The following is a 72,089-nucleotide window of genomic DNA, read 5'->3' on the forward strand; positions in this document are numbered from 1 at the left end:
ACTCTTCCCAAATATCTCAAAAGCTTAAAAATGAAAACTTATACAGTACAAGGATGGAAATAAGTTATACTTTGCACTGAACAATATTCCAGTTCAGTGGTTTGTTGTCATCTTTGCTGTGTGAAATGGTAACTATAACATTTTTACCATGGTTTTACAATATTCATTCTATGCTCCATTACTATTACGTTTCACATTGATGGTACAGTAAATCTGGTATTTTCATATTAATTATTATTAATAACTTAATAATAACTTTTTAATTGAATTGAATTATTATTTAATAATTACACGTATATAGCACTTTTCTGGACACTCCACTGTAATGAGGTAATGAGGACTCCCCTCCACCACACCAGTGTGCAGCATCCACCTGGATGGCAGCCATAGTGTGCCAGAACACTCACCAGCTATCAGCTCATCAGCTATCAGTGGGGAGGAGAGGAGAGCAGAGTAACGAAGCCAAATCATAAATGGGGATTTATTAGCAGGCCATGATTGGTGAGGTCCAATGGGAAATTTGGCTGGGACGCTGAGGTTACACCCCTACAACTTTTGAGAAACACCCTGGGATTTTTAATGACCAAAGAGAGTCAAGTCCTCAGTTTTACATCTCATCCTGCACCTGCTTACAGTTTAATATCCCTGTCACTATACTGGGGCATTAGAACCCACATGGACTGGAGGGTGAGCGCCCCCTGCTGGCCCCACTAACACCTCTTCCAGCAGCAACCAGTTTTTCCAGGAGGTCTCCCATCCAGTTACTGACCAGGCTCACATCTGCTTAGCTTCAGTGGGATGCCAGTTGTGAGTTTCAGAGTGATATGGCTGCTGGCTATATACAGAATCAAGTGTAATAAGCACTTTTTTGAGTCCTGTTTGAGTCCTTAAGTCAATGTTCTCTTAATTTCTAGAACAACATGGAAATACTTTGTTGCAGCTAATGAAAAGATGCATCCATCATCTTTAATGAAAGTCTTATTTTCACACATTGTCTGTGAACCATTAAGAGGCAATCAGTTTTTCATATCTGAACATGTAAATTACAGTATAAAAAATAATGTATTCAGCCTTCCTCAGTGTAAATTTTGATGTAATCCGTCTCTGTGAAATTTATTATTTGATATACCAATGAAGGGAATTTAATATCCATTAAATAACACACACCAGTAGATGGTACTCTTACATTTCATTGGTTTTCAACCAGTAAAATGCAAGGTTACCTTCTACTTATGTAGAACTCAGACTCAATTTTTTATTTAATATTTTACGTACTTTTAATTACATAATTGTTTATTTGCCATTGCTCTGGTACTAGAATTCTATAGATGAAATAGATTTTTCTTCTTTGTACGAGCTGTAATTTATTCAATTGCACTCTTCTATTTTTTAACCAATCCTTAGGAGAACTTATGCTAATTATAACATTAAACATGATTTACATTATTCTTAAACCATCTAAAGCTAAAAATAAGTAACCTAGAAGTGTTCTATTTTAATTAACCACACTGGGGCCCACTGTATCATTGTTAAATATTTAAATATTTTAACTGTCACCCTTCATAGATAAACATATGCTTTTCCTCATAGCTGCCTGTGAGGTCTTTATCCAAAAGAAATGCAAAAACACAGGCTCTATTTACAGAAAAGCTGAAGGATTGAAGATCTTTAGTGTAAAGATATGCAATATTCTGTTAATTTAAACAGACTTACTGTATGTACTGTCCAATGAACTGTAATTAATAACAGACATTTTAAATGGTCTTCAATATTTCACACAATACATGAAGGTGTGAAAATGTTATGGCCACCAATCGTTACATCCCTGATTACATACAGTAATAAAGTAATACAGTGATAAAGATCTCCTAGCTTGCCCAAAGGTTCATCTGTTTTGTTATTTATAGAAGTATTGTTTTGTGGAAAGAATATCTAGAAATTTGAGATTCTGATAAGTGTTTAGCAAAAACAGTTCTTACTAAAATTCCACAAGGTAAATCAAGTAACGTGGATCTACAGAAGCTAATATCACCATAGCTTCAAATGTTTAAATATGCACAATGGATATTCTAATTATGATTTTGAGAGACTTGTGGAATATAAGAACCATAATGTGTCTTATGCTTTTTTTACCCCACTCATAAAATGTGTTGGGACAGAAGAACATGTTTTCCTCAGTATGAAGGACTAAAGCACATCTCAGAGGTACTGGCTATTGGAATTATTCCACAGTATGTGAAGAAAACCTGAACAAGTAAAGACACCAGTTCTGTTCTCCAAAGATCAGTGGTTCAATTCTGGGCTATACTTTTACTTGACAGTGACCAAGATTCTCCCAGCAATCAGTCAAGCACTGCAGATTGAGTGGGGTCATAGTCAGCAATACGCTTCTCATCTTTCCAGGAAAAAGCAATCACTATTATTCGCTAGGCACCTGTGAGCCTGCAGTGCTGTTCCTGCATTAGTACTTCCTGTAAAGTTAAACAGTTTTAGAGTTATAAAATCTCGAAAGCCTCCATTATGTTACTGGGGACTATAAGCTTGACAATTTGAAAAAGTGTATGCTGTCTATCTATGGCTCTCACTGCCTGTTACAGTATCAGAATTTTACTGAAGTAATGAGGTGACTTAATTCTGAACAAGTATTTCCAAGCTGGAATATCAAGAAAAAAATAAAAATAAATAGTTGACTAAAAGCTAAAAAACGAACTTCATAAAAGCAAATGCAAAAGACACATTTAAGTATTTGCAGGGACTAGATTGTCATAGTATGTGTCACAACCCAGATCTCATTACAATACATGACACAAACAATGTGGAGCACTACGTCTTTAAGTTTTTTTATTGAATCAGACTGCAGTTTACAAGGCTGGCTTCAGGCTTTTAAATTTAGAGCACACTGAAGCTAGCTTTGAAACCAATTGGCAGAACCATTACATTTCTTTCAAGTATAAAAATGCTGTTACAAAAAAATACAATGAGCTGAGCTGCTGCTTATTGAAAAGAACACTCATATTGCTTAAATTGACTTCTTACATACAAAGCACATGTTACCTTTAAAAGATCTAACAAAGAGGCAATAAAATAAAGATTGTGATTGATTTCTATACTTAAGTAGATTATCTGGAAAACTGATTTATCTTTAAAAACATGAATAGATCAAAGTACTGTCTTGAATAAAGCGTTGTAGTTAAACTTAAAACATTATTTTCCCTTCAATACAGCAAGGATTAATTGAAATACATTTTCACTTTTAAAATACAGCACAGATGAATCATAAATTGCATAGAAAAAATTATGATAATTTCATCTAACCATGTTAACACCAATATTTTTTTTTATTATATCTTGCCAATGCATTACAATGAATCTTCTGACTGTGAAGATAATATAAGAAAATATAAGGTTCTCCTTGTAGGGTAAACAGTTTCACATTAAATATATTTCTAATTTCTGGGTTTTTTTTTCTCTCAGCTCTCCTATTCATATCACGGGATGCTTTTTCTGACTCCTGTGCCTGTGAGCGGGCTGCGGCCTGGCTTTCCTCGGGTTTTCTTTCCGGCATCCGTGATTGAATGTTGAGCTGGCCCTCCTATCCTCATTGCTGGATATCACTCCGGTCATCCATGCCTGTGAGCGGGGCCGTGTGCCTGGCTTTCCTCGGGTTGTCCACTCCGATATCAGCGATAGGGTGGTGAGCCTTTTTTCCTCTCCCTTTCTAATTGCTGGATATCACCTTCCTGACATTCGTGCCTGTGAGTGGGCTGCGGCCTGGCTTTCCTCGGGTTGTCTTCTGCCGATATCAGCGTTAGTTTGGTGAGCCTTTTTTGCCGTTCCTCCATTCTTATTGCTGGATATCACTCCAGACATCCGTGCCTGTGAGCAGACTGTGGCCTGGCTTTCCTCGGGTTGTCCACTCCAATATCAGTGATAGAATGTGAACGTGCCTATTGCCCAGTCTGAGGTATTTTTCCAAGGTTTTTGTGTTTTTATTCTTATTTTTTGCTTAGTGTTTTGATTTTTCACTTCCCCTTCTCTCTTGTCACCCTGACCCCTGTGTTGTGAAACTCTTGGTTCCTACTGTATCTGTTTATTGTGGTTTGTTACCCTGGTCTCCCAGGTTTATTTCTATCGTTGTTTGCTTGTGTACTTGTCTTTTTTTTGTTTTAAGTCTCTGGAGCTCTACCTGACCCCCCTCCTTTCTCTACCCAATAAAGCTTTTTACCCTGGAGGAGAGGGCAGCTCTCAGCCGTGGACTCCCAGAGGTTTCCTTTCAGTTAAATGAGTTTTTCCCTCCCCCCAGTGCTGTGCAGCTCACTTATTTGTATGGGCGTCAGGAGCTGCCCATGAAGTGGGGGATACTGTCATGTCCTCTGCAGCCAGAGGGCGCTCCTACTCTGTTCTGTCCCTAGTTTCCTGTGCTTTGCTGTCCTTCCGGGGTCTCTCTCTCTGGGGCTATATATTTCCGGGTCACCTTCGCTCAGCAATGACGTTCGGATGTCCTGAGACCCGCCTAGCATCCAGGTTGCCACACGTCCGCTGCCTGAGGGCATTAGTTTCTATACGACTCCTGAACTGCTGAGCCTGGGCTAATCCCCTGTTCTGCCGCTATGCATATGGGTCTTTTTCCGCTCTGCTGCCTCTCCACGGTTCGTCCCTTCTGACATCCGTGACAATGTATATGCCCTGGTATAATTACACTCTATGTTGCTGTCTCCAGTGTCACAGATGAACTGTATTTTACATCTTTTTAAAAAAGCCAGCTCTTAGATCTTGTTATAACTTACTTCCTAAAACACTGTTCTGAAGTCAATTACCCTCAACTGAGGCAGTTCCCTCAGTGCCTAAAGGGATATTTACTTTTACAGTTCAAGGCATACGTCATCTTTTCTGATTGAAAAGTCTAATATCACAGAAATATGTGAGGGTGTTCTGGTATTACATTAAATTAATCTTCCTGAGTGAGTGTAATGTTATTTTTTTGTTATTCTTAATATATATGTTATTAATTGTATTAACCATCTCATAATCATGTAGGTCAGAGAAAGGGAGCAAGAAAACATGAAGACCACCAAACTAGTCTGCCTGTTGCTACTTTATTTATTTATTCACTTTCAGTCCACTTACCCTAATAAGAGTTATTTCAGTTGGTGAGAGATATGTGCAGTACTCACTGAGGACTATAGAAGAAATACAATCAGAATTCCATAAATCATCTGTTGATGAAAGACATGCAATCTTTAATGCAAAACTGGTGGTATGAAACTCCAGATGGAAGACATTGTTTTGGAAGTTGTATATAAGGAATGGTTGATACGTGATATCTGTTCTGTAGGATTGTTATTTTATTATCTGGTTATTGTCAGACTAACCATGAGGATCTTAATTTATATTTTCCACAACATCTGTGTTGCATTTAAAGATTGAGCAGCAATACTGTGATTCTTCAGAGAAGAAGCTTGTCTGGAGTGTTAACAGGTAATCAAAACACATCACCCTCATCTTTTACGTAGTACAAAAACTCTTTGATTTCTTCTTCTGTATATTTCAGAACTGTTCCTTTTGAGATCTACTAGTTTATCTTTGGGATGACACATCATTAACAAAGCCCTATTATTTTTTCTATAAACATTTTTTAATTTTAGATGAACACCTACTGTGAATCAGATTTTAGTATTTCATACTTCTCAGCTCAAAATGAAAATAAACATCCAGACCACTATGTTGTAGACAACTTATTAACCATTCTTTTTAAGAAGGCAGAACTAGAGTTAAACATGACCAGAACCTTCCTCTAGAATGTAATTAAGATACCTCTTGTAACAACTGAATTACAATAGACACATAAAAAATACACTAGAACACTGAGTTAGGAAACAGATAATCTTCCCATAATATTGAGCTTCTCTTAGCACAATGGAAGTTTGTCACTTACAAAAATGCTCTTCTTCCAATTAAAATTCTAATTCTATTAAAGTTTGCTAATAGAAAAGAATAACTGTTGCTCCAATATTTTCTGATCACTGATGTATGTAATTACATTCTCACTCTACCAGTATCAGCAAGCAATCACATTTGAGGATTAATCAAGTCTTATTTACAAAATTTGTGGAACCTATTATACAGGTCTAAATCGAGAAAAAGTGGTGGAACACTTCTTTGATTTTAATGAAACTTGCAATAGTTTAGCTATCCGATGTACTGTATATTCCTTTTCAAAAGTGGGAATGAGTTTATTAAGATGTCACCATTGTATTTCTTTATAAAGTACATCAAAAGATGTTTCATCAGGACATTAGTTTTACTTTTTTATTATTAGGAAGCAAATCTAAAAAAATATTACTATTAATAAAATATTGCCAGAAAGTCAAGAGTAGCATGAAAAATGGTGAACATCAGTAACAAATGCATATTATGACAGAAGTACGTTCTTGTGCCACTTCATATTTAAGTGGTCGTTTCCAAATCTGCAGGAAATATATCATCAAATTTTAATTTTGTGGAAGTATCTTTGTATTTCAAACAAGGTTTGAAAATAATATTATAACAAAGACAATAAGTCATATACAGTGGTGTGAAAAAGTGTTTGCCCCCTTCCTGATTTCTTATTTTTTTGCATGTTTGTCACACTGAAATGTTTCAGGTCATCAAAAAAATTGAAATATTAGACAAAGATAACACAAGTAAACACAAAATGTAGTTTTTAAATGAAGGTTTTTATTATTAAGGGAAAAAAAAAATCCAAACCTACATGGCCCTGTGTGAAAAAATGATTACCCCCTAAACCTAATAACTGGTTGGACCAGTCTTAGCAGCAACAACTGCAATCAAGGGTTTGCGATAACTGGCAATGAGTCTTTTACAGTGCTGTGGAGGAATTCTGGCACACTCATCTTTGCAGAATTGTTGTAATTCAGCCACATTGGAGGGTTTTCAAGCCTTAACCGCTTTTTTAAGGTCATGCCACAACATCTCAATCGGATTCAGGTCAGGTGAGGCCACTCCAAAGTCTTCATTTTGTTTTTCTTAAGCCATTCAGAGGTGGAATTGCTGGTGTGTTTTGGATCATTGTCCTGCTGCAGAACCCGAGTGCGCTTCAGCTTGAGGTCACGAACAGATGGCTGGACATTCTTCTTCAGGATTTTTTGGTAGACAGCAGAATTCATGGTACCATTTACCACAGCAAGTCTTCCAGGTCCTGAAGCAGCAAAACAGCCCCAGACCATCACACTACCACCACTATATTTTACTGTTGGTATGATGTTCCTTTTCTGAAATGCTGTGTTACTTTTAAGCCAGATGTAATGGGACACACACCTTCCAAAAAGTTCAACTTTTGTCTCGTCAGTCCACAGAGTATTTTCCCAAAAGTCTTGGGGATCATGAAGATGTTTTCTGGCAAAACTGAGACGAGCCTTTATGTTCTTTTTGCTCAGCAGTGGTTTTCGTCTTGGAACTCTGCCATGCAGGCCATTTTAGCCCAGTCTCTTTCTTATGGTGGAGTCATGAACACTGACCTTAACTGAGGCAAGTGAAGCCTGCAGTTCTTTGGTTGTTGTTGTGGGTTTTTTTCTGACCTCTTGGATGAGTCGTCGCTGCGCTCTTGGGGTAATTTTGGTCGGCCGGCCACTCCTGGGAAGGTTCACCACTGTTCCATGTTTTCGCCATTTGTGGATAATGGCTCTCACTGTGGTTCACTGGAGTCCCAAAGCTTTAGAAATGGCTTTATAACCTTTTCCAGACTGATAAATCTCAATTACTTTGTTTCTCATTTGTTCCTGAATTTCTTTGGATCGCAGCATGATGTCTAGCTTTTGAGGATCTTTTGGTCTACTTCACTTTGTCAGGCAGGTCCTATTTAAGTGATTTCTTGATTGAGACCAGGTGTGGCAGTAATCAGGCCTGGGTGTGGCTAGAGAAATTGAACTCAGCTTTCCAAAGATGTGATAAATCACAGTTGATTTATATTTTAACAGGGGGGGGGGCAATCACTTTTTCACACAGGGCCATGTAGGTTTGGATTTTTTTTCCCTTAATAATAAAAACCTTCATTTAAAAACTGCATTTTGTGTTTACTTGTGTTATCTTTGTCTAATATTTCAATTTGTTTGATGATCTGAAACATTTCAGTGTGACAAACATGCAAAAAAATAAGAAATCAGGAAGGGGGCAAACACTTTTTCACACCACTGTATATATATATAAGGTGTGTAAAAAAGCACATAATCTAAATCTTTTGAAAGTTGTTTTCTAACCAAGTACATACATATATATACACAATGTATCATAGATAGGTTGAGTGAAGTTTTATTCAAATTATAAAGTCAATATTTTGGCTTTTTTCCTTGGCTTGGGGACCGTGATAATTCAGGGGAAAAGACGGAGTCTCCATAGCAACTCCAACAGTGCCTTTTCCAGCACTTAAAATTATCGACCTCTCCTTTGTGGTTTGCATAGCATTTTGACGCGCTATATATATATAATCATAGGTTGTCAACAACATTATTAAACCTGTCATTAAGAAAAGACTAAAAAATTCACCACTCCCTCGCCCCCTCTCTCTCGTTCTACTTGAATTTCCCACGCCTGTTTGATGTCATATCCTGTTTCAGAACCGTGGCTAGCTCCTGCTTTCTCAATTTTTTCCTCTTGCTTCTCTGTCAGCCCCCCTTTCCGAAGCAAACTTTTGGCAATAGAAGAATAATCATTTCGTGCTCCATTGAATTATCTTCTTTGCAAATGTCTAGCATACGGAGAAGCAGCCATTAAAGAGGAAGAAAAAGATACTCACACAGAGAAACTGGGATACAATAAATATGCAAAGTGACGGCTTCGCGAGCCAGAATTCTTGCTTTCCTTTATTTTGGTGCTGAAGGCTGCACAGAAGACTGCAACAAGAAACAGTGTCTGTCGAAAGGAGAAGAAAATAGTGTGGGGAAAAGAAAGATCTGCATGTGAAAGCGCTGGTCCTGGCATCGGATGCAAGAAATGCAGACCGCAAGCAAGCTTTTGAGTCTTATCCTTCTCATCTTGATGGGCACAGAACTCACCCAAGTAGGTTCACAAACGCCATTTTCCACCATTTAAAGCTATACAAACCTTGATTAGCTTAATATACGAAAGCTAAATCCGTCTAACGCTAAACCACTGGGAAGAATTAGTTTTATTTTGCACTAAAGCAGATGAATCTACTAGGATTATATCCCGACAATGTGCACATTACAGTCTGCAGACCGGAGGACGACGGGATGGTAGTATTGTCGCTACGATAGCACTTGCCTTTACAAAGATAGGCAAATAATTTTTTTTCAAAAGATACAATTTTTTATTTATCTGTTGAAGGGGGTGCTCGTAGGATAGTGGGTGGAAGTTGAATCGAACCAAGCAGCAACCATGTTAGACCTTCTGAAGTTTGAAGAAGGTCAAAATAAAAAGGGTACAATTATACTTAATAGGTAAGAATGGCAGCTCATATAATGGGTCGTTAAGGCTATTTATATGGTTAATTTTAAATAATCTTTGATGGGTGTAAAAACTCTCAGAGAATGATCAATGTTTTGTTTTTACAACAAATGTATGGTTATAGCTTGTTATAAAAGCCAGGTCTTGCATGAAATAGGTATTTAGAAAGCAATTGTATACAAATCAATAGTATTCGTTGCTGTTTCAGTATGTGTATATGCATTTATTATACGAAATATTATTGTACGTATTAAATTTGAGTTATTATTCATGTAATTACTTGAAGCATTGAGAATGGTAGTTAGTATCCTAACATAGCGTGAATTATTTTAGTACACGGCAGACCAAGTACTGTGGACTATATAATGATTCGTCTGCCATTGTGTTCTGAATTTTATAACAAATGTTTTATCTTTCCTGTGTATACCCCTGCTTATGTCGTTCAGCTTTAAATAGAGCCAAACGTTTCTACCAGATTGGATCTATGGTATTGCTTAATTGCTTACCTTATTTACAAGAAGAATGCGTAGCTTTTACCTTATTCATTTTCGGTACATTCTGTAAAAAAGATGAGCAAAGACCAAATTCTTACCTTAAGGTTGCCGTAGCTAATACTTCTTCTCCGCCCCTCTTTGAATTGCTTTAAATATGCATACCATGAGTTGACGGGGAAAAAAATATTGCTTTCGTCCGTAATGGAGCGATTTAGTTAACATGCAAAGTGAGGGTGCTGTTCAGCAAGGACTCAGGTTCAGCTGGCATTTGACATGTACTGTATGGTATTGTAAGTGACACTTGTCAAAAAAACCTGCTCGGCAGCATGCTGGATTAAACAAAGGTTATCCGTTTTTGTGTGGAATTACCGTAGAAAATTGAGCGCAAGCAACTCCGCAATACTGGAACTGCTGTGCAGCTTTTAGGTAAACTGTATTTGTCAAATAAGAAAAATAATGGAATTACTACATATTTGTAGTCTTGCGTAACGTTCTCTAACTGAAAACATGCAAAACTACTGTATGTTACAAGTCAGTGAATTATAAAAATCAGGCTTCAGTCCTTGTCAAAAGGAGCCACCAATTTAAAAGTCTAGTTCAGGAACTTGTGTAGTTTTAGCCCGACTGATTTTGTTACAGCAGCCTACTGTACCTAAGGGTTTGAATGTACTGTAGCAACCGCAGAGCGGGCAGTAACCGGGAAAGAACCGAGAAAGAAACAGATATCGTGTAAAAACACTGAAACTTGACTTTCCTGATTAAACGTTCAGAATAAAACAGTTTCTGTATTTCTGTAAGTTTCTTTACACTTGTAATTAGTTCATTTAATTGAAATTGGAAACTAATACTTTATAGTTACTATAAAATAAATGGTCCTGTAAATTTGGGATTACAGAGCGAATCTTGTGACGGCGGCATCAGTAATTTTCAGTATTTTTCATACATGGACAAAATAATTACCTTATAATTTGCCCGAATACAGTCACAAAAATATCACTTTATTTTTATTTAATTGAATGTTTTTTGTCTCTTTCAACCCTAGTATAGTTTCACACATTTACTCCTTTCAATGTGTCAAATACTGCACTAATTGAAGATAAAAACGGTCCAGTAGCGGATTCAGAGAATAGACATTACATAATCCTATGTAACCAAAACAGCAACACTTCAGATAAAAGAAATCAAAGAATGCCAGTGAATTATTTAAATTAATTAATAATTACTTAGGCTCATTATTTACGTCACCATATCACAAGTCTCGGTGCACTGAAATGCCCTAGGGTGCAATGCAAAATGCATCTGAATATAATCAGCAGCCACCTCACATTCTGTTTTTATCTATTATAAAGAATATTTTAGAATTTAATCTTATTGTATCTAAGAAATAGATTGTTGATATATTGTTACATTTTAAAGGAATGAAGAACTTCTAAATATTTAATTTTGTCTCAACATCTCAACAATCTTGACAGCACATTCATATTGCTTTCATTAAATTAAAAGCTCTTCATGAGGCTGTATTCACATGTATTTGTGAATCTAGGTTATTTAAAACTTTCCATACAAACATCCTTCAGTAGTACAAATGTTAGGATATTTTGCTTTTTTCAAAATGATTTAAAGCTACACAAGAATATGAAGCCATTACATGTAATTTGTTGTTGATTAGATGTATTTCAAATCATAACAAGCAGTTCTTTATGTATAATACTCAATAAAAACTGCAATCTATCCTTCCACACAATACACAGATAAAACTGGTGGCATTTAAATTGCCCTTGTGGTACAGCTGTATATTGACATTGAAATGTATAGATATCCGCAGGCTTGTGGAGTTTCCAATAAGCTGGGTTATACAGAAAAACTCATTTCCTAATGGGAATTTTTTAGAGTTATAGAGATCTGCTGTCAAATACCCCTACAGTAACAGTTCTTATCTTTAATGCAAGTATTTCAGATGGCTGAAAAATATACCATTGTTGTGAATACAAATAGATTCTGTATCATGTAATTTTTCCAGTATAAAAGTTTATTTCATTGGTCATAGAATAAAACAAAAAATGGCCACTTATATAAAGTTGTCATACAGTACATCTTACTTGGTAACCTCTGAATGAATAAGCCTATGTACATTGCTGAGTTAATTCCAAATATATGTGTTCAAAGAAAAGTTACTGTATAAAATGTCACAGACGTACAGTATACAGTATATTTGGTTTATAGGTAAAACAGTCTACAACATAGTGTCTCAACACTAGATATTTACAACATATAATAATAATAATTGCTTACACTTATATAGAGCTTTTCTGGACACTCCACTCAAAGCGCTTTACAGGTAATGGGGATCCCCTCCAGCACCACCAATGTGCAGCCCCCCCTGGATGATGCCACGGCAGCCATAGTGCGCCAGAACGCTCACCACACACCAGCTCTCAGTGGGGAGGAGAGCAGAGTGATGAAGCCAATTCATAGATGGGGATTATTAGGAGGCCATGATTGGTAAGGGCCAATGGGAAACTTGGCCAGGACGCCGGGGTTACACCCCTACTCTTTTCAAGAAACGCCCTGGGATTTTTAACGACTACAGAGAGTCAGGACCTCGGTTTTACGTCTCACCCGAAGGACGGCGCCTATTTACAGTATAGTGTCCCCATCACTATACTGGGGCATTAGGACCCACATGGACCGCAGGGTGAGTGCCCCCTGCTGGCCCCACTAACACCTCTTCCAGCAGCAACCTTAGTTTTTCCCAGGAGGTCTCCAATCCAGGTACTGACCAGGCTCACACCTGTTTAGCTTCAGGGGGTTGCCAGTTGTGAGCTGCAGAGTGATATGGCTGCTGGCCATATCTTTTTGAAAGAATGTGCTGTTTCTGTTTTTTTAATCAAATTGAAAAGTATTTAATCCAAAATCTATAGTGTTTTTTATCTCCTCCCAAAGAGTGAATTAACTACAAGAATACATTGTTTTGTAACATTCACATTTCACTGTAAAGTAGTGTTGTGCAACAACTCTGTATTATTACACTATAAACCTTAAAATGGCTGTGTTGATACTAGCATTTAGGCATTTATTTGACTTCGATCAAAAAAAAACACTCTGTCCTTATCTGTTGATTAACTTGCATTTAGTCACGGTAACCCCTGTAACCCCTGAGAAGGGCATGCATTATTTGACTTAATCTCAATTACAATGTGTAAACTGAAAGCAGCAATATTAAGCATATACTGTATACTGTAACTAACAGAACTGATATACTGAATTTTTGCATGTATAGTAGACAAATTACACTGTGGATTAGATGTTTGGTTGCGAATAAGTATCATCATCGTCTAAAAAAAAATCTATATCTTCTTAATTAATTCCTAGCCAGTCTGCTTCACAGTTTACTTAAGTTTAATTCTTACAACATAACTTTACTGCTTAAAGTACTTTGGTTGACCAGGGTTTGTGTTTTTAGATATTAACTCAAAAGTCAAAATAAATAGTATAGCATGTTTTTAATAGACTATATTGGTATCAAAATATTCAAATAGATTAATTTAGAGATGATTAAAAAAACATGAATGTGTAAGACTAATTAGAACTGTACATTTCTTTACATGTATATTACTGGACACCCATAGCAAATTGTTGCCCTAAATGATATGGTTTATATTTTTGCAAATTCATTAATTCATTGAACATTGTTTCAAAACAACTGCCAAACTAAAAAAAACAGAAAATAATTTAAAGAATTTAATGCAGAAGTAAGGCAGAGACATGACTTTCTTCTCCCAGTAGACCACATTAAAGTTAAGGATTTAAAAGGAGGGATCAATCTTAGACATCCTCATTAAAGGACAGTTGAAAATAATAGGAGTAATATGTGGAATTTGTAATTTTTTTCAGCCACCCATTTATTTCTTGTTTGAAACGTTTCATTTAGCTGACCTACTTAAAACAGAAAATTGTGAAAGCAGATTTACCTAACATTGATGGAAACAGTACTGCATCATAATTAGAGTTAATATGAATTAATATTAATTTAAGTGAAAAATAAAGTATTTTTTGCTGTACTGTTGTAAAATTGAAAACTCCTGTAAGTGGCTACATAAATCTTCACAGGAAAAAATGCATTTACAGTTTTCTTTGACACCATTGTTTTACTGAAGAAATACTTTTTACAAGCCCCAGAATATTTTGAAATATTCTTTTCTCCTCTGCTAAACCTTTTGTTATTTGGTGGCTTTGAGACTGTCGGATTCTGATAGATTTACTGCTGATTCACATTACAATTAGCAGTAAATCTGTCAGAATCTGAAGTACTGGCACCCATTATTTGGTGTCTTAATAGTAACTGCATTATACTCACTGCTTATAATGAAACTTAAGCTCTTTGTGCTTTTTATATCAGATTTAATGAGCCACCCTTTTTAGGGGAAGGCCAAAAAACTTTCATGAACATGAATATGTACAGTATATGTTCATTACGTGGTACTGAATACACAATTAGTTCATATTAGTGTTACTCTTAAAATACTCTCAATATATTTAAAAAGATGTAAAAACCTTTCAGTGGTGCAATGATGCCATTTCTTTCAAATTAATTCCTCAGTCTGAAATCCTGATGGATTTCCATAAAAGTACTGTAGCGCACCGGGGTTCACATGGGTATGCGCCCTCGCTGCTGCCACCTCAGGTCGGCCCCCCACCGTCAGGGACTCAGCGAAGGGCTATCCCACCCCACTTCTTACACCAATGTAATGCTCCGGGGTTCACGTGGGTATGCGCCCTCGCTGCTGCCGCCTCAGGTCGGCCCCCCATTGTCGGGGACTCAAACCCGGGCCTCTGGCGTCACTCAACAGGGACCCAGCCACTTGAGCTAAAGGGAAATCTTCCGTCAGCCGGACGGCTGCAGTCCCTGCTATTCACAGGGAAGGGCAGTGATGTCACCGCGCTGGTAAGCCAGCTCAAACAACCTGCAATGGTGGCCGTACACGTTACACTCTCCACCGCTTAATTCACCGTCCTCGGCGAAGGGCTATCCCACCCCGCTTCTGACACCAATGTAATGCTCCAGGGTTCACGTGGGTATGCACCCTCACCGCTGCCGCCTCAGGTCAGCCCCCCACCATCCGGGACTCGAACCCAGGCCTCTGGCGTCACTCAACTGGGACCCAGCCAGTTGAGCTAAAGGGAAATCTTTCATCAGCGCGACGGCTGCGGTCCCTGCTATTCACAGGGAAGGGTGGTGACGTCACCGCGCTGGTAAGCCGGCTCGAAAAACCTGCAATGGTGGCCGTATGCGATACAGTACCTAATACTGTTTCTTACAGTCTTCAGTAGCAATTCTCATTCATTTGTGTAATCTCTTTATGCAAGAGAATTGTCTGAAATCACTGAAAACAAATTATCTCTAATAAGTACATTGTTGGCAGAATAAATAGATGATTTCTATTCCAGATATTAATATCATCATAACTGGTAGAAAACCAGAGGTATGTGGAGATTCCAAAAATTTCAGTGAAGTTTAAATCCCCTGTCTCAAAGTCATTAACACTGTTATTCCATAAGTAACAAAAAGAAGTTAAATAATGTACAGAATCTCAAGTATTTTATCATCACTTTCATATACAGTATGACAGGCTCCCTACAATTAACTTATTTTTTACAGGTCCACTTTTAAAATACTTCCCATCATCACAAAAAATTATGTACCTCGAGGGTAAATTCTATGTTTTTATTTTTTTACAGCAAAGAAATATATATATATATGAATTAAGATTATTTGGTATCAGTTTCATAACAAAGACAGTTATACCTCTGTGTAATTCTTCGGGCTTTGTGCTGTTTGTTTCAATGGGATCTGAGGAGAGGTGTTTAAAAATTTAACACCCCGTGCTCTGTCATTAATCAAATGCAGACAGGTAGGTATTTATCAAATAATTTTACTCTGATGTGCAAATTAAATTGTTAATTTACAGCAAAATCAGTCTGCATTTGACAAAATAATAAATAATAGTCATGGGTCATTTGATGTTTTTGGCAGCACAAGGATTTTATTAAGGTGCATCTGAAAGCAAGAGCACTTAAAGGCTTTGGCTACTGTCATTTGAAATCAAGGCTGATGAAATCCTGGCTGCCCTGTGATTACAGGGATTTGGGGAAAATAGATTTAGTTTTGTTGCAGAGCAGTAATGAAGACTCAACCTGACTCTTTAATTAGAGGTACTGTTGAATTGCTGCAGTGATTTAATATTTACAAAACTTGTGCTACTTATCAAAGGTTTGTCACATTTTTCTCCCATTCCTTATAATACAGAAAAGAATAAAAGGAGGTAGGTTATAATGAACACTACAAATATATACTTCTGCATATTTCACAAAAAAATGGTAACAGGACAAACAATACACCTTATCCTGTTCTACAGCTCTACCAGTCAAGTGGAGGTATTCCTTTACTAAAACACTTTTTCTACTTTCTCATTACGAAAAACACTTTTTTGTCTTCACTATCAGAATTTTGCTTTAAATTAAAATAGACAAATCAGGTTTTATTCCATTTTATTCCTTTATTTTCCTTCATTGTGTAGTCTTGTCTGGAGTTTTTGTATATTTTCTCCAAGTGCTCTGGTTTCTTCTCATCTCCCAGTGATGTGCAGGTTTCTTCTGAATGGCTACTCTGCATTGTTCTTTTCTCCATTACCCTTTAATAGACACATTCCATTTAAGGAGAGAGTAGATGTTTGCTCTCAATCCCACTCTGCAGTCTATGCTTTTTGGAGAGATTCACGGTAACAACAGTCTTCACAAGGATACGAGGCTTTCTAATGATGGGTGTAGCCTTCTCATTTTCTGAAAAAAGCCATTTTATAATAATGTACACATAAAGACTATTTCTTTCTTGTATATATGTGTGTTTATAAAGGAAAACGCAAATTCCAGAGTGGGATGCAATGTCACTTTTTGTTGTTGTTGTTGTTAAGCCCCATAATCAATATGATTGTTCTGCCTTTCAGCTTCTTATTGAAATTGTGGAATTCCTTCATGAAATGCAAACAAATAATCTTAGTCATTGAGGAGTGTGCTCTAATGTTTTAATGTAACTCAAGACTTTTCTTTCCTGTTAAAACTAACCAGCAAAAGTGTTCAGTCATTATTGAACTTAAGGACTGCATTCAAGTCAGGGTGTTTTCTCCATCTTACTTACAGGACCAGGGTGTTTTTCATTTATTTAATATATTCTAATTTTGAGAATTATTGAACATATAGAGTATCAACAGCTCCATGGCCTTGGAAGGTCATATCCATTCAAGAACTAGACTTTATTAGATCTATCTATACTAGACATTCAAGAACTAGACTATAACTAGATATCTGAGCAGGACAAAAACTCATAATCTTGAATGTACAGCTCAATCTAAAAAATATGAAAACTGTCTATTTACAGAACAGTAGAGACCCTAAAACCACATAGGGGTGTTAAACACTAAGTAGGACAACTAATACAATGTTAGTTTTACTGGAAATTTTAGTTCTGAGAATTTATTAAACATTACTTTTCAGGAACTCCTCAGAATGTCCCAATTCTGTTACAGGGCTTGATTTTCATTTAATCTACAAGAACATAAAAAATACTTGAAGCTTAGTGATATATTATTGGCCCAATGATAAATGCAGGATTACTTGTATGATTTTACTTTCTTATAAAAAGGAACTTTTGTGTTAGGAATAAAAATGTCTTGGTAAAGAAATAACAATCAAATGATATGCTATTAGATGCCTAAGGGATAGAAGAAATAATTGTACATAAATAGATAATATAATGTGACCTACTTTTTTAGTTTCTGCTGAATACAGTCTAGTGTATGTACTGTACTCATTTTTCTTTTATTAAAGGCAGTATAGCCAGTACCCAGTAATATCTCAGATATTATTGTTACTTTCCATGCTACAATGTGGAGCCTAGGATTTTGGAGCCCTGGTTCCATAAAGTGTATGATATAAAAAATTTAGCAGAATATGTTATACCTAAAAACGCAAATTATTGGATTACAAAATGACAGGATGCATGAGTTTGATTAAATGTAATAAAATTGACCACAAAGAGGTATGTTGAACAATGCGAATGTCCATTTTTACATTTTCGCCAAAAGAAACTTATAATGCATTTATATCGTTGAAATTGTTGAGTTATGGCGCCTACAGTGTCAGGAGATCTAGATCTTTACTGTAACTGGGATATTTGTTTTATCGAATTCCTGGTGGCCAATGTCACCATCCTCGTTTTAGAAATATTCTGTTGGTGGTTTTGTGTAAGTAGATGTACAATAACATTAAACAGTGTTCATAATGTTTAATTTATACTACATTTGTATTTACATTGTGCTCGAGCATGAGGTCGATACGATGGAAATAGTGACTTCGGTTTGGCTGGCTTGCATTGAATAATTCGAATAGGCATAACACCAAACAAATAACCCGAACTCTTTGAATATTAATTATTTCATTAGTCGATAAACAAAAACTCTATATATGTAGATATGTTCTCTTTTGTTAAAGTGTTGCACAGTAACAGCAAAGATACATATGCTGAAATACACATACACGTACCTACAACAAATTTTGTAAAGAGCAGTTTTCCGTACAAGAATAACACAAAGCAAGAACAAAACTTTAATGCAGATCAAAATCAATTCAAATACACGAAGTTTAAAGAAACGCAGAATGTAGACCATCAACCTGAATTGTTTGTTTCAAGTACAGTTCATGTTAGGATATGGGACAGACAACAGTCAGAGAATTCTTCTGCAATAACCTCAGTTTGCTACAAGGGGGCGACGGAATCCTTCCATTTCAAATGTCTACAAATTATTGCATAATAAGTCCTCTACCGCAGCGAAGCAGAGAAACAGATCACAAAGGTTCGGTATTAAGGTGGTAATTTATTACCTGTCGCCACAGCAATTCCATACATTAAAATAATCGGCCACTTTCAAAATACCAGAAGCAGATTTGAAGGTTGTAAATTTTGTAAGTACAAAGGAAAATAATCTGTAACGCATTTTCTCATTTTAAAGACGTGATTGATACATAAATAGAACGTAACAGAGATTCTGTCAAATCTTTATGACTCGAATTTAGTGTTTATTTGGTGAAGAAAATATTTTAGCGTTCAAACGTACTTTACTGCTACAGTAGAGACGGCGAAAATATAGGTGCATTTTGAAGAGGTTATGCTATTGCACTGAGCAGTTCAATTTCTAAAGGTGGATGAAATGTGGTTTTCACTTGGAGTAATTAAACGCTTAGCATCTAGAAACTAACAAAGCACTACAACGTGGGCATGCGTGCTCTTTGTAATTCACAGGAGAGGGATCCAAGGCAATAAAATCCAATTTAAAAGCACAGGCAGCAGCTCCCCAGTGGCAACAGGAGGGCGTCTCATAAGCAAACCAAACCTGACATCACATTGCGCTCCGTTACATAGATCCTCCTTACCTCCTCCCCCTTATCCATTTCGAACAGCCTGTAGTCACTTTCACACTTTCTCAACAGCGTATTAGACAGGGGCGGATCAAGGGTTTAATTGAAAAGAAAGGGCTAGCGTGAGAGCTTTTAGACCAGTGCAGGGAAAGGAGGGAAGGAAGATACTCAGCTATATTTCTGTTTAATCAGTAGCGGTGGTGCAGACAGCATCTCAGTGTTACCTCAATAACAGAGCACTAGTGCTGCTCTTCGAAAAGACAGAAAAACCTCCTTCGCATCATTGATCAACGATGTCCAAGGCAAGAACGTCCACGCCAGGCACACGGGTGTTGCACCAAGCGTTTACAGGCAGGATGGATTGCCAACAGTGTTTTTCGCTGGAATGTTTAGAATGAAGGTTTTTGTGAGACGTACAAAGCAGAGATGTCGGTGCCTTTACTCAAAATTGGGGTTGTGCTCAGCACCATGGCAATGATCACCAACTGGATGTCGCAGACCCTGCCATCCCTGGTTGGGCTCAATACCACCAAGCTAACGGCAGCGCCAGGGGGAAGCTTGGACCGAAGCACAGGAGTAAGTCAGGCATTAGCTAATTGTAATAAGTATAGATTGAGTATTTGCATGCCGCCTTCCACTCACAAAAATGCACGATTTAATTAAATTACAACGGCGCATGTGTAATAATAAAAGACGCTGAGCGGAAGAGAAAAACATTTTAAACTTTTTTTGTTCTTTTGCACGACCCGTTTCACAGTAACTTTAATGCAATGTGCAGGAGGATTTAACAAAATAGCAAATAATTTTTTTTCCCTATCGTAGTCCTCTTTAATCAATGGAAAGGGAATCCATATACATCAATTCGAGCGAACACTGAGATTTAGTAGGATTTCCAAGAGCTTTTGTTCAGTCATCTGTCATTTCAGCTTTCTCGTAGCTTGCTTGCACCGCGGTGTGCTGCAGTTTCAGTCTGCAGCGCACCGTAGACCCGCGCTGTAGTTGTAAGAAGGGCACAGAAAGGGCACCTACTCGTAAAGATTGATTGCGTTATAAGAGAGGCTGAGCAAGGGCACATTAAACCACAGGGTTTCAGCTTGCAAGATGTAAAGACGCCGCTCTTCTTTTTCATAATATAGTCCGTTTTGAGTTAATTGTATGAATTTTTGTATTTCATATTACACACTATCTCAAAAATCTATCAAGAACTCTGCACACTTCCCTAGGGAAATTTAGTGAACGTTTTGCGCTGCTGCAAAATGTTTTTTAGAAGCTGTGGATTCCATTTATTAACCAGTGTATTTCACAGATATTTCACTTTCGTAATGTTTAATGCTTAAGAGTCACTTAATCAGATAACTCTTTTTTAACAGATGCCGAGTGCACCAATTTACATATAAAATGTGAACCGTTCAAAAATCACAATTATGTATTTCCTTAGTGAGTAATCAAAACACGCAATAACGGAATCTCTAAAATGGACCGAGGTGGATTAAACACTATAGTCCCCATTCAATTTTTTGTGTAACTTTCTTCAAATTGCGTGTTGTGCTGTGTTAAATTTGCCATTACCTTGTACGACATCATTTTGTAAGACACCCATCGTCGTCCACTTACTTTTTAACTCCTTGCATCGACTGAACCATTAATACAGATTAAATCGGCGATCAACAATTTATTTAGAACACTTAATACTCTAATCTGTAATTTTGCCTCAGGAACAATTGAGGTTCCGTTACTGTAAATCTGCTGTCAGTATTCTGGAAAGCAGTTGATCCACGGGCATATTTTCATTCACTTAGTGCTAATTTCTCTACTAGTCATTGACTTTCGATTTAAAGGAAGCAACAAAATCAACATAGTTATGCTTTCACTAATGCCTTATGTGCATAGCACTATTCTGAGGACATTATAGAGGGATGTGCTTTTGATTTAAAAAAAGAATTCCCTTTTTAAAGAAAACAGAAGAAATATTTAAAACTTAAAATTAGTCTATCAAAAGGCATTGAAACATATTTACTTAGAATATTTTTGACAAGAACTTCAGTCATAGTCTACAGATGCCTATTGTTGTTGAATAAATTTGGTATATAATACTATTGTATTAAGGTTCCTTCAGTATGTCTGTCTTTCCTCCAAGGCAAATAAAAGCCTCACAATTTCATTTTGTCTAACCAATCTTTTTCAGTCAGTAAATTACATGTACTGTAATTACATGTCCTGTAATACAACAGATCAGATTTTTTTAATGGTTTGTACTAAAGTTGTGTATTTGTAGTTCTGTGGCATCATCATTTTTATATAATGATAAAAAAGGGAATGTTGATGCTATTATAGAGATACTGTAAAAGGTGCCTAAAACTCAACTACTTATGACAGAAATTCTTAAAAAGCATATATAGAAATATGAAAGATCAATAAATGTTTTCATGTCCATTGTCCTTCATTTCATTGATTCACCTTAAATTCAATCCCTGTCTATGCTTTCATTACTGCAAAATCCCTTGATATATATTCTAAATCAAGCTTTGATGTGTCAGGATGTAGTTGTAACATTACATCATCTTCTTTGTTAACAGAATCATTTCTGTGCAATATACACGTATGGGTTTCTGCTCTCATTAAAACTGTTTTATCCACTAAGCCATCCATTAGGGCTCAATGCAAAATCAAAAACAGGATCAATGATTGTCCGATGATTTAAGGCATAAATGTGTGTTTCTGCTGAAACAATAGGTCTGTTCCCTCCAGGTGCACACCCTATATTCACTCCCTCGTGTCAAAGAATACCACTGATGTTTTCAGCACTGTCTGAAACTAGCTTTACACAATAATCGTAAATATGTTCTCAGATCTTAAGTTTTAATTATTTTATTTTTTATTTAGTTTGGGATTTTATGAAGAAACGTGTAAAAGATGTTCATATGGCATTTCTTGCTTAAATCATATACAGTATATTGATCTTCTTTAAAGTTCATTTGCTTATGAATACGAAAAAAATGAAATTATGAAAAAATGACAAAAAAGATGAAAGAATACATCTGATTACATTTTAATTGATTCTGTCAGAGTGGCAGTGAATTGAACTCTAAAAAGATCCATCTGTATGGATCATAAAAAAATAATTTCTATAGGCATGTATTCCCCTGGAATACAGTACTGTTTATTCTGTTGTGTAAATGTTAGCTAAGATAAATGGTACCTGTAAGTGTCCCAGTATATTAGAAAACTACAGTCTTAACACGAAGAGAATTTACTCTGTTGTAGTTGATTATCAGGGGTCAGGGCTGCCATACCTGGGGTGGAGCAGTGGCTCTGTGGCTAAGGATCTGTGCCTGTGGCTGAGAGGTTGCTGGTTCAAATCCCAAAGACAGCAGAGGAATCCTGCTCTGTAGGATTAAGCAAGGCCCTTAACCCCAACTGCTCCAGGGGTGCTGTACAATGGCTGACCCTGTGCTCTGACCCCAAGCTTCTCTCTCTCTGCCTGTGTGTCTCATGGAGAGCAAGTTGGGGTATGCAAAAAGAAAAATTCCTAATGCAAGAAGTTGTATTTGGCTAACAAAGTGATCTTATCTTATACAATGGAGCTCAAGCCTCCAGATGTTTTTTTACATATTATATACTGTAGATGATCTTCTCCTAAAAGTTATGTAAGTATATTTAAAGAATAAATGGTCTTGTAGTTTAGGTTTAAACAGTCCAAACAGAGGGCTGCAATTGAACCATATTTTCAGTGTACATCTTTATGAAATGTAGCACAAAATTAACCAAAATCAAAAGTTTATGGAGGCAGAGAAGGTGTAAGAAAAGCTTGCCACTCACTGTAACCGATGAGTTACATTTACTACCATGAAACTTACTAAATAAATGTTGTTTATCCTGACCATCCTCTTCATTTCTTGTTTTTTTCTTATGCTTATTCTACTTCCCTTTTACCCCCCGTTAACTCCTTTGATGTTTTTGTTTGCTTTCCTGCTTTGTCTTTCTATTTCCTTTACTATCTTTCATTTCTCTGTACTGATGAACACCATTCCATGCCCTCACCTGTGGTACCACCCACCCCTGTCTCCCCCTCCCTCCGTGGGACATTTATCACTAGGTGCTGCCAGCCAATCCAGAGGAGTCCTGGCAGGTGTACAGCTCAGCGCAGGACAGCGAGGGAAGATGTATCTGTACAGTGGTAGCGCCACAGCAAACGATGTGTTCCCGTGACGCCAGGACCAAGCAGCTGAGACAGCTCCTGGAGAAAGTAACCAAGCCAACCTCCATACTGCATCCCATGGGGGGTTGAGGGGGGAGGGTGGTTGCATGTAATAGGTCCCCTTGAAAGTAACCAGTTTGCTTAAGCAGGCATTGATAGCATTTATTGTGCATCTATCCAACTTCTATCGATAATACTATAGCCACCAATGACCTCATTTGAAGCCTGATCATGTTTACAAGGACTCTCGGTCATTTCTAGACACTTGAGGTTAATGTGTTTTTGTGTCTTGGAGCTGCAAAAAGACAAAGAAGTTATTAAGGGAAATGTCTGTTTCCTATTTTTCTTTCGCTCTCTTCAGGAAAGGGTCCTATTGAATGAAAAAATAACAGGTTTTTGTGTGACATTTCTCTTCTCTTCATTCTTTATATTAACTCCAATGGAAAGCTGTGAGATTGAGGCAATAATTTCACACAACTGGATTTGCAACTGAAATACATTATACGATATATACTTGAATTTCCCCTTACATATAACATATCTCTGTGTACTGTGCAAAGTGTTTTGGTAAAAATTATGAATATGGTTTATATTGACAGGATGACTTAAAAGGAATAAAAAAGTCCATTCTCTGGCCCTTCAACAAGACTGTATATCTGAGAGATTAATTTATATACAATGTCTCACCATAAGAAATCAAGCCAGTTTCAAATTATGTTTCAAGTAGCAAATATAATTTAGTAGAATAAAGTAGTCAGCATATTTTGGTATGTAAATTTGAATAAAAAATAATGTTGGTGTGAATTTCACTTAGCTAGTATTAATAAAACATTTTAACAGCTGTCAGACAAATGGATTAAAACAACATCTACGATAGTTTAATCTTTCTTACATCCGATTTTGTTATTATACTAAGAAAATATGAAAATATGATGAACTGGAACATCAGCTTCATTTTGATTGAATCTGTGGTGATAAGGATCACTCTTTTTTTTCAATTATATTTTTCACTGTTTCATTTGCTAGTAATTATTCAGCTCAGTGCAGCAAGTGACAAAATACCATAATATTTTTTTTAGATTCTATTTTTCTCTGTAGCTAAACTATTTATTAAAGTACATATGTTTTGAGAAGTTTTTACATAGAATTACGTTACTCCCTTCGGTAACCAGCAAATAAAATTCTAAAGAATATCTAAAATGCCCCCCCAAAATAGATATGTTGCTGTTCTATTTGTTCAAGAACTCTGTGCACAATGAACACAGTAGAACTTGATACAAACTCAGCTGCAGTAGTATATTTTACAAATACTCCGATACAAGTCCTAAAGTGTTAGACTTACTTCATAATTATGCTGTAGTTACAAAATAATACATACAGAGTATGTACATTTCAATTATTTTTAGTAAATATTAATTCATTTTTTAATTTACCATACTTAATATTATAGATATCAAGTATGATTCTCGACAGTTTAGACTTTAGGTTAGTTAATGAGCAGAACAAGAAAGACCTTGTAGTGAATAACAGAAAATGACATGTGGCAGCATTTTAGAAATTCACCATATTGTTCTTCCTAATGGCCAAAAAGTGCCTTCAGAATATAGCAACCCCTGATTTGTTTCCCTTTTCCAAATACTAGAAAAAAAGCTTCATCATAGCTTGGACAGGCTAGAAACATTAATAAACATGGCAAATAATGAACTGAGTGTAAAGAAAAAGTCTAAAAAAATAGAAAAGAGGTGTAAAGAGAAGAGTAAAGAGGTGCAGAATGACAACATTTAAAACTAGAAGTAAGTCAGACATGAAATATAACTACACTGATGTAGCTGACATATGACAAATCTTTTAAATAAAAGCATGACTCAGGTAAAATAAGGTAGAAATGTAGTTCAGCTAGATTATGGCTTTAAAAGAAATACAGTATGCAAAGCAAGTGCATTTAGTGTTCCAAATGCATGCATTTCTCTGACATTATCAATGCACTTGCATTCTTACAGTAGCTTCTGTTTGTGCTTTCAAGGTGCAAAACATGACACAGTCCATTGAGGTCCTGGACCGGCGGACCCAGAGGGATCTACAGTATGTAGAAAAAATGGAGACACAGATACGAGGCTTAGAAACGAAGTTTAGGCAGGTGGAGGAGAGTCACAAGCAGAACCTCGCCAAGCAATACAAGGTATGTGATCCCTTGTAACCTCTCCCTGCACTTTTTTAACGTCTTTCACTAATAAGCAATGCCAGTGAGCCAGTGTGCATGAAATGGCATTTATTATGAAATGTCCATCCAGCATAGCACTCTGTCACATAAAAAAACTAGAATACAAAAAAAAGAATAAAAATGCTGGCACATACCTGATCAGATTGCAGCTTTTTTGCAATTAAGGGGTTATATACTCCTGTACTAAGTTTTAAAATCAATATGCAGCTTTTATGGAATGCTCCTGTCCCACTATTAAGTCCCATTTGTCTTAATAAACAGTGTATAGTTTAAGAGTGTCGTTTACATATTTAAAATAAGACTATGACAAATAAAGAGCATTTAAAAATGCATTGCTCTTTCCAGGTTTTCATATGTACTGTGCTATAACTAAAATGGTCATGCCCCCCTTACAAAACATTATTATATTTTAAAATGATTTGCAACAACATATCAAAATCCTCTTGGGCACGGCAATGAGTATGATTTAGAGTACTGTAGTTTTGGCAGCACTACAGGACTTTTTCATATGGGAATCATACTGTAATTAGGAGATGTAATAGTTGCAAATATAACATTCTCCTAGTGCCTTACAGGTCTTTTGTATGTGCAAGTTTTTTAATCCTAAGAGGGAACCCCTGTTTCAATCAATTCTAAAGAAATTTGGCTGGGATGTTCAGTAGATACTACTGTTACATAGCACTGGAAAAAAAACCAAACAAAAGTCTGTAACTCCAAAGTTTAAAGTTACTTTGGTGTGCCCTACAGTCTTTTTTGCTTTTGAAAGAACATACCTAGATGTTGTAGACCTTTACATTTTGAGTGTAAAGGCATCTGAGGTTATCTTTATGATTTTAGACAAATGTTCACCAAATGGTGACATTTTCATCCTTGTAGAGCTTTGTAAAATTCCCTCATACACCCAATTTCAGAAGTCACTTCTTCTGGTATGGGTTGTGATAACCACAGGCTGCAAGATGGGACAGAGAGAGCATGACTGCTCTCAACCTGGATGAAACTGAATTACTCTCGTAGAGCATTGAAAAAACACCCAACATTTAACTATAAAGACTTTCTGCTTCTTGCCATACCAAATGCTCCTGTCCTATGTCATCCCAAAACATGAATTTACAACAAATAACTCTGATCTGATAAAAGAAATTACAGAAATGTATTTTTCTAGGTGATGTAATATGATGGCTTATAATTGGCTATTTAATGTTCAAATTGCATGAGAGCTTGATAATATTGAAATGTGCAAAAACAGTAGTTCTTTAACTTCATGTAACTTTTTTGCGCTCACAAAATATGGTTTTAAAAGTCATTGTAAAAACATGATGCTTAATAAAAAATGACAGGATTCTGTTAAGAAGTTAATAGAAATTTCCTATGGTGCAGCCATGTTCTTTGGAGTTAATGTCCATTCTCTAATTACATAATAAGACAACAGAATCTTTATGATTTTTTGCACATTTCAAGTCAATATTTAAACTGTATGTATGGTTTTATATGCATGTTGTAAGCTGCAATCCTTATGTTGATGGTATGACACAATGTCAACAGATATACATTTCTGGGAATGTACTGGCATTTACTGTACAGTATATGTTTATTAGACAGGTTAGTGAGCTAGATCCTTCAACAGTATCTCATTTTCTTGCTTGCAGGGCTAACTTTAAGAAATTTTATCAATGCTGCAGTGACTGAAGATGCAGGTCAATCCATTGTAACCATGAACTGGGCCACAGAATTTTTGCACCATGCAATTTATTTCAAATTAGCACCTTTAACACTAAGGAACCTGACCACAACTGAGCTCTTCCTGCATGCAATTGTAGAACCATTCCATTAATAATTTTTATCTTTTTTAATTTAATTTTTTATTTAAATCTTTGTCAATGCATATTTGATTACTAAAGAAAATCAAAGAAAAAAAACTTTGTTGTATGTGATTTGAAGCATGTAACCCTAAGATGTTGCATTTTAAAATATGATAAATAAAGAGCTTTCCCAATTGTTTTTGGTGTACTGAAGACTGTTTAATACTGCTTGTTATTTATAATACAATATCTGGTCTTAAAGTTTCCCCAGAGTGTTAGGCACACTGCATTCACCTTAGGGAGACAGACAGGAATAGGGCAAGGCAGGGTGTTGTAGATTTTTGCACGCATGACACTGAACCAAGCTTATTTTAACCTTTCAGGCAATAAAAGCGAAAATGGAGGAACTTAGGCCTTTGATACCAGTGTTGGAGGAGTACAAAGCCGATGCAAAATTGGTATTGCAATTTAAAGAGGAAGTCCAGAATCTGACGTCAGTTCTAAACGAACTTCAGGAGGAGATTGGAGCCTATGACTACGAGGAGCTTCAGAACAGAGTGTCAAATCTTGAAGAAAGGCTCCGTGCATGCATGCAAAAATTAGGTAGGCTCAGAGTACACAATAACACATTGGCCACTCAAAGGGTGAGTGGATTGTCTGCAGCTAACACTGCTCAGGAGGACAGATGCCTGTTAAACACTATAGAGCTACATGTTTTAACTATATTACAAAGTAAATATGGTTGAATTATGCAAAGTTACTGAGACATACTTACTAATGTGTTGCTTCCACTCATCTGCTGCAAAATATACGGTTTAACACATTTGCAATATTCTTTCTATAAAATACGATACAATGGATATTGTCATTGTAATCTGCCATTAATGTATGTACATATATTTTATTAGCTGCACTTCTCACTTCAAGGTTTTGGTTAGATCCTGAAAACAAACAACAAACTGTTAACTGTTACCAAAATATTTGAAATGATATACTCCTTAATATAGTTATGTTGACTCTTTGTTTAGTATGAAACAAATACATGAGAGGATTGCAGGTATGAATTATAAATTCTGCTCCATAAGCAATGAACCAAAAACAGAAAAATACACAGAAATTCTATTTTCTATGTGTTACATGTGAAATTAAATATGTAATTACTATAATCTTCATAAGGAGAAGTGCGATTTTAACTCAAGGATTTTAGATGTAATTACAATTAATGCTCACCCAGTGTCATTGTTTGCATGCAACAAATATGTTACGTATAAGATAATGTTTGAAATAGCATGTTGTGTATTTTTATAATAATTTGTTTTAAGATGGATGGCATCATTTTTTAGATTTTTGCTCAGATTTACAGATTTAAAACAGAGTAGCTGTTCGTTTGACAGGTGTGTCCTCAAGCTTCTTTATTTTTACTTTAGTAGGCAGACAGAAAAATTATCTCATTAATATCTCATTTTATAAGGTGCCAAGTTTTCACTCACCTGGGACTGTTCTAGTCATAATTAATGAGCATGCCTTTTCTCTCAGTGAGAAAGCAGAAACCCTCCAGAGGCACTGCAAATGAGGCAAGGACCAAGGTCTGCCTTTTTTAGAGTCCCAGATCAATATCTTGTCATTCTGAGATATTGCATTTTCTTCTACTTATATAATACACAAGAAATACTCTATAAAATTAAAATGTATGGTCTTGAAAACCTGAATCCATACACAGAATATTCTCTGCAAAGATAAATAAAGTGATGCATACTGTATAACATATAATATTAGATCAGACAGACAAAAAGGTTATGCTTTGCAGGGGTAGTTCATATTTGAGCAGCTCGTTCATTTATTTTATCTTCAGTTTTCCCACTGGCTGTGCCTTATATGAGCACAAGCAGTATAGATGTCTAGATCTTATATTTTGACAGGAATAAATATCCAGAAAGAAAATTTTAATAAAGAGCCATGTTGATGAAAGACCACTACTTTACTCTTTGATTACAGACAGATTGCTAAGCACAGAAGGAGCAGTTTTCTGGGGAAAAAAGTTCACTTGTGTGACCCACATTTTTATCATAGATGAAGTAAGCGATCAACATCTGAACTTTAGGAACCAGTCGTTGAGTGAAAAAAAAAGTAACAGGACAAATGCCTGTTCATTTCCTGGTCTGGGAAATAGAATCATATGGCATTGACTGATGGAACAGAGATGCACTTTTAAGCAACACATTCTTACAATTGTGCACATACTTTGTCTTTGTATCAGTCTTAGTTTTGCTCTCTCTGACATTCAGCATCTTAAAATCTAAAAATACATAACAATTACAGCTTTATTCCATGCTGAAAAGAAAAGAAAGGAAACACAATGTTTCGGCTGTGGAGCCTTCTTCAGGTGTGAGAACACCTGAAGAAGGCTCCACGGCTGAAACGTTGTGTTTCCTTTCTTTTCTTTTCAGGATGGAATAAACCCATTACCTGTTCCTTTGCAGCCTATGCATGCTGACACAGCTACCTACTTGAACAATTACAGCTTTTCAGTTTTAACCCGACAGCTGCTGGTTAGACATCCTTTTGTGATCAGTGCATTTTACATACTGATATTCCATAGAATTTGAATAACTAAAATAATTGGTCCTAAAATTTTTTTTATTAGAATTATCTGAATAATCTGAACACCACCCCTGATAAAGGGTTATTAGGTATGAAAGAAATATTGATGCAAATGTAAGGCTATATTAGACTTGTACTCACACTTGTGCTGCTACTTCATATAGAGTTGTAGAAATACAGTAGCAAGATTACCACATGTGATATCCTTATTCTGCATTTTCCTCACAATATGCAATTCGACTGGGTTGCTGACAGGCTTTTGATCAAGACAGAAGGTGTACAGTATATGCACTATGTAAAATCTTATCCTTCTGTAGCATGCATGGACTATCTTGAGTTACAGTAAAAAGAATCAAAAGCACCAATATTAAAAGTCATGACAATTAGACTTAAAAAATGTTCTGTGAATGATGTTTTTACCAGTAGCAGTAAAACCCTTATCTGTGGATAGGTTGACTTGGCAGCCCAGTTGAAAACTAATCATAATTTAATTTTAAGTCCATCACAGTTTATAATTATGCCAAAGTAAATATTATCAAATATCACCAAACTGGTAATTAATAATCATTTATAATTATTTATGTGACCATGGACAGTGCAAACATTTTTTAGGTTCTCTCTAATTCTAATTTTTATTTTAAAAAATACTTTGGTGTTGATAGCCTTTCTTAAAACAAGAACAAAGAAATGGAAGGCATTTAGTGGTGAGGAGAGAAAAACACATTAAACTGGGACTGAGAATCTTTAGCACATGCATAACTGCCTTTTACAAAGTCTCATCAGTATCAAACATTCTTCAAGGCAGAATACAGAGAGGCAGACAGTCCTTACAACAATAATGCTGTGCAGAGTAGTGGGTCGAGTTGCTCCATGGCACAGGGGCTTTGAAGAGATTGTGATTCACTTGACGTCTATCTGAGGATTACAAACTTGAGACAAAAACAGTTAGAATGTTAGACTGATATGGCTGACGGAGACGTGCTCCAGAGAGTGTAAGGACAGGGCAAGAAAATGTTTTCAAGAAAGCAAAGCTATTGAGAGAAACGAAAATGTTAAATTGAGCTATTACAGTTTATGACAGATTTCCCTTGCAGTTAAAAGATGCTAACAGATATGTTAAGCAACATTAAGAAAACACAAGATATAGAAATATTTTTTTCGGTCCACACTGCAGTGTACAGTATACTGTAAATTATGTCAATTGTAATTTTGGCTGCATTTGATCACAGATTCTGACAGGCAGAGCATGTTTGGCCAGCATTAGTTTTACTTAATAGCAGTAATACCAGGCTTTTGGTGCTTGAACAATTAACTATTCACTTAATTATGGTCTCAAAGAAAAAAGGTTGTTTTGGGGTTAATTCAACATTTTATATGAGATTAATATAATCTTCATCATATTATCATACTTCTGTTTTTTTAAGAGCAGGTTAAGATATGTTTAACTGTGTAGCAATTAACGTGTAATCTCAAATATTTTTTATATCTCAGTATTAACATCTCGGTGTTATGTATTTATAACATAAGTATTACTATGGAATCTGTATGAAAATGTAAGTTTTATTTTTATAAGAAATGCAAGAGGTAGCCGTTGCACTAAAAAAACAAATATTGTTTATTTTTCCATTTGAAAAAATGGTCAATCATTACCACAGCTGCCTCTGCTAATAGTAAACTACAGTGTACTGTTGATATAGACATAGCTTAGACTTGTGAAATGTGACAAAAGGAAAATAAAACACACATAGAAGGAGACTCTATCCCTATAAAATCACAGCATGGAATTGGGCAGTTTAAATAAGGCCCTGACAATCATTCCAAACACTCCATCCGTTCTGCATGAACACGTCTGCTTAGAACTGCTGTGTTAACTGCTCTCAAAATCTGGACAGGTTTCCTGACAAGTGTGAGAGCTTCTTTCATGTCCGTTCTCTACCTAATGCTGAATTACATGTATTCCCAAATGCTTTCCTAACTTGTTTTTTTAAATGTGTTTTTTTAAAGTATATATACAGTATAAAACACACACACAATTACACTAACACTGCCATCAGCTATTATTTGTAAGAGAATTTGTAAGAGACAAAACACACAAAGAAAGCAGGTACAGTACAGTACAGGTGTATTCCTATGGATAGTGTATTATCCACCTATCCAGCTATTATCTAGCTATCAAACCTATTACAATTTAACAATTTAGAAATGCCAAATGAAAAAGGATATTTCTGAGAAGGCAATTTAATCATTTTTTGTTTCTTGATCTTAAGGAAAGTAACTAAATATTTTAGACACTGTATAATTAAACCTTTAATTAATGCTGTATGTTATAATCGTAATGGCCAAATAAAAACAATCTGGGAAAATACTGTAGATTAGTAGACAAATGGATGTGCAATGTATATTATGTTCAAAATGCCTTTGTAAAAGCAAGATAAAATTTTGTTTCATACTTGCAGCTTGCGGCAAATTGACAGGAATAAGCGAACCTGTTACTATAAGAGCATCTGGATCAAGATTTGGTTCTTGGATGACTGACCCCTTGGCACCGGAGGGTGATAATAGGGTAAGTTTTGTTGGTAGTGTGAGTGTTCAAGCAACATGTTTCTGCTCATAGTTTCTCTCTCATGCATTTTAAACAGCCTAAACAGACTTATTAGACTGAGACACTACATCAGCAAACCGTTATACTGTAAATAGACTTTGTACTTTGTTCCAAGGGAGTTCAGTGAGTGAAATATTCTGTATTTTTACTGATGAGAAAACAAAAAGCAAAAATATCACCACTGTAGCACTGTTTGTAGTTATATCTCCCAGTTATCATATCAGCAAGATACGGATGAAATGAAATGGACACTGAAATGACGTTACAAAAATACATTAAAAATTAAAATTGCTGGAGTAAATCTGCTGTTATTACAGATATAAAAAAATCAAGTCTTTTAACAGCTTAAGGTATTTCCTATTAATGGGTAGTAGAATGTATATCACATAATCACATAACCAACCTACAGTATATGGATATAATACTGGGAGACTAATTTGTATTTGATTATTTTAAGTATCAGTAGAATATTGCTTGAATGAATATTATCCACAAATTAAGCATTCTGAATTTTCTAAGTAGGACTGTTTTATAATATCATTTTGAAGAGTGACTAATAAGTTAATTCCATTGGGATGTATCTAAAAATCAAATTACTAATGTATTGTGACTTTATTACTTACACAGAAAAAACAGAGCAAAAAATACAACTCAAATACAATTCAGTATACAGTATATTTTGTTTTTTAAATGCATTTAAATACTATAAATTCCAAAAAGAACAGAAAGCTAATGTTTTTCAAATAAATCATTGATAGCGTTAGTGCCAAATCAGTGTCTGACTAAAGAGGAATGTTACAAATGGCCTGTCTAAATGGAGTTAAATAGACAGATGGACATAAAAGCGCTAAATTTCTGAGTGGTCAGTCAATCAGGCAAGAGAGTTTCAGTTGCCAGTGACAGAGACCACCACATAGAAAAAAATAGATGTAGGACTCTGCAGTTCATATTCTGGCTTCAAAGGAAGCTCTTCAGAAGAAGTTATGGTTTCAAATTAAATCCTTAGCTTAGTGAGAACCTTCTGTAAAACCTGCAACATGAAGGTCTGAAGCAGGCACGTGTGCTTCTCATTAAAGTGGAGGAAGCTGTTTGGATTATTCTTGGCGCACAGAGCCAATTTTGATTTCTCTGTTCATCCCACTGCATTAGCAGGGCAGCTCATAACAAATTATTCCTCCAATCTGAGCCACTCCAATCTCACAAGAAAACCAAACATAAATCTTTAATTTCCTTTCATGTGCTCAGTGCTTTTTGAAAGCAGGCTCAAGTTTTCCCAGAGCAATGCATGAGCAGAGATACAGTGTAAAAGACACTGTAGGAAATACAAAAGGGGAAAAGGTTCAGAATTATTTGGATAAAAACCACTCCCAATCCAGTTACTAGGATAGCAGAGCTTTTTCAGATCTGTAAACCACTATTACTGTACATACAGTATGTTTTATGGTGGTTATGGTAGAACTCAAGTCCCAGAAAGCAGCCCTCATGATGCTTTACTTGGTTGTATATGGGCACCACACTCCCCAAAACCAGTGTCAATCCCATCTGTGGCTCCAACAGAAAGCTATTGGAAAAGTGAAAGCCAGCAAAAATGCAACAATTTGTATAAAGGGGTAATTAATTTGCTTAAATTGTGCCGCAAATACATTATTCATTCTCTTAAGGGGTTTCTGACTTCATCAGCAGCAGATCAATTACAGTACAACCAAAACCACAAGCAGTGAAGGCTTTCATGTTGAGAAAAACTTAGGGACACCAACAATACACATAGGAATATTAAACTACAGATAGACCCTTGGTCCCTTCTTTATTTAATTGCCTGGAAATGTGCTTCAACAATTAGCAACAAAAATGTACTTTTGTATTTCTGGTGCTGTAAAGACTGAAGATTTTAATGTTTCAGGACATTTATTTGGAAAAGAAAAAAACTGTTTACAATTTGAGAAGCAAATGTACCCATATACTGATTTTATCTGCACAACAATACACCTCATTAATATACTGTACTGTAGGACAGAAAACAACTGTAAAAATAAAATATCAAGCCTCTGGTTAGGTGTAAAATGCTTTGTCCCTTGCAGGTTTGGTACATGGATGGGTACCACAACAATCGCTTTGTGAGGGAGTACAAATCTATGGCAGATTTCATGACCTCAGACAATTTTACTTCTCACCGCCTGCCTCATCCTTGGTCTGGAACAGGCCAGGTGGTCTACAATGGCTCCATCTACTTCAACAAATTTCAGAGCCACATCATTATCAAGTTTGACTTCAAGACCTCCTCCATCAGCAAGTCACGTCAGCTGGACTATGCCGGTTACAACAACATGTATCATTACGCCTGGGGAGGCCACTCAGACATTGATCTCATGGTGGATGAGGGGGGATTGTGGGCTGTTTATGCCACCAATCAGAATGCCGGAAACATTGTGATCAGCAAACTGGACCCCAATACTCTTCAGATTCTGAAGAGCTGGACAACCAACCACCCCAAGAGGAGTGCTGGAGAAGCTTTTATGATTTGTGGTACGCTGTATGTCACCAATGGTTACTCTGGAGGAACAAAGGTGTACTATGCCTTTCACACCAACTCCTCCACCTATGAGTATATTGATATCCCTTTCCAAAACAAATACTCTCATATCTCCATGCTGGACTACAATCCCAAGGACAGAGCCCTGTATGCATGGAACAACGGACACCAAGTTCTCTACAATGTCACCTTGTTCCATGTCATCAGGTCTGATGAGCTGTAGTCATATCCAAAGACCTTCCTTACATCAAATGATGCTAAATGTGGTGGAAACAAATACTGTAAAGGAGATAACAATAGTGACATCTATTTAGAAAACAAAATATAGTTAAGGACAGATGCCAAAAGGTCAAGCCTTTTTAAAAAAAAAATACTTATGAAATCAATTATTATGACTGTGTTTATGAAGCATTACCTCTACGTCTATCCTAGTGCTTTGTGCATAACCATGTAGGCCCATTATGAACTGGAATATCATGTTCAGAGATTGCAGAGGGAAGGGGCACCTGGATCTGCACTAAGAGGTAAACACAGTTAAGAACATTATCAATATCATTGCATTCTTTTTTGACAGCAAATAAAAACATCAACTAAAGAAATGAAGGCAATGACTGTTGGAAGCAAACTGTTAAGGACTACGTCTTTGCGTGTAATATGTGGATCTGTTTTTCTTACTTTCTTCTGCATGGGCATTTTATATCATCACAATCAACTCTTCTGGATGTACTTTACTACAGTATATGATGCTATAAAAGTTTAAGGGGGGCTAGTCTAGCATTGTATGGGGTAAACTTTCTTTTTCATTCCTTTGTTTATGTTTTTGTATCACATTACTGTTGGTGTTGATATAACTGTGCATATCTGTCTTTGTTAGGTTGGATTGTGCTGAAAGAACTATATTGCTCATATCTTTACTGTCTAGCAAAAATATCACAAGAGAACGTATCAAGTAATGTATCTATGAGGCAATGAATATGTATCCATTGGCTCATTTTTCTCATTGATTTCACGAAGTCTGCTGTTCTGTTGTTTCCTAACAAGAGATACTTGGTGGCATCTTTATCTGTTCAGCTTACATGAATCTGTATTGTACCTGCAATGAGGTAGTTTGTATTAATAAATGAAGGGTTTTTTGTTCCATACAGCCTTTACTGTGTAGCCTTGCATTACGTTCAGCAGGTTTGTTATGATCTTAAATTAGTGCTCAATTACTAGGGAATTTATAATGTAATTACACATACTAATGCACTGAATAGCTTACATGCAGGTGCCAATAAAGGGAAAATAGAAATTGTAAGCATTTTATACACACTATTATAATTCCATTGCAACCTAAAGAGAGTGAGTGGCAACATAAGAAGGTTTTCATTTATTTACTTATTTATTTGTACAGTAGTTACAGTATAAAAGATAAGTTGTTTTTAGCACTGTTGCAGTACTTTGTTTGCACCAAGATCCAAAACGTGGTCACTACCATATAATGCGTTCAATACATAGTCCAAAATTCAATTATCCAATAAGAAAACAGAAATAAACTCTGGTTGCCAACTCATAACAAATTGGACTGTTTGTGTATGAGGAGCACCATCTCTTTCAGGAGACATTTTCTGTTTCCAGACCTTAATAGATTTAAGCCAGTACTAAAATTAAAATGGAGCTACAAATGTATATAATATGAGAAAACTTGCCGTTTTCCAAGGTGCCCTAAAAACCTGAATTATTGATCACTCTGTAATATATGAACTGCAATCCTTATAATTCTTTTATGAGAATTCTTACAGTTCTAAGCAAAGTGCTGAAGAATGCTGCCAGTGGAAAAAGTCCCATAAAACATCGAAAGCTGTCAAATTCAGATTTCTGAAGAAAAATATTGCAGTTTCAGTTATGAATGCAAAATAAAAAGAACATGCTAAACTCCTTCATTTTGAAAAGTGGCATATTAACATTACCTTCATACTTATCAAACCACTAATAACAACTGTAATTCTCAGTCTTTCTTGTATATTATAATTCTTCCAAAAGCATAAGGGAAAATGACTTCTTGGTTGATTCAATGTTTAGTGCCAGAGATGTCACTCAAATCACAACCTTTCACAAGCATTTTTTGGAGTTGAATCTTATTTTTTTTTACTCCAACAACACAACAGAGCTAGTTTACTACTGTGTCACACCTAAATACTTTAGATGACCTGGTCGATATGAGGAATTGGTATCATACCCTTTGCACGCTCTGGGTACTCCAGGCTCCAAATCCGAAGTTTATTTTATTTTTTCTTGAGGAATGATTCTGTATATATGGACAAGCTTCTGATGGCAACAATCAGAGACACTGAGGAGCTTTACCTTCCTTCATCGATCCACTATCCTGAATACAGACCACACTTTTTCTCTTTTTCCCCCATCTGCAGCATCATAGTAAAGTTTCCTTTTAAAAAATGAAAGTTGTTTATTCCTTCCTGTCAGCAACAAGATATCCCATACATAAGCTAAACAGAAAGGAAGAGGACTCCAATTTTTACACTAATTGAAATATATGAAATTAACTAAAATTATGAAACAAAAAAATCTCAGTTTATGTATAGAGGATTTATGTGGCTTTAATACTGAGGCCTGTGTTCATCAGTTGAAACAGTTTTCACAAAAACAATAAAATACAACTTTATAACATCAGTCACAAGTGTAACATGGCAAAACAAAATTAGTTCTGCTCTAACTGTTAGAAATCTTAAAGGTCTGCATTCAAATGCAAGACAATACAACATTTTAACAAAATGCTTCATGTTTACACTGAATGCATCTCGTGCACTTACTGTAAATGACTGATTAAACACATTAACAAAATCAATTGATTTTAAACATCTGAACCTTTTCCTTGGATTTATATGTAACAGCGAAGTATCACTTGTTTATTCATTGTATACAGAAAAACAGAAAACATGTCAATAGCAATATAAAAATTAAAATAAAAAGCAATAAGCTCAATATAAAACCTTACCCATGCAGCAATAAATCTAAGAAGCAGAAATCACAAACATGCAGGTTTCTTTTCTTAATCTTTGTGTATGGTACACTTTATGTTATAGAAAATGTTTATTGAATAATATTTCTCTTGAGGTGCCATCTAGTTTGCCATTGTCTCTATCCTAGTGTTTAAAAAAACAACAAAACGCCCCAGGACTATGGTTCAGTGCATTCATGCCAATACAAGAGCCATCCTGTAAGACAATACTTTGAAGACAAAGTCTCACCTTTCACAGCTGCAAAGTACACTCACATCTCCAAACTCAAAGTGCACACTACAGTCATGAAGATGTTTTGAGAATAGAGAAGTTCAAATGGGAATATCAGAAACAAGATATGACATCATTAACTATTCACAACACAAAACATCCCATTCAGAATATTTTAACTTAATACGGTATATGCTAAACACAAAGTAATGTTTTTTATTAGCACCTTTCTTGTTTTGTTACTTCTTGTTATTAGTGTTCTTTGAAATTATTTTCATATGAAATGCTGAATAAAGCATGACAAAGTGAGATTGTACCTGCACAACAGCTATACAATTTAGCAACAAAACAGGCAACCCATTCATGTTGTCAAGGCTTATAACCTAGCTTCTTTCAAGAAACAGCTAGATGAGATCGCACAACTACTCAGATCAGATGGATACTACAAGCAACCAATCTGGATGAGTCAATTGGCCTCCTCTTGTTTATAATCATTTTTATGTTCTAATTTTCTTTTTTCACCAAAGACAATAGAATACTATATTACAGCGTTTGGATTTCTCTGAACAAGTCTGTTTTCTACTAATTTGAATTTTAAATTATCCTTCACTATAAATACATAGAAATGAGGTCTACTTCAAATCTTTATTAAAGAAGTGAACTGCAGGAAATTGTCCAGCGCTCCCTACAACTACAGGATTTCCCTTTAAGGATTTTGGTCACTTCCAAGAAAACCCATTAAGCAGAACTGGTTTGAGATGAAAAGTGTTGGCTATGCACAGTAGCCTTAACTAGAATGTTGGAAACTGAAATATGTTTTTTTCCTAACCACCAAATCTAGAAAATGTTTATTATGAGTACCTTTCTATAGTAAGAGAAATCAGAGTGCATGTCACAACAAAAATAAAGTATTATATGTCCTGTAGCGCAGTAGGTATACTGTTTTCAATGGTAACTATTCAAGTATCTCACAAATATTACCACAAAGCTTTAATTAATGTTAAAACAAGTAAATTCCAGGATATGTTGCATGAAGAAATACATGCAGTAAGAGAAAGGAGAGACATTTTTATAGTATCTGTTGATTCCTTTTAAGCAAATAATTTGCACACAACATCCATCCATCTTCTTACTGCTTCATACAATTCAGGGTCACTGGGGAGCCAGAGCCTATCCTTGCAAAACAACAAGCATAAGGCAGGATACACCCTGGATGGGATGCCAGTCCATCACACAGAAAGGGCACACACAGAAACAAACATGCACACTTTCAAACAAGTGCCATTTTTCACAGAAGCCACTGAACCTATCAGTACAGTACAGTATGTCTTTGGACTGTGGGAGGAAACTGGAGCACCCAGAGGAAACCAAATGCAAATATAGGGAGAACAAACTGCAAAACTTTAGGAACAGAATACATAAAGAATACATAAATATTAAAGAGTGATGTTTTAGGCTACAGCTATTTAATTGTGCAGAGATTTAATGTTTGCTAGTATTTTAACAAAACAAAATAAATTATTAATACAGAAGTCAATTCATTTATTTGATATTTTTCTACCAGCTTTCATGTTTCATGAACTCAACGTCTGAAACTGCCTGTGCTTGATTCCTCAGATAAACTTTTTTTCCCAAAATTCCCAAAAAATTAGTTTCTTTTTTCAATGTACTGAAATTCCCAGTATAATTATATACCATTCTACATAAAAAAATGATTACCTTTTAAATGCTGAACTGTAACCATCAGGCCTGCTTGATCACAGAGGCTCTGTAACCATCAGGCCTGCTTGATCACAGAGGCTTTCTCCCCCTGTACTTACCCCCAAATGGTGAATGTTTACCCAAATGGTAAATGTTTACACTAAACTCCTGATGACAAAGGAAGATTTCTATTTTTTTCGGTTACATCAAAGACAGGAGGGGGGAAACATGTATATATAAGTTCTGTAGGACCATATCCACTTTGAGCTACGATAGGTACTATAACTATTATGGTGCTTATTGTGGTACCTTGTATGCATACAATAAAGCTTGGCTAGACGAACAAACACTTCAGGCTCGAATTTCTTGGTTTCTACAGTCTTGTTAGGCATGCAAGATGGAGAACAGGACAATGGGCTAAGAGCAAGCCAGTGAGACAAAGACAAGCCATTTGTTTTTCATCCCTGCTGTTGTGCAGGTAAAGTGAAAGAGAATGTTCAGGATATAATCATCAAGAATGAAGTATTGGAAAGCAGCCAAAAATGGCATGGGCAGAAGTAAAATTTATAGTGAAGACTAGTGCATGGTCTGAATTTATGCAGGAGCACAAGTCAGAAGTGAAGCATAGGAAATGAATGGTCCTCATGAAAAACCTATCCACATGCTACACCAGGGAACCACTGTCATGTAGAGCTTTCTGTCAAAGAACAATAACAGTAGTTTGTTGGTAGCATGTTGTGTGAAAGCATGAATTCAGTCCAAATACAGCACCTCTACATATAACATCTGATTATTATATGATAGAACAGAAAAGAGCATTTTAAAACTACAAAGTATGGTAACATCATTATTAATATCTATCAGTTTTTCTTTCATTGCAAACCAGCTCTATTTGAAATTCTTTCTTCTAGTGGTTTACTGGATGAGATCCTCATAGTAGCCAAACGAGCTAGGTGGGTTAAATTTGCAACCTTTTATGCTCTAAAATTAGTTCTTCAGACATGTTTATTTAGGAGAACTAATAATTAAGGTGTTTCAGAATTCAGTCAAGGAAACCTCTTCACATAATAAGTATATTGAGAGTTTCATCATAACAGTATATAAGTTTTGGCTTTAACCCTTCTTTTATTTTTCAGATGTTGTCTGGTGTTTAGACCCTGTGGTGCCTCTGGGGGAATAGGTTTATGTAATAGTTACGAAAGTACTCACACCACTTCTTTTATTTTTGTGAAGTTTTCTCCTGTTCTTCCGTTCGTCTGTCTTCCAAGCCAGTCCGCAATCCGTTTTCTCTATCCTTATTCAGTCCGTGTTCCAGAAGTCCGTAAAATCCCACAAATCCGCGCCGAGTCCAAATCACTAACCGTATGCCGTTATCCTTTATTTATTCCGTAAATCTGTTGTCCTTAAATCTTTTTCCACACCAACCAAACTCCACTATCTCCTCCAAAACGCATTCACCTACTGGCTTCCGCACCGGTTCACTGTTTCCAGGCCAGATATATTTTGTCTCCTGATGAGATCCACCTGCGTCTCGTTGTCTTTCAGACTGAGTCCTTTCCATCTGCGGGTCAGCTGGTTTCTCTTAGTGGCCATCTTGGTCAGGTCTAAGTCAAGTATAGTGAGCAGATCGTTCCTAAAATACCTGTCCTGGATGACCCTTCCTCTGGCCCTCTTACATACCCTCCCCCTGAGATCAGCCCCGTCCTCGGGCTGTCTGGAAAAGAAACAATGCATCTGTGAGAGGGCATCGACATTACCTTGTTTCCTTCCCGGTCTATAAACCGTTTGGAACTGAAACCTCTGGAGACTAAGGCCCCATCGCGTAATTCGATCATTTTTGTCCATATTTCTTAACAACCAGGTTAGTGGTGCATGGTCCGTATACAGAATAAATCTTCTTCCCAATAAATAATATCTTAGATAGTCCAGGGCCCACTTTATCGCAAGACATTCTTTTTCTATTGTGGAATAATGTTTTTCAGCAGGACTTAACTTACGGCTGAAATTCTCTCACATTAGTTTCCCTATTATAAATCTGTCTTTGTTGCGCCTGGGCCTTCTCCAGATTTTCCTTCACAATGGGGACAACAATGTTTATTCTTTCCCTCATTTGTTCAACATGTTCAATGACAGTCTGCAAGGGTGAGGGTTGATGCTCCCAAGACTCTTTGACCAGATCTAGTAATCCCCGTGGTCTCCAAGCGTATAACAACTCAAATGGAGAAAACCCGGTCGAAGCCTGCGGTACTTCTCGAATCGCAAACATTAGATAGGGGAGCAATTGGTCCCAATTTTTACCATCTTTCTGCATGGACTTCCTCAGCATGCCTTTGAGGGTCTTGTTAAAATGCTCCACCAGTCCATCCGTTTGTGGGTGATATACTGAGGTTCTGATTTGATGAATACCCGATAGTTTACTTAAATCTTGCATAACTTTGGACATAAAAGGAGTTCCCTGATCTGTTAAGATCTCCTTAGGGATTCCCACCCTAGAAAAGACCTGTACTAGCTCCCTAGCTCTATTTTTGGCCGTGGCGGCTCTCAAGGGAATGGCTTCGGGGTACCTTGTGGCGTAGTCCACTATTACCAGTATATAGTGATGTCCTTTGGCGGTTTTGATCAGGGGTCCCACCAAATCCATCCCAATCCGTTCAAACGGAGTTTCAATAATGGGGAGAGGAATCAAAGGATTCCTATAATAAGGTTGCGGGGCAGTTCTCTGACATTCTGGGCATTCCCGACAATATTTCTCAATGGCCTTATATATACCTGGCCAAAAGAACCGAGCGACAGCGAACCTGTCTTCTTCATGCCCAGGTGTCCTCCCAGGAGGTGGCAATGGGCCAGGTTGAGGAGTTTTGCTTGGTAGGCTCGGGGAATAAGGAGTTGCTCCACTTCTTCTTGATTCCTCTTCTGCACCTGGTAGAGGAGATTGTTTTTCACCATGAAATAAGGGTAACTCAGGGTACTGTTATCATTACAGAACTTTCCCTCAATTTTTCTCACATGTCCCCATGCATGTATGCATGTCTCAAATTTCCATCTTCCAACTGGGCCGTCCCAAACCTCCCTCGATGTTCTGGTGGTTCCCAGTCTGGCAAATCCATATTTAAGAATTCATCTCCCAATTCAAAGCCTACCTCCTGTTGGTCTGCCTCTCCAGGGGAATTGGTGTTGTCCTCTGAGATTCCAGGATATGGAAGTGGACATTGCCTGGTGGACTGGACAGTATTCCAGAGTTGACGAAAGTGGGGACAGTCTCGTCCCAACACCACCGGGTGAGGCAATTTTTCAACCACCCCTACAGTCGAACTATATGTTCCTATTTCGGTAGAAATGGGAATTTTTGCAGACGGATATACTTTAGTTTCCCCATGAATACAAGTAATAGGGATCGCTTCTGCTTGTCTGATCTCCGTGTCTTCGGGTAGTGCTGCAGAGGTCACCAGTGTCACCGTACTCCCAGAGTCTAACAAGGCCTCGACATGTTTTTCCCCTATCTTGATTTTAGCAATATGGGATTCTTCACAGGATGGGACGCTTGCGGTGAGGTAGTTGCATTTTCCCTCTTCTCTGGTGTCCATTTGCATAGGTTCACACCAGTTGGGGCAATTACTGGCTAAATGTCCCTCTTCATGACACTTAAAGCATCTGCAGGACTCTTTCCATGGTTGGGCCCTTTGAACCGATCGTCCCTGAAGAGAAGTCTTAAATTGTGGTGGACCTCGATAATCCCTGTACTTTAGTGACTGAAGCTTCATTTCATTCTCCAAACTCTTGGGGTTTCTCCTCTCTTCTTTCTGAACTTCCCCTCTTTCCTCTTTAATCAAAGCTTCAGTAGCCTGCTGTCAGTCCACTAAATCAACCGCCTGGTCTAATGTCTGAGGATCCCCATCACTCAGTTTTCTCTTCACGTGAACAGGCAGACTCCTCACAAAGTGATCCAATACCACTCTTTCTACCACTTGCCCTGTGTTTAGTTCTTCTGGCTGAAGCCATTTTGTAGCCAGATGTACAAGGTCAAACATTTGAGATCTCGTTGTCTTATCCATTTGATACGTCCAGTTATGGAACCGGACTGCTCGTATCACCCTTGTTACTCCTAATCTTGCCAAGATCTCCTTTTTTAGAGTTTCATAGTTCTCAGCATCTTCCTCTTTTAAATCATAATAGGCTTTTTGGGCATCCCCAATTAAATAAGGCGCTACTCTCCCAGCCCATTGCTCTCTGGGCCATGCATTCCTGGCAGCTGTTCTTTCAAAAGTTCTCAAATAGGCTTCCACATCATCAAGCACTGTCATCTTTTGAAGCCCAATTTCTTCTGTCTAACAGGGTTCTCTCCCTGTTACTGAGGACCGTCTAATGTCCTCTCCTAATCTTTGCAGTTTCTCTCTCACCAAATTCTGCTCTTCTATAATTCGTTGGTTCATCTCAGTTTGAATTTTATTAGCCTCCTGCTGTCCCTTTAAAGCCTGGAACTGGGTTAGTGTGGCTTGGGATAACTGTTGTACCAATTGTTCCATTTTTCATAGTGAGAGTTCACACACAAACCGAGAGAGAAGAAGAGAAGGAAAAGAAAAGAAAAAAAACACTTTTTTTTCCCACAAACCCAATCAGCGGGCTGCCCGCATCCTCCACCAATTGTGGTGCTTCCGGGGGAATAGGTTTATGTAACAGTTACGAAAGTACTCACACCACACACTCTTCTTTTATTTTCGTGAAGTTTTCTCCTGTTCTTCTGTTCATCCGTCTTCCAAGCCAGTCCGCAATCCGTTTTCTCTATCCTTATTCAGTCCGTGTTCCAGAAGTCTGTAAAATCCCACAAATCCTCACCGAGTCCAAATCTCTAACCGTATGCCGTTATCCTTTATTTATTCCGTAAATCCGTTGTCCTTAAATCTTTTTCCACACCAACCAAACTCCACTATCTCCTCCAAAACGTATTCACCTACTGGCTTCCATGCCGGTTCACTGTTTCCAGGCCATATATATTTTGTCTCCTGATGAGACCCACCTGCGTCTCGTTTCCATCTGCGGGTCAGCTGGTTTCTCTTAGCGGCCATCTTGGTCAGGTCTAAGTCAAATATAGTGAGCAGATCGTTCCTAAAATACCTGTCCTGAATGACCCTTCCTCTGGCCCTCTCACAACCCCTTCTAAACAGTTAACAGGACCATTTAGCTGCTGACAATGGTTATACTGTACATATTCCTGTTAATCTGTTCTGTCCTGTTTGTCTAACCCAGAGCTCAGTGGGACTGGTTGGGATTTTAACAGACAGCTGTAAAAAAAGAGGCCATTCAGGAAAATTTAGTATAGCTCTGAGAAGAGCCAATGCTGAACTTTTTATACTTTAAAATACTCTGAAAGATTGTGTTGTAACATATTTAGGAATGAGAACAATAAAAGCAGTTACAGATTGAATGCAAACAATAGCTCGGATGGAGCAGGTATTCAGAATTTAATGAATACATCTTTAAAATTGAATGCAGTTCATAGCAATTTTCATTAACTTCATGCAATGTTTATTAAAGGTTACCCACAATTTCAATTTGCAATATTAACGTAAGTTAGGTTTGCACAGGCTTCTTTTTCCACTGCCAATATGTATTGAGAGGTACAGTGAATTGGCTGTCTACAGCATTATGCATGATGCCTGAAGATCCTCCAGTACACATCTTTGACACCAACTATCCTTCCACCTTTTTCTGAGTCATTCTGTTGGTGCATTTTCAGCTGGATGACTGAGGTAGGCTTCTATCTCAAAGCACGCATACAACATGACCAATGTAGTAGAAATTTCAGTAGTTTACATGATGCATCACAGTTTTCAGAATACTGTATGCCATGTAACCTGATGAGAAATTGAAATCTGATCATTTCTGAATTGATGAGTTCATTTCATTCAAGTTCACCAAAGCAATTCTCAGGCATTTGTCTGATGTACAGTAATAAGCAACTGTATTTATGAGGTGTTAAACTCCAAGCCTGGACCTGATAGGTAAGCAGGATGGCTAATATGTTTTGATAAACTCTGCTTTTATTCTGAAGTCTATGTCCAGATGTCTCAGACGTGGGCTGAATTGATAAAGTGCACAATGGCATTTTGCTGGCCTTGAAGCATCAGACCAGAAAATTCTTCCTTTCCATCATTTCCAGATTTTAAAATCAAAAGGTGATGGTGGGTTTCCAATGAGTAGATGCAAAAGGATGGCAAACAAAAACATGCCAGAACTATAGGCGTGGCATGGTGTAGTACTGTATGAGGGTTTAGGTTTTTATTTAAATCCAGCCACAGTGCTATGCCAGGTGTTAGTTATACACATATGATTTTTTTATATTGAAATGTTAAAAAAATGCAGTTATCATTTTGCTTATGATTTTTACTTTGATTGGCCACATTGCTTTAAGAGTGCTTGCACATGTAAATGGATTGTTCCATAACCAAGTTGTGACAACTCTCTTGGTATGTACTGTACATAAAAGGTCTTTTTTAGTCTATAACAACAATTTTAATTCTGATGCTCAGAGGTACTGTATTCAGTATACTGTTATTTGGAGTGTATATCAAAACAAAAGTGACAGGTTTCTTCTGTCAGGCAACTTAAATAACTACATTACATAACACAACTACATAACTTCATAGGACAACAGTGAGAAAGACAAAAGGAACCTGCTAACAGAAGGAAAAAGTAGATTTTGACAAGACTATTTGTTCTCTCAAGGCAGAAAACAGCAATAAGATTGTTGTATAGGGATTGAGTGGCATCTCCTGTGTTACCTGTTGTTATGATAAAGATCAAAGTTGTTATGATCAGCTAGTCTTGAAAAAATCAAATATTTGTTTTAATACAGCAATTAGGAGGTCTTATTAACTCCACAACTACAGTATATCATCATTGTAAAGTATGAATACTGATCCAAATCATTGAATTTAAATTAATTCTAAATTATATTAAAATGAATCCAGTCTGTATTTTTTCATAATTTACAACCCCTCCCTCCTTCACAGCCCCTAATAAATGAATAAATACAGATGCAGCCATTCAAAATGCACGGTACAACCACGTACCGCGTGCATTTACCCACAGTGCACTGCGGTGTACCGTGGTACGTGATTTTGCTGGCCAAAATGACCGACAGGGGCACTCGTGGTGCACTGGTTGTTAGTGAAACAATTTAATCATTTAATCTCTTTACTGTGCATGTTTTAATCCGCTTAGTATAGTATTTATATGGAATTTTACAACTAAAGGGAAATTTTAGTAGCTGAGCATAAAAAAAGAGGGGCATACTGTAACACTTCTGAAGGTCATAAACGATATTTATTTAGGAACATAAACATATTATGTAAACTGTATATGGATGGTACTGGTAGTTTTAAAAAATACACACCAGTATTCTACTTTCTTCCAAAAAATTTTAAGCATCAAAGTCTTTCATTCGGTTACATACTGTGGCTATTTTGGAAAAGTTTTTACAGTACAGTACGTGCTCCTTCTGACTATTTTAAGTTTAAATACTTTGTAAAAAGTTATAATGTTTTAACCTTTTCTGCAGATACTTACACTCGCTATAAGAAAAATGCATACTTTTTAGAATTTGAATAATAGGGAATGTAATATGGAATCGTGTATGTAAAGAAATTAATAATAATATAATTATATTCATATACTTTAGCTCAAATCCTGCTAAACTAAAAATTAGACACAAGAAGAGTATTATTGGACAATGTTGTGGGGCTCTGGAGGAATTTTTTTTTCTGTAAACTGAAGTTATAGAGGAGACATGTTGTGTATCGCCTCTTTTAACACTTGTAAAAAGAACATTCCAATGTTATTGTGACATGGAAGGGATTAATAATGTAGTGCTTTCGGGCTCACGTGTGTAGGTGTTTTGTGCATTTACTGGGACAATTATCAATTTTAGCAGTAAGTCACAAAATGATTCTTTGATGGCTATTAGAAAACCGACCTTGCGGGATAACTCAGCAACACACACACAAGGATACTAATTCACAACAATACATTTATTAATACATAAAATGTGCATATAAACGTAGCAGATCTTAAGAGTGAGGGTTATCAGAATACAAAAGGTATATATTCAATCACGAAGAGTTACAAACCAAGAGGTACATACATTCAGTATACCATTCATTCATACCATTTCGGAAATGAACTTTGATTACAACTTCTATACTAGATACTCGAAGGCAAGTACGTCACTCATAGGAATTAAATTGATATCAACTGGGGTTGAGGTAACAATTGAATTCTCGAGCTGTAATGCAGAATGTTGAATACTCATCCAATCCTTGTGGATTCAGATCTCCCGCGCACAAGGGAACAGCGACAGGCTGTTGCTGCATCCAATCGTCGTCCTCTGGCCCGGTGCCAGGCAGTCCTGGTTCGGTGTGAAGTGTGGGAGAAAGAGGGATGGATTCCTGCTGCGACGCTCTGGCAGTGGGCTCTCTGAAGACCGGCTAGTCAGTACTGGCTTAACTAGCAGAGATTGTGCACATGGAAAGTGACTGCGGGTCCAAGCAAGTCACGCTCTTTAGAAGGGAAGAATACTGTTCCCAATGTAGCGCTAGTCCTGAATCCTGAGATTCAGCTGTCGACAGTTCCGACCGTAGTTCACTCGTTGATCAGGCGAGCGTTCGCTGTGGGGTACCGGCGGTTCATGAGGCTTGCTGCTGGGCTAACCTCGGGCGGATCCTTTGATTACATACGGGCGACCTCCGTTCTTGACACTTAGAACAAAGTAAAGTCCTGGCACTTGGACACACTGGCCGTTTCGTGATTGTCCGAGCTGAGTCTGAGAATGTCCTGGAGGAGCCCCTTTTCTGGGCCATGTGCTGCCTGTTTTATCTGGAGGAACTACGGTTGTTCATTGGTTGAATGTTTTGCGGGCATTCGAGACCCACGTGGGGTTACCCTGCCCTACCAGTTCCTGATTGGCTGATCGAGGGGGAGGATGAGTAACAATGCTCTCTGACATTAGGGTTGTAAACAACCTGGGATGAGACTCTCCCAAGGAATCTCTCAGACAGTAAGGCGCCAGAGATGACCATTTATTAGGGTGGCTGGAGAATCTCAGCCTTGGGAAAACTACAGCTAGAGAAACACCTTAAATGTGAACCAAATGGAATGGCCTCTCTGTATGCAGCACCACTGAGATGAGGGAGAGAAAGACTGGTAAGGGAGCAGCAAACTTAATTCCTGTATTTTTAATAAGCCTTGCCACTACACGTGGGTATGTGCCCTACACCGCTGGGGGATCAAACCTGGGGCTCCAGCATCACTCAACAGGGAACCAGCCAGTTGAGATACAGTGAGATCTGCTCTCACTCCTGGCAGATCTAGCTATTCACAGGGAAGGCAGGGGCGTCACCGCGCTGGCAGCCCGGCTCGCACAATACCTGTAATGTCGGCCAAACGGTGTATGTGTTATTGAAAACCGAAGAAAAAAATGACTCTGACAAAGTTACAAGAAGCTTGAAATTATTATTATTAAATTAAATTAATACTATTAATAATGACCAGACACACTATTCTTGTTTCAGTGGTATTTTTAATAACACTTTGTTATTCTCGATTCTAATTACAATATATATACGATTTCATTTAAAGGCTTGAGGCGTCTGTTAAATTGTCCCACTGAATAAAATGTTTTGAATTAAACCGGTTGAACAGCTGTTAAGCATACCGTAGTTTTTGTTAACACAACACAAATTTGTCAGTGAAAAAAATGACCGTGGGCACTTTTCCTCCCCCCCTATATTCTCATATACAGATGCAACCATTAAAAGTGCGTGGTACAAACCCGTACCATGGGCAAATCGTTACGTCATAGTGCGTCATAACGCATCATACCGCGGTACGTGATTGGCTGGCCAAAATGACTGACAGGGGCACTCGTGGTGCGTTGGTCGGTCGTGGAAAGATTTAATCATTTAATCTCTTTACTGTGCACATTTTAATCCACTTAGTATTGAATATTTATATGGAATTTTACCACTGAAGGGAAATTTTAGTAGCTGAGCATAAAAAGAATAGGAGCATAACACATCTGAAGGTCATAAACGATATTAATTTAGGAACATAAACATTATGTAAACTGTATATTGCTGGTCTTGGTATTTTAAAGAAAAAATACACACCAATATTCCATTTCTCCCTAAACATTTTAAGCATCAGTCTTATATGTGGCTATTTCGTAAACGTTTTTACGTGCTCCTTGCTCCTTCTGACCATGTTACTGTACGTTTATACAGTATACAGTACTTTGTGAGAAAAGTGATAGTTTTAAGCTTTTCTGCGAATACGCTTGATATCGGAGTAAACAGAAGCATACTTTTAGAATTAAAAGGGAATATAATATGGAATCGTGTATTTAAAGAAATTACTAACGGTATAACTATATTCATGTACTGTTGCACAAACAGTAGTATAGGACTTTCCATTGATACATGTTTGTCACATGACTGCCTCGGTGGCATGAGAGCTTAAGTGACTGACTTATAACTCTGAGGTTGAGTGTTCAAACCCAGCTGTCGCCATCAGTTTTCTTTTAACAAATAAACATTTATTTGAAAAACTAAAATAGCAAATATTATTGGCATTATATTGACATTTTTTATATTTCTAAATATCACAACATGTTTTTACTGTATGTACACAGTGGTACCGCAGGTTGTACTGTAGGGTGCAAATCCACGTGAACCCGAAAGCCCTACATTAATGTGCATTCGTCTGGCGCTGCATGGTTGTTATCGCATCTCTCTCTCTCTGTGTCTACTGCTGTCAGCAGTATTATGTATATAGTTGACCCTTACCTGAATGAAAACAGGACATGAAGAAAGGGTTTCCGAAATCAAACAAAGCTTTATTCCTTTGTTTTGTGGTCTGGGTAATTGGAGGCAACGCTGTAATGCTTCCTATGGTGATATACAGGTTTTTCGCACTAAGCCGTATTGAGCAGCTCTCATGCCACCGAGGCAGTCATGTGACAAACACATATCAATGGAAAGTCTTATACTACTGTTTGTGCAACAGTACATAAATATAGTTATACCGTTATTAATTTCTTTAGATATGCGATTCCGTATTATATTTCCGCATAATCAAATTCTTCAAGTATGCTTCTGTTTACTCCAATATCAAGCGTATTTGCAGAAAAGCTTAAAACTATCACTTTTCTCACAAAGTACTGTATACTGTATAAATGTACAGTAACATGGTCAGAAGGAGCAAGGAGCACGTAAAATCGTTTCCGAAATAACCACATGTAAGACTTTGATGCTTAAAATGTTTAGGGAGAAATTGAATATTGGTGTGTATTTTTCTTTAAAATACCAAGACCGGCCATTTACAATACAGCTTACATACAGTAATATGTTTATGTTCCTAAATTAATATCTTTTATGAGCACGTGAAAGGCATGGTGAATCAGAGATTCTCAAGAATTACTTTGTATGATTGGAAACAAATGCATGATCGGATCAACAAAATGCTGTGGTGTTACTTTTTGTCAATGAAAAAATAAAGTCTTTTCGTTTATAAAGACGGTTACAAAGAATGTGGACCATGGTAATACTTTGAGCTTACAGCCTGTCCAAGGTCATTCATCATTAATACTATTAGTAATATCTTCCGTAAAGACTTTTGCCTACCGCGATTTACCGCAGCGTACTCTGTGCATTTGAATGGTTGCATCTGTAGAAGGAAACTAACTTCTCTTTTAAAAAAACAGTTAATGCAAAGGCTTCCTTACCACTTGCACTTAGTAATGCAGAAATGCAGTATGTTATGAAATGCATCCCTGACAGAGAAGTGCATTTGTGTTGGTTAGATTTTTAGTTTTACTGTACCTAAGCATATCTGTGCAAATTCCTCAATTCAAAAACTATTTTCATGTCACCTACTGTAGCTGAAGGCAGCCATATTTCAATTGATGCAAAAAACTAGACATCAGTTTCAGTTGTTTTGAAAGTTTTTCGCTTCTGATTTTACATTTCTGTCTACGTTTTTAAATAAAACTGAATGAAAAATATTTTTCTTCAATCCCTTTTATCACTTCTTTAAGATTCCAAAATTCCTCAAAGAATCAGTTTTCAAACTCATTTAACATGCATGTATAATATCACAGCATTTATTTAACACTGTCAAGTTTGTCCAAAAGAAAAACAAAGCTGAAGTCTGTGTTAATTAGACACTAGACACAGCTGTGTGGTATATTTATTGAATTGCATAGTTCTCCATTGAATAACAAAACACTGAGATAATTGACCTGTTGTCTAGTAAAAAGGCGGGAAGCAAAGCATAATGGAGTTTCAATCTGTTCAACAATGTTGACTATTTATCAGTTAGGCTTTAGAATTTTACCCTTAAATTCACACATTTAATCTTGGGGTCATTTTTTTATACTCTGATCCTAATATATACAATGATGTTGGATTTAGGGTGTGTCCAATTACACTTCAATGTTTATGTTGAGAAGGCTACATTTCTGTCTGTGCTGCTGTTTTTTTCCCCATTTTCCCTTCGGTGTGCTATGTACACTTCTTACCTGAACTAATCACTTACTGGTATCATTCCTCCATGACAGCCATTGATCGGCAGGTTGTTTTTTAAATCTCAGCAGGTTCTTGCTGTAGGGCAAATCAGAAGTCAACACTTGAATAGTACATAGACTGTAAATCTTCCAACAGAGCACAATCCATCAAAAACTGTCTTTGTCAGTTTCTCTGACCCAGTGCAACTTTTCTATCAAGTTAGAGCTCCTTTGAAGTAAGAACCTCAAAGCTAACGGCTATAGTCCAAATTGAAATCAGTTCTGCATCTCTTTAGTTTTCAATAAAAAATATGTCAAGCAGAGTTAATTCAAGAATTCAAGATCATCAATAGTGTTGACAAAGTCAAACTCAAACAATTGCTTTAGTGTTTATCAAACAAGGATTGGAGGGAAATTAATACATGTGTAGTTATGAACAAGAATATGATGCACTTCTCTATACTGTGCATCTTAAGCAAACAATACAGAAATGTACTTGAAATTAGCCACATGGGATCCCTTAAAATATGGCTAGACAAATTCAAGGCCTCAGAAAAGACTAGCAAACACACAAGGAAGGTGCACAGAACGTAAATTTTCCTATATTTTTATTACATTCATTTTCCTGCTCCAGTGGATAATTCAAGACAGTGTCATGCAACTACGGAATCTTTATTAATGCAAAATAAAATTCTACATGCCAGTGTCATTAATACCATATTATCACAAAAAAATCAATAAGCATGGTTGACTTCTAGTTTTTGTGTGTATGAGATATAGATATTTGACTTGAACTGATTCTGTAACACAGAAAGAGAAATGTTAAATATTTGATTTACAAACAAAAAAGACATCTGTAAGTCTGTTTCTTTTTTGCATTAATGTTGTAATTAAAGAAAACAATAACTCTGCGACAAACAAGAGAGAGTTTAAATGTCAGTATATTTTTTCTCTTTTTTTAAGGGTAGAAGGGTAGCTGGATTTTAGCACAGTCATGATATACACTTCATTAATCATCTAAATTTGTTTAGATGATCTTCTGAAATCTTCTACATTGAGCAGCCTTACCCGTACAGGGAGATAACAGTTTCCCACTCACTAGGGTGGCTGCATTAAATATGTGCCTGCTGTTCACAAGATGGAGATACAGGGCTGTTAAATCCTGAGAAACACAGAACCAAGGGAGAGCTAGAATCTCAGCCTCGGGCAAAAATATCGCTGCTAGGTTAAAGATAGCTGGCTCACTGATTATCAGGACATCCAAGAAAATAAGTAATAAACAGACCTACATTCTCAGTGCTGCTGGAACCATGAAAGTATTACATTTTCCTTTTTTTGCTGCAGCATCCTGCCTCTACAATTTCATAGTAGTGGATACATGACATAATATATGAAAGTTCAGCTCAGCTCTCAATATTATATATATTGATTTGATATACATTTAAAATTTATGTGCACAGTACCATCTCAGTTGATTATATTCTGTATAAAACACACACAGTATGCGCTAGTGGAATACTGTAGATTCTGTATGCTTTCAGCTTGCTTGCAATGGGATTTTTAAAATAAAATCATGGCAGCTACTAAATTGGAGTTTGCTTGGAACACAGTTGAACCAGGGGTCAGTTTTATAACACCTATCTCTCATTAAATAAACACTGATTACAGTATTTGTGACTGATGATAAAATGATCCCAGCAACACAGTATCACAGAAATATACATATATTTTTCAGATTTACAGTTATTCGCTTTCAGATACATCTAGATTTTCTAAAGGAGACCATGGGATTAGAAACAAAAATTGGCATTTGCAGCATTATCGGTGCAATAAGGTAGACTTTAATCTGAAGATAACTTTAAGGTTGACAGCAAAGATGAACTTAATCTTCATCTTATGTATGTAATGCTCTAGGGGTATTTTAGTAAGGGAGACTGAGTAATTTCAATATGCTTTTCTTTTTTGTCTCCAAAGCGATAGATTATTCTTTGGACACTTGTGACACCTGGTAATTATCACCATGGATGTAAATCGATAATTTAAATGTCTACATCCCTCCAGTCAAATATTGCAAAAATAAATAGAATCTTAATACAATCAATTTCACATTCTCACTAGAGAATGTGTAGCTTTACTGCAAGGCAGTACTACAGGACTAGGATCAGAGGCAATAAAAGCATACTGTAGGGAGTAGAGAAGAGAACAGAACAGGCAAAAGACAACCAGTAAGTGTAATTGTTCTGCAGATACTGTAGCAAATCCCATTTCACACTCTCTCCAACTGGCAATGCATTAATTTCCTAAGATGGCTGGGAGATTTCATGGTTATTAAATTCATACAAATATATTTGATAATATGAAATGTTGACACTCCTTAATTACTGTCAAGGGGCATGTTTTTTTCTTCAGTTTTACTTTGTGCATTTTACTAAGGTTTTAATATATGGCAATGATTTAGTTAAAATGCTAATAAAACATTACCTTTTAAATAGACTTGGACTTCATTGAGTGCACAAGGACCTCAATTTTGAAATCATAATCATAAACTCAAACAGTGGACACTGACACTGAGCAATCAGTTGATACCTGGAATCTGGCAACCTATTGTACTATCCTGATTGAAATGCAGATAGAAACATGTTCAATTTGAATGAATTCATACTTTTGCTTCTTGTTTTCCAGTGAGTTCATTGCAATTTCATGAACAGATCAAGAGGGACCTGAGGCTTAATTAACTACATTAACTTAAATGGTATCAAGCATTTGATAATTACCCGAATCAGAGTTTTGAGAGACCAGAGATGATATGATTGAAGCAATTGTTTCCATTAACCATTGCTATGTTACGTCAATATTTTAAACACTTCAGGAGCTTCTAATTAAACATTTATGGAGTAACTAAAAAGCTACAAACACTTAAACATTAATAAAACATACATATATGATATTCTGTAATATATTGCAGCATACTTGCAAATTAAATTTGTTACACCTTTAATTAAGCTACTATTCTGAAATAAGGCACCTATTCACATATTGCTATTCACACTACAGGATATGGATGTTAGCTGTCATTTCAACTAATTTCTGTGAATTGCTGTAAAACAATTTGAGTATTTCGTTTTTTTTTACAAGGCTAGGGTTTTGTGACATGATGATAATGCCAACATTAAGAATTTTAAAGACCTGAAGTTAGATGACCTGTTCAAATGTTTTTGTCACTTCTCAAGCATTACATATTCCAGAGCCAGAGAGCTGACAAAAAGCTAGTTGTAAGAAGGAAAAGACCTCTGTAGAACTTTTGTCCTATACAAAAAAGTTGTTCTCAAGAGATGCTTCCATAATATCAACATAAAAAGATGGAAAGTGTGCTTTTCTGTGAAGTTTTCAATGTGGAGTAGTAGTTAAGGTGCTGAATTTCTAACTCAAAGGATGTGGGTTCGTATACAACATCGTTGTGCCCATGAGCAAACTACATTTCTCATGTTGCTCTAGTAAAATGCCGAGCTATGTCATGGCTACAAATATAGGGTGTTTGAATAAAAGCATGAGCCAAATAAATTAATATGAAATTGGAGTGCTCATATGCATGTACTGATAGAACTCACTGTAACCACCAGATTATGACTAAGAGCTGGTGAGAGCTGTTGTAATCAGATTAAAATGAGGAGGTTAGGCTAAGAGTGAACAGATGGGCTTGGTTTGTGGTTTTAGTCTTGGTAGAGGTGTTTCACCTGCAGCATTTATATTTTATTGTCAATAGTCAGGCTCTAAACACAGAAAAACTGAACATTTTTTTCCCTTTAAAATAAAAGTAGGATTTGAATACTAATTTAAATAGAATCACAAAATATAATTTATCTCTTGAAGAAACTAATAACTCTTTTTAATATTTCTGTTAATTAATTCTGTGCATCAACACTCTCTCTCTGTTCTCTATCATTTTAAGCTTACACAATTTTTTAATCCTGACTAGCTGTAATGCTATAAATTACATACTCTATGTATTCCCAATAGTTTACAAAAGCAGATAGACTTAATATTTATTGTTTGGTTCTCTCAGATTTTCACTGAAGAAAGTATTACTTTTTATATAACAATGGTAATCCACAACATACTATAATAGTCACATTTTAATTTCTGATTAAAGAGTTAAGACTCTACATTTAATGGATGAGAATGACATGTTGGATATTGAATCTATGAGATTCTGGTTAGGCAGCTGAACAGCAACAATGCCAAGAGTAGGTGAGTGGTAAAATCTGTTGTCCCCAAATATCCCAACCTGCTTTCCAGAAAAGAAAAAAAGACATACCTTGGGCAGAAAGCAAAAAAAAAAACAAGGTTAACCTCCACCAAAAGTGAACAAGCTGACAAACTATGAAAACTGGTCATACTGTAGGTCATTATAGAGATCATAACAGGAGTGGATAATGACATCCCCTCTGCATCTTCATGATTATTTAATGTACATTACTACATGCAGTGACGAAGGCTGCCATCCTGCAAGCTCCCATTCGTCCTTGTTTATTGTTTATTTTTTGTTGTTTTTCATACTGCTAACTGCTTATACTGTTGGAAGCCAGAGGTTGTGTGCCTCCTGCTGGTACAGGGACATGTTGCAGGTGGCAGCGGTTCCGTCAAAGTGTTGCTCCCTGTTGTGTTTCAATGACGTAAGACCGTGGAGTAATGCATTCTCCAATTCTCTGGCTCAAATCACAGAACTTCAGGACAGGAGAGGTAGACAGAATGTATTTGATGCACTGGTACACATCCTGCTATGGATGATCCCATGTCCAAGCAGTCTTTGATTTCAAGAGTTCATACAAGCGTTGGCCCACTGTTGACAGGTTAGGAATGTACTGTACTTGCCCATGTAATTGATCATGCCCAGAATTTATTTCAACTCTTGGACATTTTGTGGAGGTGAGAGCTCTGACTTTCCCTGGATCAGGCCTCAACCACTTTTTTTTCACATTTTTCTCAGTTCAACTTCAAACCAGCCAACTCAATCCTCTCTAAGACCTTGCTAAGACACTGGTCATGCTGTTCCAAGGTGTCTCCATACACCAGTATATCATTAATGTATATGGCTACTCCATCAAGGTCACTCTGTTATCTTCCGCTGGAAGATTTCTGGGGCACTAGTGATCCCAAATGGGAGATGTTTGAAGGAGTATCTCCCAAAGTATCTCCCAAAGTGTCATAAATGTTGCCAACTTGCTGCTCTCTGGGTGTAGAGGTATCTGCCAAAAACCTGAGGCAGCATCTAAAGATGAGAACACCGTTGCACCACTTTGCAATAATTTCCTCTGCAGTAGGAAGGACATACAGTACCTCTCCCTCTTTACAGCTTCATTTAACTTCTTCAAGTCTACACAGATGCGTATGCTGCCATTCCGTTTCGGAACTGTCACCATCAGTGCACACCAGTCAGTAGGATCTAGATAGATAGATAATACTTTATTAATCCCGTAGGGAAATTGATGTGTTACAGCAGTCCAGCCCAAGACAAGCAAAAACAGACATCAGAATAGTTATAAAACAAAAGACAACAAAATAAATAAAAATAAATAAATACAAAATAAATAAATACATAGGTGTGTGCAAAATGTGATGATCATAGTTGCTGTAAAAGCAATAAAATATGTCCAAAATGTGCATAGGTTTATACAGACTGATTGTCCAAAAAGTACAATGGAGCAAACATGCTGTCCATAGACGAGCAAATGAAGGGCTAACAGTCCTAGCCTAGGGCAGCGTTATACACCCTGACAGCCGCCGGGAGGAAAGACCTGTGGAAATGTTCCCTTGAACACCGTAGCTGGAGCAGTCTGTTGCTAAAAGTGCCAGTAACAGTCCCATGAAGCGGATGAGATGGCTGTGAGCTTGGTCAGCATTCTCCTCTCAGCCACCACCTCCATGGGGTCAAGGCTCATCCCCAACACAGTGCCAGCCTTCTTGATAAGTTTATTGAGCCTATTTGCATCTTTTGTCATGCTGCTGCCCCAGCACACAATAGCGTAGAAGATGGCCGCTGCCACCACTGATTCATAAAAAATGTGTAGCAGTGTTCCACACACACCAAAGGACCTGAGTCTCCTAAGAAAATAGAGTTGGCTCTGACCTTTCTTGTACAGGGCGTCAGTGTTACCAGACCACTCCAGCTTATCATCCAGGTGTACCCCTAAGTACTTGTAGGAATGTACGCCCTCTATGTCCTCACCCTGGATGGAAACAGGGTTCAGCGGAGACTTATTCCTTCGAAAGTCGAAGATAATTTCTTTGGTCTTGCTGGTGTTAAGCTGGAGATGGTTAAGATGACACCACTTCACAAAGTTGGTAATCAAGCTCCTATATTCCTCCTCCCTCCCCTCTCTAATACACCCCACAGTTGCAGAGTCATCCGAAAACTTCTGCAGATGACATGTCTCAGGGTTGTACCTGAAGTCAGAGGTGTAAAAGGAATGGAGCAAGGACAGTCCCCTGTGGAGCCCCAGTACTGCTAACAATCTGTTCGGACACACAGCTCTGTAGCCATACATACTGTGGCCTGCAGGTCAGATAGTCTATAATCCAGGACAGCAGGGGAGTGTCCACCTGCGCCGCCCTTAGCTTATCTCTCAGTAAAGGTGGATGGATGGTGTTAAAGGCACTGGAGAAGTCAAAGAACATAACTCTCACAATGCTCCCCGTCTTCTCCAGGTGAGAGTTAGCTCTGTGTAGCAGATAGATGACTGCATCCTCCTCTCCCAAGTGTGTCTCAGTACGCAAACTGCAGGGGGTCCAGTGCTGTACTCACTAGGGTTCTGAGGTGGTTCAATAAAAGCCTTTCCAGAGTTTTCATTAGGTGTGATGTCAGTGCCACTGGTCTGTAGTCATTCAAGACTTTAGTGCCCCTTTTTGGGTACTGGCACCAGGCAAGATGTCTTCCAGAGCACCGGAACCCTTTCTAATCTCAGGCTCAGGTTGAAGATGTACTGCAGCACTGAACCCACTTGGTCCATGCAGATCTTTAGCACCCTAGAGATGACACTGTCAGGACCCGTTGCCTTACCTGCATGGAGTCTCCTCAATTCCCTTCTGACCTGGTCAGCTGTGATGGATAGGCCGAGGATGGCAGGGGAAGATGGAGTAGGAGTAGGAGTGATCTCATGATGGGGTGACTGAGGACATGAAGAGGGTGTCTGGGGTGAAGGCCTGTGGGGTGAATGGACAGTGGACCCTGTATCGAATCTGTTAAAGAAAAGATTCAGCTCATTGGCCCTCTCCAGGCCTCCCTGACTCTGCTGGCCGCCGGACAACTTGTATCTGGAGATCTTCCTCATGCCATTCCACACTTCTCTCACATTGCTCTAAATCAACCTGTCCTCCATTTTCCTCCCATAAGCCACCTTGCTCTCCCTAACTCTCACCTTCAGCTCTTTCTGTGCTCGCTTCAGCTCCTCCTTGTCCCCTGCCTGGAAAGCCCTCTTTTTCCTATTTAGGATGGCCTTCAGATCACTGGTGACCCAGGGTTTATTATTGGAGAAGCAGCGCACTTTCCTAGTGGGCACTGCACTGTCAACACAGAAGTTTATGTAGTCAGTGATGCAGTGGGTAAGACCATCAATGTCATCTCCATAAGGCTCACAGAGTATCTCCCAGTCCGTTGTTTCAAAACAGTCCATCAGTGCATCATTAGCCTCAGCTGACCATCTCCTCACTGTCCTGGTGGTTACTGGTTGCTGTAGTACAAGAGGCTTGTACAGAGATAGGAGGTGAACAAGGTTGTGGTCAGATCTGCAAGGGGGGGGAGTGATGTGGAGCTGTAGGCATTCTTGACATTAGCATACAGCAAGTCCAAAGTCTTGTTATCTCTAGTAGGGCATTTAACAAACTGACTAAAAGTAGGCAGGGTAGAGGAGAGCGAAACATGATTAAAATCGTCAGTTATCAAGAACATGGCTTGTGGGTGACGAGTCTGTAGTCCGGCTGTAACCGTGCGTATGACGTCACACGCTGAGGCTGCGTCGCCAGAGGGCGGGACATATACCAGCACAATAATAACCTGCGAGAACTCCCTAGGTAGGTAATATGGCCGCAGGCTAACTGCTAGTAGCTCAATGTCCGGGGTGCAGAGCTGTTCTTTTACAGTTATATGATTAAAGTTACACCATCTGTTACTCACAAACACTGCTAGCCCTCATCCTCTCTTTTTGCCGCTCTTCTTGATTTTCCAATCCGCACGCACCATCTGAAAACCCTCTATTGTAGCGTTAGCGTCGTGAACCAGTTCGTTCAACCAAGTCTCTGTGAAGCACATAATAGAGGACTCACGATATTCCCACTGGCTCCTCGTCAGCGCCGCTAGCTCCTCCATCTTGTTGGCAAGATGGAGGAGCTAGAGGATCTGTCACTTGCTCTATGACACCATTCTCCTCCATAAGCTCCAGCTCCTCCTTTACCCTTTTCATGAGAGGCAAGGGAACTGCTGTGTGCACCGCATATGGCTGAGTATTCTCCTTTAACTGGATTTTAACAGGTTGTGTTTTGAGGATTCCATGCCCACCAGATGCATTGTGGACAATGCGTTTCACTAGCCCCATAACTGATGCTGTGGCTCGGCTTAGCAGATTGTTTACACTCTGACCACGGATGACATACACAGGGAATGAGTATGGCTTTTCTTTTTAAGTTGTGCTGGCTTGAAATTTCCCCAAACAGTCCAACGGACCACCAGGACTACAGAGTGTGAAATGTGACTCCTCTAATTCTCTCTCAGGAATTAACATGTTGAATGACTCTTCACACATGATATTGGCAACACCAGTATCAATTTTAAATTAGACTGGTGTTGCTCCGATGAGAAATTGTACAGTCCATTGTTCATCATCTCCGTTTGCATTTGTTACAGCACCCAGGAAATATGGTGTCTGTGAAACAGTCTCTGTCACTTCCCTGACTGATTTACTGTGACACATTCTCTCCCAGTGACCCACCTTTTTGCATTTATTGCAGGTAGATCTCATTGCTGGACACTTTTCCTGCTGCTTATGTCAAATTTTGCCACACTTTCCACATTTCGGTTCTCTTTGTTCTTTTAGATTTCCACTTTGGTGTTCCTCTGCTTGCTGATTTTCCTTTTGCAATTTCCTGCACTGCGGTGCATGACTCCTCCTGCTGGTGAACTTGGAGTGTGACCTCCTCAGACTGGTAAACACTCTAAATAGTTTGGACTAACGTGAGATCAGCCATTAGCTGGAGTCTACGTGATATTTCTTTATCAAGAATGCCCACAAATATGCGGTCATCTCTGTTTACACCAAAGTCACAGTGTTCAGACAAGTCATAGAGAGCTCTAATAAATGTTTCAGCCTTTTCACCAGGCCACTGTACTCTCTGATAAAAATAGGTGCGCTCATGAATCACATTCTGTTTAGGGTAGAGGTACTCATCATATTTTCCTAACACAACGTCAAACTTCTCTCATAGCCCTCCTCGCGAAAGGAGAAGGACTTTTCAGCTTCGTTTCTCATGGCATAAATCAATTAACCGACCTGAACATCGTCATCCTTTTTGTCTAATTTCGTAACTTTTCTGTAGCGCAGGAAAAGTTGCTTCTAGTCAGCCCATTCGTTTGGACGATTGAATGCGAAACCTTCAGGGAGATTAAACTTGGCCATCTTTCCGTCTGTCAGCCACTTCTGACACCATATAAAAAGCAGTGAAGAACTATGAATACATATCTACCCACGTTTATAGCCAACAGAACTAAGCTTTACTGTGGGAGCCTTTTTTACAATTTAACATAGCATTCAACTGGATTCTTGCTGAAAACAATTATGTTAGAACATTTCACAGGATACAGTAATTATTGTTGTAACACAGCTCTGTTAAAGGCATATTCAGTTTACATATAATGAACATTATATGACAGACATAAGATCGAAAATCGGCACAGTTAAATTTACACCAATAATTACTGCCGACTATCTGGACTGTGGTGTCTCAGCTGTACCTATACTTGGAAGCAGACGGTGTCGTAGGAAGAGGGGTAAAGGGGTGGGCGTTCTGGTAAGATTGAGGCAGAGGAGCAATCGTCCCCCGCTCCAGAGTATATTTCTTTCTAATGTTCAGTCACTGGACGATAAGCTGGATGAACCTAAGATCAAGGCTTGCGTTCCAAAGGGATCTTAAAAAGTGTGGAGATTATTTCAACATCATGCTCTACACATCTTGAACATCTGACAATAAAATGTCGTCCTTTCTATCTACTGAGGGAGTTCACATCGGTAGTTCTCGCAGTGGTGTATATTCAGCCGCAGGAAAATTTCACAAGGGCACTGGATGAATTACACGGTCACCTTACACACGAGAATACACATCCTGAAGGGGCATTCATCATAGCAGGTGATTTCAATGGTGCGAACTTGAAGAAAACAATGCCTAATCTACATCAACACATCAACTGCCTGATGTGCAGAACAAACACATTGGACAATGTTTACACTTCCTTCCAGGATGGTTACAAAGCCCTCCCCGACCTCCTTTCGGCAAATCCAATCACGCCTCCATTCTGCTACTTTCCGTTTACAAGCAGAAACTTAAACAAGAGAGGCCAGTGTTAAGAACCATTCAATGTTGGTCAGATGAATTGGATTTTATATTAAGTCACTGTTTTGCCACCACTGAGTAGCAGATCTTCCGTGAAGCTGCTGGAAATAATATCAATCTATATGCGGACTGTTACTGGCTACATCAATAAATGCATTGAAGACGTGGTTCCCAGGATTACTGTTTGCACATACACAAATCAAAAACTGGGTAAATGGCGAGATATGTGCCAAAATGCTAGGACAGCTGTTTCAATTCTGGCAATATGGATAGATAGACAAAAAGTCCAGATACGAGCTCAGAAAAGCCATCAAATTCTATATTTTATAACCATAGAGTCATGTTATCACAACTGTAACTCACGGAACATGTGGAGTGGCATACGCACCATTACAGACTACAAAACATAACCCAGCTATATCACACAACAGTCTGCCTTTCTTCCTGATGAGCTAAACGTATTCTATGCTTTGAGGTCAGAAACGCAAATTCCAGAAATCCAGGGCGAACACCCACTGATCATATCCAGAGCGGATGTGTGTAAAGTTTTTAAAAAGACCAATCCACATAAGGCTCCTGGCTCAATGCTATCCCTGGCCATGCTCTGAAGCCATGTGCAGACCAGCTGGCAGATGTCTTCTCAGACATATTAAATCTTTCTCTAGCTTAGTCTATAGTTCCTTCCTGCTTTAAGAAAACCACTATTATCCACAGGGACGAGAACAGTCCTAAGAAACCCGGAGTCAGTTGCCTGAATGGCTCCCCCTTTGTACTCACATCAGTTATCATGAAGTGCTTAGAGTGGATGGTCAAAGCATACAGTACATCATCTCCTCACTGACTGACACCCTAGACCCACTGCAATTTGCGTAACGCCAGAACAGTTCAACAGAGGATACTATTGCCACTGCCCTCCATACACCCCTCTCACACCTGGATAAGAAAGGAACATATGTGAGAATGCTGTTTGTTGATTACAGCTCAGCATTCAATATCATAGTGCCCTCAAAGCTTGTCATCAAGCTCCAGGACATGGGACTGAACACCTCCCTTTGTAACTAGATCCTGGACTTCTTCACAGAATGTCCGCAGGTGGTAAGGGTGGGCACCAACATATCCTCTACCCTGACTCTAAACACTGGAGCCCCCCAAGGCTGTGTGCTTAGCCCTGTCCTCTACTCCTTATTTACCCATGATTGTGTCGCCAGGCATAACTCAAACTCCATCACTAAATTTGCGAATGATACAACAGTCATCGGCCTGATCACAGATGGTGAAGAGTCTGCATACAGGGAGGAGGTTGAAACTCTGGCAGCATGGTGCCAGGAGAACAACCTCTCTCTCAACATTAGTAAGACTAAGGAGATGATCGTGGATTATAGGAAACATCAGGGAGGAGGTCACACACCTATTTATATCAATGGGACTGCAGTGAGAGTCAGCAGTTTTAAGTTCCTGGGAGTTAACATCACAGAGGCCTTAACCTGGACCCACCACACCAATATCGTGGTCAAAACAGCATGACAGCACCTAGTCTTTCTCCGCAGGCTAAAGAAGTTCAGTATGTCGTCACATATCGAGAGCAGCTCAGCTTCTACAGGTGTACTATTGAGAGTATCCTGACTGGTTGCATCACTGCCTGGTATGGGAACTACTCCGCCCAGGATCGCAAAGTATTGCAGAGGGTGGTGAAATCAGCGCAGCTCATTACTGGCTGTTAGCTACAGTACCAAACATCCATGATTTCTACTCAGCTAGATGTCTTAAGAAGGCCTGGTCCATTCTCAAGGACCCCAGTCATACCAGTCATAAGCTGTTTTCTCTCCTACCATCCGGTTATCATATAAACTTTATCAAAGCATTCGGTCAAAACCCAACAGATTATGGAACAGCTTCTACCTCCAGGCAATAAGACTGCTAAATAGCCAACCTGCAGCTCCTTCAGCAAATCACCCATAATGGCTACATGGACATACAGTTTTCATTGTATTTGGCATACTGCACTTACTTGGACATAATGTATTGCATACACCCTGGACACATAGCAGCTCTATTTATATTGAGTTTTGTCTGAGTTTATCTTATTCAATTTCTATTGCACTATTGTCTATCATAATGTAACCTTATTTTGTAACTTTAATTCTGTGATTTTTATCCCCTCATAGAAAAGACATTTCATTGCCAGCAACTACTGCTGTATGCTGTAATGTTATGCATTTGATAAATAAACTTTGATTGATTGATTGATGAGTAAATTATCTCAACCAGAAGATTTTAACAAACAATGTAAAAAGAAAAGTGTATTTATGTATAAAGTATTGAGTTTTTTTTATACAGAGCAGCCCTACAGTATTAAAATACACAATTAAGAATGTAATGAGATAGAATAGGTGTATTTGTGTTTGTATCCAAAGACGTCAACATGCTGTTTCTTAAAAGCAGACAGGGTGGGTGCTTCCACAACATTACTGGATACTTTGATCAAGACTCCCACAACATTTTTGTTAAAGTGTGCCTCAGTTCTAAATGTAGTTCCACAAAGACAAATTCTTACCAGACTTTTTCTTTGAGATTAACAAATAATTTCTTCATAATTCTGTATTTATGACTTGAGTGAAGCAGGATGTTGATACATTGAAAAAGATACATTATGTTGATTGATTCTAATCATTTGTAGGACGACTGAATGTGATTAACAGTAAATAAATTTCCTTTGTTCTGCTTCATTATTTCATTATGTTAGATACAGAATAATTGTATGCTTGCAACATTGAATAGATCATTAGAAAAAAATATCAATGAGAAAAAGTATTAATAATACACTCACATAAAAAGCATACATGTATAATATTTTATTAAGTTTTAATTTTTAAAATTTTTGAGTGGGTTGCACTATGATTAGTGGGTCATGGATTTTATTAAGACTGTACAGCCTTTTGGGTTTCTGCTGTTATTCTGGGTTTTTGTCCCTGTGTTTATGCCCTGTAATGTACTTGTCCCATTTGGGTATAGATCCACCTTGTGCTCCGTATTTTTGTAACAGTTGTTGGTTGACTAAAAACTTAATCAGGAAAATCTGTCTGATAATGGATGGATGTAAGTATAGTTTGGTACAGTGTGTAAACAGTAAACAATAAGCATCAAAAGAAACAAGGACTTTGTCAATGGCCCTCAGGACATGGTGTTCTTAATATTTAATTTCATTTTACTATAGAAGAAAACTGATCCAAAACCTGCAAAAAGCAATGCTGAAAAATCTAACACACAACATGCCTGGTAGCAAGAGAGAACAAAATAGGAGTTGGTGCATTTTTTATGCAGAATAGAAGCCCAGGAATTCTCCATAGCAACGGAAGCAGGTTTTCTAATTACTTCATCCCCAAGGCAGAAACCAAACAGCTGGTCCAGCCTGAGCACTAGTTACTGGTACTCTGCTGTGCACTAGAAATTATTTTATTAGCAATGACCTCCTTTTGCAAACAAAAGGCATCTCTTTATAATTACACAATCAACAGAAATAAATTACTTTTACATTAATAACAACAACAGTAACAACATCTACAGTATCTTGCTGATTGGTATCTTAGATTACTTATAATTTTAAAACACTTTATTTACATGTATTTGCATATTTTGCCATTTTTTCTTTAACCTATTTGATCATTTTCATTTAAATATACAGATTTAAGAATACAAGAACAGTTACAAATGAGAAAAGACCATTCAGCCCATCTAACTTAATGGGTTACTATCCAGTTGACCAGAGGATATAATAGATTTTGATTCTTGAATGAAGCCAGGGTATTTTATTTGTATAGATTGTTCAGTGACTTTGTCAATACCTTTGAGGATTTATTTAATTCTATTAGGTTTCATTTTAGTCTGCTCTGTTTAATAATAAAAATATTTAGGTATTTTAGCTTGTTTGTGTATAACATTTTTTGGAAGTGTGGATAGAATTTGAGATGTTTACCTAGCTGCAACTGTAGGTGGGTTGAGAGAATGATGATCAATTTTCTGGTGAATTATTCTGGTTAATCATAGAAAAGATTCAACATACAGAAACAATGAATAAAAACACAGGGAATCGATGAGATAAAAAGGAAGACAGACAGACAGAAGACGTACCATCACTCATCTCTTGCTCTGTGTTTGTCCTCTTACCTGACACCTTGTTCTCATCAATTTTGGAGATCATATTCTTGCTAAGCAATTTCAACCTTGTTTTAGAGAGTTTGCTGTCCATTTATTTTAGGAAATTCTGATTTCCTATATTGGCAAATCTCTTGTTGACCTGTCAAAGTATTGTATAGTGTTTCAGGTAACAGGGTTAGCATTCTGGGCTTTCTGGGGTTCTAGACCATAGTCCTCTCACACACCATGTTTTGTGTTCAGTGTAATGTTTAATGTTGTATGTTGTGCACTGGTGACATTGCTTCTTCCCAACTTTTTCAGATCTTCCCTAATATTTTAATGGAACAAGAATGAACCAGTAAGTTGGGGTCCAGACCAATAGAATTCAAATTCTCATGTATTCATTTCAGAACGATGTTGACATCAAATAATAACAAATCTAGTTTTTTTCAAAAGCCAGATATTGCTCTGTCACACTTTGTTTGTATAGCTATACAATGTATATCAAATTAATGTGACAATTTAAAAGCTTTATTTTCGAGCAAGAAACAATGCATCAGTTTGGAAAGATGAAAGATCCTGACCTGCAAATGTAAGTCTGATATCACTGTCATGCCCACATGATCACAATGCAATTCCCAAAGTGATATCTTAAGGTCAGATCCCCCTTATAAGGTAACAATTCTATTATTACCTTATAAGGGAGACCTTAAATAGAGTGAGTAGAATTGCCTTGCTGAGTACTGTTACAAAGACTAACAGTTACAGTAGCTATCCTATTTGATACAAGTTCTTCCTGCTAAACACCATAGTCAATGATATACAGTAATGACTTCTGATGATCTATGGTTAGGCCTAATGACACATCCAGAAAGACACAATTTATTGAATTAGCACAAAAGTAACTGTTTTTTAGTATAGGTATCAGTATTTTTACAGTAGTTCAAGTAGGTAGCTGCATCAGCATGCATAGGCTGCAAAGGAACAAATAAAAGGTGTGACCTGAAGAAGGCTCCACTGCCAAAACGTTGTGTTTTTCTTCTCTTTTCAGCTTTACTTGTTGCTTTGCAGTATGCTTACAGTTCTGTCATTTAGGGAGAGAGACATTATAGTTGAGACAATGGATTACTGTAAACTATGATCCGATTGTTTTTTCTTAACTATTTCAGACAAGGGCTTCTTAAGATTTTTCAGAGATGATTTTTCCCATCATAGAAACAGATAAAATTACATGCTTCTCATTCTATTGCATATAGTTTAATATAATCTTAATAAAATGTTGATTTAATTATATATATTCTAGTTTAAATGGAAGTGGCAAGTGAAAAGTTTATACTAACTGATTTCTAATTTATTTTATGACTTGCTCAAGATATTATATGGATTGCAAGTGGTTTGATGTTCTCGCATTGGCTAAGATCACTGTATAACCTGCTGACTAATGCTAAATAAAATTATTTTGAGATCAATAGGACAAAACTGACTTTAGGAAGCCCATTACCATTGTCGTGATATTTTAGAGATGGGCAGAAAGGTATGGTGCCACATTTGGCCAGTAATGTTCTAAATTAACCTGATAAGCTACTCCAATAACCCTTCACATCTTGACAGGACTTGAAAGTCCCACCAAAAGAAAATCTGACCTCTGAATTTGGGCTTTGTGTCAAATGCAAAGAGAAAGAAGACAAGAGTTACAGCGAGCTGTCACATTAGGCTAAAGAATCAAGGTGGACAGTAGTATACATCTCCCTAAAAGCCAGATGTAAATTGTCCCACCAAAAAACTGACTCATGACCATATTCAATGTGTAAACTTGTCCTTCACATGAATGAAAAAGAATTACTTAATTGAGTTATGCCACACTTAAATCAAATGTTTTTTAATTGAAAAATCATTGAATATGTACCTCCTCACACAAAACACCTAGGTAACTTAAAAATTGTAAATGAAGAGTAAGTTTCTTTCTTTGGAATCAAAATTGTCCCCATTAGTCCTGAAAGATTTTAGGCAGCTAACCAATTGTATGACAGGGTTTAATACTTCTGTAGTCAGCATCCTCTTCCTATTATAGTAAAATTACTTTTATTGTTGTTTTTAAGGAGAAATTATGTTATAAAATGATATTGTTAATGAAAAAGGTTATGAAGGCAATTTGAAAAGGCAGAGCATTCATTACGTTTATATAATTGTGCTCTGAGGGGACAATAAGTATTTGAGCCATAAATAAAGGGTCATAAACCCAGGTGTGAGCTTATGGTGTAATGAGTACCTTTGAGGTTTAATAAGTTGCTCATTAAAAAACAGATACAGGTAACACAATAAATTGTATTTTCTCATATGAATCCAGCATACCAGGATAAAATAAGGTCTCAGGTCCCCAAAAAACGGCCTTATTGAAGTTTTGTTTGGGGTATTATTTGTATTTAGTGGCAATGGAATACTGTGCACTTTTCTTAGTTACTGGACTGCAGTGATATTTGTTATTATTTTATATTTGCTTAAGACCATTCCCTAATCCATTATTACTCTGTGCTAAAGTTAAGCTTTATAAAAAATGTATAAATCACATATACAGTAACTAGTCCTAAAACAACCAGTTGGCCCTGTTGTATGCCTAATCATAATCAACAGACTTGTTTAGACATTAATATTCAACATGCACAGAATATTTTCTTTGATATCCATTTTCTCATTTATTGATTCCTTAAATTTCAAGACCAGTTTTAATAACTGCCTGACATCTGGAATGCTCACATCCTGTGGCACTAACATTTTTAATTGCCTGTAAATGTGGGCGCTCCAAAGAGATTATATTAAAATTGGTATTACAGTATGTTAAGTGTTATGTTAAAGCATAAACCCATTTTGATAAACAATACTTCTTGCCATCTTGTGTTTTCTAAAACATGGTGGAATTGGTAACACATATTTCACTGTTTCTAGGTTAACGATCATTTGTTACCTACAGTAATAAAGACATGTAAACCTTATCTTATAAAAGAATTTGGTGCCTTTTCAAACTCAAACCCTTTCCAAATTACCTTTCCAACTTTCCAAATTTCCAACTTCTATGACAAATAATTATATGAATGCATGTCATTCATTATCCTTACGAATATTTAAAACATGCATCTTAAAAAGCAATATGAAAAATGTGTATAAAACAATAATGTGACAATCTATTAATATTAGAATGTTAAATATGCAAACATTTAACAAAGGTCAATTTCATATTTCTAAATGTCAAAAGTACTTTATAGTATGTTAAGAAAATGTAAGCTGTTTAGAAAAATAAATTGCAATACTTGTATGGTCTACTTGGTTGGATAACTTGCAAACATTTGTTAGATTACATAAGGAGAACATCTAATGTGTTTTACTGTAAAAACCCTGGTGCTATGATTTTTCATAATTTCATAACACCTGCTGATTTTCCCTTCACTTGTTTCAGATATTCATGTTACCTAAAATATTTATGAGTTTGTGGCTCCAAATTAAATTAATATTAATAATTGCCTTGTGTTTTCTTTCTACACATTTTATCTATTTTCATGGTTTTGCTACAGTAAATATTTTATCTGAAAAAACAAGATGATCAAATTCTAGGATTCCATTGACATTCTGAAATATTGAATCATCTTTAGTAAGCAGAGCAAAAAAAAATACACAAAGTTAAATAATTACTTAATAAACCTAGCTGCCTTTTAAAAAAATACCATAACCAATAATTAAATAATTTTGCCATTGTATCTGTGTTACCACCCCAAGTGTCTAGGGGTAAAGGGGTGTAATTTTTGGATGCAGGTGGGTTCTGGTGAGGGACTTCGGAAGCGTGATAAAATTATCACTTTTTGCACCAACCCTTGTTAAGGTGAATAAGTGACTGGTATGAAATAAGACAATAACACACAGGGATATAAAACTAGAGTGGTGCCAAAGAAAAGAAAATAACAAACAAAATGGAGCTGGCTAGGAAAGTGAGGGAAAGCTAACCTGACTCTAAAAGAAAACCCGAAACACACGGTTTTCGGCATCTTCAACACCCTAACTAACCTCTACTGACTACTCAAAACCATACAAAACAAACGGCACTCACCCATACTAAACTAGTGTGACTAATACAAGAATCAACTACATGTGCAAAATGTACAGTATCCAACAACCTAAATTAACTCTATACACAAAAGTTCACACAAATACACAAGTGAACTACGAATACAAATGAGAGTAGACAAGTAACAGGTACAAAAGAACACAGAGGTTGATACAATAACAAGTTTGAGCTAGGTAATGACAAAATAAGGATAACACAAATAAACGAAAGTACAAAGAGACAAACAGAAACCAACAAAACAACAAAGCCGAGGTTATACGAAAACACACACATGCAAACCAACAAACCAACAAACCAACAAACCAACAAACCAACAAACCAACAAACCAACAAACCTGAAGCAAAGCAAAGCAAGACCAAAGCCAAACAAAAGGCCTCTT

At 37.2% G+C, this 72,089-nt stretch overlaps 1 protein-coding gene across 2 annotated transcripts; it reads left to right on the forward strand.

The window, feature by feature from the left end:
- Nucleotides 1-8,603: 8,603 nt before the first annotated feature.
- On the forward strand, nucleotides 8,604-36,518 carry olfm1b (olfactomedin 1b). Of its 2 annotated transcripts, none has more exons than XM_088940212.1 (6): nucleotides 8,604-9,054; nucleotides 23,524-23,673; nucleotides 25,649-25,804; nucleotides 28,029-28,248; nucleotides 32,703-32,809; nucleotides 34,927-36,518. In XM_088940212.1, the coding sequence occupies exons 1-6, from the start codon at nucleotides 8,980-8,982 to the stop codon at nucleotides 35,599-35,601; spliced, it is 1,383 nt and encodes a 460-aa protein (XP_088796338.1). In that variant the 5' UTR covers nucleotides 8,604-8,979; the 3' UTR covers nucleotides 35,602-36,518. The 2 variants fall into 2 exon arrangements, with proteins under 2 accessions (XP_088796338.1, XP_088796337.1); XM_088940211.1 differs by lacking the exon at nucleotides 8,604-9,054 and adding an exon at nucleotides 19,454-20,003.
- Nucleotides 36,519-72,089: the final 35,571 nt, after the last annotated feature.

This window comes from Atractosteus spatula, chromosome 23, assembly GCF_055471065.1.
Source record: "Atractosteus spatula isolate fAtrSpa1 chromosome 23, fAtrSpa1.hap1, whole genome shotgun sequence".
Taxonomy (NCBI): Eukaryota; Metazoa; Chordata; class Actinopteri; order Semionotiformes; family Lepisosteidae; genus Atractosteus; species Atractosteus spatula.

Coding starts and splice junctions, on each gene's coding strand:
- olfm1b (XM_088940211.1), top strand. CDS start 19,854: ATGTCGGTGCCTTTACTCAAAATTGGGGTTGTGCTCAGCACCATGGCA. Junction 20,004..23,523: donor GCTTGGACCGAAGCACAGGA/GTAAGTCAGGCA, acceptor ATTTATCACTAG/GTGCTGCCAGCCAATCCAGA. Junction 25,805..28,028: donor ACCTCGCCAAGCAATACAAG/GTATGTGATCCC, acceptor TTAACCTTTCAG/GCAATAAAAGCGAAAATGGA.